Source organism: Denticeps clupeoides, chromosome 7, assembly GCF_900700375.1.
Source record: "Denticeps clupeoides chromosome 7, fDenClu1.1, whole genome shotgun sequence".
In the NCBI taxonomy this organism is placed as follows: Eukaryota; Metazoa; Chordata; class Actinopteri; order Clupeiformes; family Denticipitidae; genus Denticeps; species Denticeps clupeoides.
In genome coordinates, this window is record NC_041713.1 from 19,404,816 (window position 1) to 19,466,296 (window position 61,481).

At 43.7% G+C, this 61,481-nt stretch overlaps 3 protein-coding genes across 5 annotated transcripts; 2 read left to right on the forward strand and 1 right to left on the reverse strand.

The window, feature by feature from the left end:
• Positions 1–4,667: 4,667 nt before the first annotated feature.
• Positions 4,668–14,152, forward strand: stk17al (serine/threonine kinase 17a like). 2 transcript variants are annotated; one of them, XM_028987870.1, is made up of 8 exons: positions 4,668–4,711; positions 4,883–4,996; positions 7,255–7,467; positions 11,686–11,830; positions 12,145–12,271; positions 12,378–12,426; positions 12,709–12,888; positions 13,532–14,149. In XM_028987870.1, the coding sequence occupies exons 2-8, from the start codon at positions 4,899–4,901 to the stop codon at positions 13,809–13,811; spliced, it is 1,092 nt and encodes a 363-aa protein (XP_028843703.1). In that variant the 5' UTR covers positions 4,668–4,711; positions 4,883–4,898; the 3' UTR covers positions 13,812–14,149. The 2 variants fall into 2 exon arrangements, with proteins under 2 accessions (XP_028843703.1, XP_028843704.1); XM_028987871.1 differs by lacking the exons at positions 4,668–4,711; positions 4,883–4,996 and adding an exon at positions 5,183–6,537 and having other exon boundaries at positions 13,532–14,152.
• An 8,513-nt stretch (positions 14,153–22,665) lies between these two features.
• atp6v0a1a (ATPase H+ transporting V0 subunit a1a) lies at positions 22,666–41,572 on the reverse strand. 2 transcript variants are annotated; one of them, XM_028985976.1, is made up of 22 exons: positions 41,475–41,572; positions 39,820–39,975; positions 39,651–39,729; positions 39,443–39,540; positions 39,064–39,192; positions 38,183–38,265; positions 37,325–37,451; positions 37,094–37,176; positions 36,890–36,983; positions 33,492–33,704; positions 31,395–31,545; positions 30,599–30,738; positions 30,314–30,480; positions 29,254–29,344; positions 29,032–29,150; positions 28,730–28,946; positions 28,534–28,641; positions 28,336–28,443; positions 26,787–26,804; positions 26,272–26,389; positions 24,318–24,489; positions 22,666–23,784 (listed from the first exon to the last, which is right to left on the reverse strand). In XM_028985976.1, the coding sequence occupies exons 2-22, from the start codon at positions 39,934–39,936 to the stop codon at positions 23,691–23,693; spliced, it is 2,526 nt and encodes an 841-aa protein (XP_028841809.1). In that variant the 5' UTR covers positions 39,937–39,975; positions 41,475–41,572; the 3' UTR covers positions 22,666–23,690. The 2 variants fall into 2 exon arrangements, with proteins under 2 accessions (XP_028841809.1, XP_028841810.1); XM_028985977.1 differs by lacking the exon at positions 26,787–26,804.
• Positions 41,573–44,737: 3,165 nt separating this feature from the next.
• Positions 44,738–57,647, forward strand: cavin1a (caveolae associated protein 1a). Its single transcript, XM_028985978.1, has 2 exons — positions 44,738–45,724; positions 55,581–57,647. The coding sequence occupies exons 1-2, from the start codon at positions 45,194–45,196 to the stop codon at positions 56,328–56,330; spliced, it is 1,281 nt and encodes a 426-aa protein (XP_028841811.1). The 5' UTR covers positions 44,738–45,193; the 3' UTR covers positions 56,331–57,647.
• Positions 57,648–61,481: the final 3,834 nt, after the last annotated feature.

A 61,481-nucleotide genomic window follows, 5' to 3' on the forward strand; every position in this document is an offset into this window, starting at 1 on the left:
CATTTGCAGTAGTGTGTATTTACTTGCTCTGGTGGCCTAGCGGGTAAGGAAGCAGACCTGTAATCGGAAGGTTGCCGGTTTAAATCCCGAACCGCCAAGGTGCCACAGAGTACATCACCGTCCCCACACACTGCTGCCCGGGTGCCTTTCATGGCTGCCCGCGGCTCACTAAGGGTGATGGCTTAAATGCAGAGGACAAATTCTGTTGTCAACCGTGTGCTGTTCACAATGACAAAAATAATCACTTTCACTTGTTTGCTTTGTCATGTCTAAGAAAAAGTGTCAGTTGCACTTAAATTTGGGATGACATTAGTGTTTACACTACACCCACTGAAATGGTGTGCATTTGTTCAGGCTTGATGACACTGGTAAACTGGAGGTCAGCATAATACAGTACAGCACATAATACAGTAAAATGTTGTGAACTCTTCTGCTTGAGTCTGCCTGCTTAGGCTGAATTTTATATATAAAAAGGTTTTGCTGACACTGCATTAGCTCTCTTGCCATATCATTATGATACTTGCGATGAGAAAGTAATTATAGGTAGCTCAGGTTGTGGTTTTCATGAACTGGAAGATACCATGTCCAGATATTCCCAAGGATTCTCTGAACAACTGAGAAGTCGAAGCACAACTCCAACACAGACCCAGCAGATGGAAAACACAGATGCTGAGCGCTTCCTTCCAAATCCTATTTATTTCAGTCACCTTGCTCCAAAACAAGGTTTGTATCTATGCAGCATCTCATGTGATCCTTTTACAGGGGTCTGACAACTATTTTGACCGGACGCACTGGACTAAAAGACATGACTTGCCATGTGACTTGCTTGTGTCATCCCCCCTGCGGGGGGAGGGTGTGTTCCACAACTGAAGAACTGTGGGTTTCCATGTGGTACCTACGTTGCCTGGAGGCTCAGCCATTCCATTCAGTCACAGTAAATGATTGTATGAATCAACTCTTTTCATGCTTTGGTACCAGATAAATACACAAGCTGATGGTCTTTCATGAACTTCTTAAACAAAAAGAGCTTTTAGCACTGTGGAGGAGATACAGATGTCACTTTCCATCAAAAAAAATGGGACAAATTTGCATTATTTTTACTTGCTGCTCTGTTCTTCACCTCCTTACTATTTATCTCATGTAAAGCCCGGAAGTGCGTTAAAACTGCACCTAGACAGCACGAAATGTGAAAGGCCAGATCCCTAAACTATTAACTCAATTCTATTCTCCTTCTTATTGGTTTTTACTCAAACAATGAAGCGTTTTTACAGTATTTCAGTAATACTACTCAAATGATTCCCTTGCTGGGGGCTGGTCCCCCCCCCCTGTACCCGATGATCTGAGATGGGAGCAGCACCCCTGACCCTATTTAAAATGTTTAATTGTATTTTTCTTTATCAGACATTTACATTTAGAGCATTTGTCCAGACCACCTTACGATCAGTAGTTACAGGGACAGTCCCCCCCTGAAGACACTCCGGGTTCAGTGTCTTCTTCATGTAACGAGGGGGATTTGAACCTGTGACTTTATTCAATTATTCAAGCATGTGGCCCCATGGGCCCAGGTCACTAAACACACACCACAATGTATGACAGAGGGACAGAGGGAATGTGGGGTGAGTGCGGGAAATGTGGCCTCCCAATCAGCACACAACGACGCACAGCCAACAAGGGTGTGTGAGATTGTGTCATCGTCAAACCAGGGACACTCATAACATGACTGCTAGATACAAAAATATGGTAGCTTTCCAATGGTCGTTTGTTTCCATCCACAACACACACCGAGGTTCAGGGATGGGAAGTTAAGTAATGACACGCCTGGGGCGCACGAAGGAGCCAATGAAAATGAAAACCACGCCATAACGTATTCAGGTTATTATGTTCCCGCTCACACACACATGCATGCACACACAGCCTGAAGGCCCGTCACAGGCTCATTTGGGGAAACACTTACATAAAGCAGCAAGCAAGACCTGCAGCAAAAGAAGGAAAGAGGCAAAAAGGGGAGGAGAACACAGAGATACAATGTTCTGTATTCATAGGAACCAGGAGTGTGTCTACACATGCGGTACAGTTTGTACCAAAACGCACACACACACACACACATTCTCTTATAATGTGTACGTGGTTGTGCGTCTGATACGTCCTGGTCCAGGTCAGGAACGTAAACAATCAGAAAGAGGGAGGGAAACGCCACAAACATTTTAGCGATGTCGTTTAATAAATCGAAAGGACAAGACGACAAAGCAGTCAGGCCACGAAAAAGCACAGGGTGGACTACATTTACATTACATTTACATTTACAGCATTTATCAGACGCCCTTATCCAGAGCGACTTACAATCAGTAGTTACAGGGACAGTCTCCCTGGAGCAATTTAGCGATTTCCGAGACACGGAGAACACCCCACAGTCCCGTGAGCAATTTAGGGTTAAGTGTCTTGCTCAGGGACACAATGGTAGTAAGTGGGATTCGAACCCGGGTCTTCTGGTTCATAGGCGAGTGTGTTACCCACTAGGCTACTACCACGCCTGCGACTACTGTGAACAGGGCATCTGTCTGGCGTATTTCCCCCCTTTTCTCATCGCAGCAGACCCACGCCGTCTTTAACGGCCTCAGTCCGACGCGGGCGCAAACCAGCGTCAGGTACAAGACAGAGAACACAGACAACACATCACATGACCACGGGGCGAAACAGCGTCACATGAATAGAGTGAGGGGTGGAAGGATTGAATTAGTTAAACTGATTTGCGGATATGTGTGTGTGTGTGTGTGTGTTTGTGTGAAATGCTGTCTTTGGGTCGAAACTCTCCGCTCAGGAACTGAAAATGTACCATTGAACCATTGAAAACCTACACGAAGGTTTTCAGCAGGCTGCGGGATCAGATCATTCAGGCCAGCGGTTGTCCTTCCCTGCAGAGGGTGTGCACCCAACCCCCATTTTACATATGATGCACAGGTCAAGTTCAGTGTGGTCCTGGTCAGTTGTCTATGTCATTTTTGACAGTTGACCAATCACAAGTGGAGTAATGTGACCAGTTGTGTATGTAATTTTTTCTCTGGTTTCGTAGCTACAGATGAAGTGGTTGTGGGAAAGCTTACTGGGTGGCTTACTGTAATGTTCTATTTGTGAGTTGTAAAATGTGATTTTGTTCAGCATGTTGCACGAAAATGCTATGTTTTTGATTCAAAGGTGTACTTTTATATACTGCATATTTTATTGGCTTGCTTGAGAGGCACTAATGGTCAGAACCAAACTCCTTGAGTGTGTAAACAGGCTCAAGGATCATGACTTGAAAAACCCACTTGTACAAGTCACATGTTTTGGCTTTCGAAAAACATATGTTGCTCCTCCCACCATGGGGAACTTTGACCTTTTTTGTTGTTGTTGTTGTTGTTTTTGCACAGAGATCTTGCAGTGTATGTGTGTTGGAGGGGGTTCAAGGCAGGGCTCAGTGCAGAGCTGGGTCAGAGGGCTTAAAGGTAACAGTTATTGGATAGGCAAAGCAACGTTGCATAACATTCTCTGAGACCCCATACGCGTCTCTGGGCCTCAGGAATGTGCACTCCTACAATAAATCACTCACTCTCTCTACCTCCAGGTTTCTCCCCGACTCCCTCCTTCCGATTAATACACTTTGTCTGGACAGGACAGGATTTGAAGGGGCTCTCCTGGCGAAACTTTCTAAAATGAAAACTACTTTGCACATCTTAGGCGTACACTTGCACAGCAAGCACAGTGCACGGTGACACAACGAAATGTGTCCTCTGCATTTAACCATCACCCTTGGTGAGCAGTGGGCAGCCCCGACAGGCGCCCCGGGGAGCAGCGTGTGTGGGGATGGGGCTCTGCTCAGTGGCACCTCAGCGATTCGGGATTCCGATTACGGGTCCGCTTCCTTACCCGCTACCCCACTACCTGATGGAATTTATTGAGCTGTAAATTAGCTGTAAATGTAGCGAAAGACCCAGGAAGCCAACATCAGCATATGTACATCTCCACTCAATAAAAGCTCTCTCTCTCATGCACACACACACACTCACAGAAGGAGTTGGTGCTCAGTGCTTGGTGTCTAGGTGACAGATTTCCCACAGTGGCCATTGCTTTGCCCGGTGGAGACTTTGAGCAGTAAACACCCCCAACCCAATGAGCTGCTGGATTCCTCCCATGCCACTCTTGTTCTTGAAGAGACGTCTGTGTAATTGCATCTGGGGATATTAAATGCCATTTTATATTCCATCGTTTTGTTGGAGTCCTGCTTTTGGCAGGATCGTAAGCTGTTTTTCTATTCAAAAGCTAAACAGCGAATTATTCCTGAACATGTGTATCGATTTCTCAGTGTTAGCAGGCCCACACATATTGGGGAATGTTGAAATAAACATTGTCCTGCTCCCAACAATAAACCTAAAGAAAGGAAATACATATGTATACGTATATGTTTCAGTTTACAAATGACGCGGGTTTTATGCAGATTGAATGATACAACATATGTATTAGAGAAAAGAAAAAAGATCGTGCAGCCTCACGGCCTTTTTACATTAATAACCCTAAACGACAGGCGGCTGATTCGCCACGCCCCTCCTGCCCAGCGTGAGCTGTGGTTGGTCGCTGTGCTGGGGAGGCGTGGCCTGACACGTGAAGTTCCTTACTGTCGGGAATGTCGCTTCAGTCTCCGAAAGCCCGCAGTACTCGCTGGAGCCCTGGTGTTTCGGTAACTATTTCCCGCGAACGGAGTTTATTTTATTTCTTTTTTTTTTTTTCTTTCCGCAGACTGGACGCGAAGTTAATTACATTGAGACAGTTGTGTCCTGCAGAGAAAGCTTATTTATTATGACCCTGAGTGTTGTGGACTGAAGCGCCGTTTCTGTCCCGTCCGCCGCAGGGACACTAGATCCACGATGATGAACAAACGCGGAATGGTGACGACGGTCCAAACGCGGATAAGGACCGAGCCGTTCAGCAACAACTACGACTTGGTCGGCAGAGAGCTGGGCAGGTGAGACCGAATCCGTGCGGGACATTAAAGCTCCGTGGGAGCGTGGAAACACGCGCACGTGCGTCCGGGTTTAAGGAGCGCGCGCCGGCACCGGACGAGGGGTGGGGGGGCATCATGGTTAATCTCTCCCGTGACGCGGGGCGGAGGGGCTTTAATTCGCCGCTTGGCTCCTGTCCTGCTGCCCAGGGAATTTATTTTTTTTTTATAAATTTATTAATTTGCTTAGGAGAGGTACCGGTAGCCAATCAGCACGCAGCACTCTGCATACTGCAGCACAGCACACGGTGACACCACCAAACGTGTCCTCTGCTTTTAACCATCACCCTTGGTGAGCAGTGGGCAGCCATGACAGGCGCCCGGGGAGCAGTGTGTGGGGACGGTGCCTTGCTCAGTGGCACCTTGGCGGATGTGTATTCGAACCGGCAACCTTCTGATTACGGGTGCCCCCTGTTATCCTGGAGATGCCTGAATTGCACAGTGGTCGCCAGGTGTAGGACACCGCTCCCATGCAGCTCTGTGGAGTGGGTGCGACCTCTCCCCACCGCAGATGATTACAGAGCGGCGGGGTAATTGTACGCTGGACGCGCCTTGTTTAATCCAGGCCTCCAAACCGGTCCATCATCTGCATTCGCGCGTTCGGGGTGCGCTGTTGACACACGCCCGTGGCTCCCGTGATGCCGAGGAGGGTTTTAAAAAACGTAAACTGCAAAGCATGAGGAGCTTTCAGGAAAATTCGGAATGCTCGTGAAGTCCTCCTGGAATTTGGCCATCAGGTTCCGCCCTCTTTGCCTAAAACGTCCTGTGTCTGCAGGTGCCCTGGGCCGAATGCCGGCTGCCCAGTCAGCGAGTTGCGGTTGTGCCGGATCGGGGTTGTGAGCTTCTGTGGAGGGGTTTCTTCTTCTTCTTCTTCCTTTCTTTTTTGGGCTCCAGGCCTTCGACACACAGAGGAATGTCCTAATGACATTAACCTTTACCCTTGACTCCGCGGTTTTCTCCCGCCCTGCCGCCTCGAGCTGGGATCGCTGGGGAATGGCGGCGGCCCTCCGTGTACCGCGTCTCTCTCCGTTTTTATAGCGTGGCATGCGCAGGAAGGCCGCCGTGTCTCCGTTAGATTAGCGCCACGTTCACCACATCAGCTGCGTTCCCATCATGCATCAGGAGCACGTTAAGTACAGCCAACTGTTCTATGGTGGCGTCGCCAGCTATCGTAGTTACAGCTTCCTGGTTGGTCCTGCTCATCGTGAATCAGGCTTTAAATGTGTTTTTTTTCTACCTTCCTGGTTCGATGCCGCGCCCCTGTCTCACCTTGATGAAGGTCCGTTGTGCGGAGCTCCTCACGGGACTGTGGGGTGTTCTCCGTGTCTCGGAAATCGCTTCTCGGCTCCCACTCTCGCCGCCGGTTTTTAGGGGAACCCGCTGGCGGAACTTCAGAACGTTCCATCGAGCTTCAGGAGTAAAGGGCCAGCTCGGGGGGCGGCCCCGTTCCTGCGGATGGGGATACAGCCTGACCAGCGAATGGAGCGGCGCGCCGGCTGCGGGAGGTGACTGAGCGCGCCTGCTCCCGCCTCCTGCCGCGCCATGCCGGGTTGTCTGTGTGTTCCCCCCCCCCCCCCCCCCATTGTGGGTGACCCCGGGTGATCCGCGTGCCACTTCAGTGTACTGGGTGGTCCTAGGGAAGGGGTGAACTCTTGTCCTGGTTGTAGTGGACACGCCCAGTCGGTGGGGGTCTATTGTGCGGCCGGCCATTCGTCGCTTGTCAGACTGCAGAATGGCGGTGTGGATGTGTGTGTGTGTGTGTGTGTGTGTGAGAGCGCTCATTTGCACACTTGCATTTTGCAGCCTTTTGTTCCTTTTGTCAGCCATGTTTTGTGTGTGTGCATGTGCGTAAAGGGACGTTGGTGTGTGTACACACACACTTCTTTGAATTGTATTTCCTGGCCACATCCTAGTCTGACCTCTAGCTAACACTGGCCATTTTTCCTGGTTCCTCCCACACCAGGTCGTGTCCAGCCGTCCTCTCACTGAGCTCGGTTAGTGGTCATCAGAACGTCACTAATTAAGCCGGTTGGGCTGAAATGTGTATAAGAACTTCCCGTCTTCCGTGATCAACTGAAATGTCACCACCTTCTCCAGGCCCCACCGATACTTTCTAGGTTCTAGCAGGTAGCACACTCCTCCAAAGGCGCTCGTCCACGGTTAACGATGGCTTCCATCTTCCTCGCCCCACTAACCCACATCGTTGCGTCTCCCCCCCCCAGGGGCAAGTTTGCGGTGGTGAAGAAGTGCGTTGAGAAGGCCACAGGGAAGGAGCACGCCGCAAAGTTCCAGAGGAAGCGGCGTAAGGGGCAGGACTGCCGCGGCGACATCTTGAATGAGATCTCTGTTCTGGAGCTGGCCAAGGACAACCCGTACGTGGCGGGGCTGCACGAGGTTTACGAAACGCACAGCGAGATCATCCTGGTGCTGGAATGGTGAGGGCCGATAAACATGCCGCTTGCTTGTCATACATATGCTGTACATAGGTCTATAAGTGTATAGAGATGAAAACAACGTGCAGTACAATAAATAGGCAAAAAAAATCGAAATCCTATATATGGGGCAGTGGTGGCCTAGTGGTTAAGGAAGCGGCCCCATAATCAGAGGGTTGCTGGTTCGAATCCCGATCTGTCAAGTTACCACTGAGGGGCCACTGAGCAAAGCACCGTCACCCACACACTGCTCCCCGGGCGCCTGTCATGGCTGCCCACTGCTCACACAGGGTTAAAATGCAGGTTAAATGCAGAGGACAAATTTTGCTGTGTGCACTGTGTGCTGTGCTGCTGTGTATCACGTGTGACAATCACTTCACTTTCACTTTACAGAGTGTACATAAAGTGCAGTGCAATGTTGAAGGTGATTCGCAGTGTGACAGTTTCAGCTGTTTAGGAGGGAGATGGCGAGGGGGAAGAAGCTGGTCCTGGTCTGCAGGCTGTGACCAGGGTGTGAGGGGTCTGAGGTGATTTTCCCGGCCCTTTTCCTGGATCTTGAGAGGTACAGGTCCTGGATGGAGGTGATCCTGTCAAGTGAAGGGATTGTCATTGTGATACAGCACAGCACATGGTGACTGTGAAATGTGTCCTCTGCTTTTAATCATCACCCTTGGTGAGCAGTGGGCGGCCATGACAGGCGCCCGGGGAGCAGTGTGCGGGGACTCAGTGGCACCTTGGCGGATCGTGATTCGAACCGGCAACCTTCTCTTTTCCAGGTGGTGGAAATGGCCACCACTTGCTCTCCGAATAGCAGCTAATGTGTCATGTCCTGGTATGTTGGCAGTTCTCTATGGTGTCTGGACTGTAAATGTTAATTGCTGGTATTACCAGATATAGTTAATCAGAATACGTGTTTTGCGGAACTGACACGTTCTGAAAGGTACTACAGAATTTTTGCTTCTCAGTCCATTTAAGCATCTGCAGCCCACTTGCTGTATGAATTTCGAACGACGCTTTGCTGCCGGGCCCGCACTGCCTGTGACCTCTTTTTTTTCAAGGCATATCAGGAATTTTGCATGCAGGAAGATCGTGCGTGTGTGGGGGGAATATTTTAACCACCCCTTGCATGTCCAGGCCTCGCCAGCAGCGAAAGGCTGCCAGGAAAGTGAAGATGAAATGATACGGCTTCCAAATAAGCGGGGAAATGAGGGGGTCATTAGCGCAGAGACGCGTTTACTGGAATTCTTTCCGTCTTTGCATCAGAAGTTTTTTTTTTTTTTTTTTTTTTTTTTGTGACTGGTGTCAGCAGGATGGGGCTTTAAATCGAGTTCTGGACCGAAAACCACACGTGCGCTCTTGCGTAGGCAGGATGCTGAACGTCAGTTGCATCTGCGTTTGTGTCTTCTCCCCACATCCGTCTGCTGAGGGTGCAGGTGTGTGACGGTCGAGGGCTTCACGCCATCGAAACCGGCGTGAAACACCAGGTTTCACACGCACAGCGCTGCCTAAAAAGGAAACGGTCTGTCTGCTGTGGGCGGAGACTCGAGTTGATTTAACCTTGAACGACTCCGATTCCTACACTCTCTTTACCTGTCTGATTTCTCTAAGCGATGTGCGATCCTAAAATAAGAGGGGTCGAGGGGACCAATAATCCTTCTCATGCAGCCCCTTTTGGATCCATTACCGGCCAAATGTCTCGATTTGCCAGTTTTTTTTTTTGTTTTTTTTTTTGTCAGGAAGTAGCAAACAAAGAAAAAGCCATATTTGAGGCTCTTCTAAGTCACAAACCTTTCCGTTTTTACACTCAACCATCTTAGACAGTGGGGTTCCTAGGATCATCTCATCAATGTGTCATTATGACATTGTGCAGAGCAGCCATGAAGATGGAGAAACCACTCTTAACAATCTGATAACGTTTATTTACATATGCATGAATATGTATTTCCAAAATGTGATTAATCACACTGATTGTGATTTAAAGTATGGTTGTGTTCATGCAACATTTTTATTCATTTATTTATTTTCTTATTATAATTTCTGTATTCACTTTCTAAAGGTGATATACACTTTAATGTTCTCTATTTTGGGCATTCATATGTTTCCTTTTTTTCTTCTCAAAATACAGAACAGAGCAGCTTAAAATCTTTCCATTTCCTGTGGTTTTACGTGCATGTTAACATGACACATTTACTCAAGGTAAAGCGGTGCAGATTGAACAGTCATGCTCTGATGCTGCCTTTACCACATCCGCCTTGGTGTTGGGCGATTCTCAGAATTGTTGTCTGGCTGCTGTTCGTCTGTTCGTGCAGCATATAGGGCTCAGAGTGCAGGCTCAGGACTGAAGGTCAGAATTCAGGTCGTTCACACAGAGACGCGAAGTCCCCGCCAGCCTCCCAACATGCATTTCCTCCCGCTGGTGGAAATCCAGCGTCGGACCAAGCCACGGGCCGTATGCGCTCTGTCCTTTTTCTCACCCTGCTGCCACAACTCCACGCGAAGCCTGAAGTTATTGAAAGGAATGTCAAAATACTCGCATGGAAGTGGTTTCTGTCTGGATTCTCCCTCGTTCTGCTTTTCTTAGCAATACTGCAGAATTGCTGCACTTTAAAGCCCTCACTTGAAAATATACTTTTTAAATTTCAAGTATTAATACAGGGATTTGTTTTAAAAACCTGATCCAGTAGATCATTTTAGGATGGGCGTGTCAGGTTGTCTGGAGCAGCCCCAGCCAGACGTGATCAGGTGAAAAGTGTTTACGATTGTCAGTACCAGACTGGTCGGATTCCTCAACTCTCCTTTTATTTGAATTCTTGCTCGTGTAGCCGTGGCTGCTCTTCATTCCTGTCTCACCCGGCCATCGTTCCTCATTTAATCAGCGCCTTCTTGTGCTCTAATTGGTTTTTAGCTTGTCAGTGTAATGAGGTCCACCCTCTTCCCTTCAGCTTACGTAACTGGATCAACCTCCTCCCGAGTGCTGCTCCATCGCTCCTGTTTTTCTGCCTGACTCCATAGAAAAAGAGAGAGAAAGAAGAAAAAAGAAAAAAAAAAAAACTCAACTCTCAACTTTGAGAATCTGTTTGCTTTTAGAAGCCTGATGAAAGTCCTGGTTGTCCATGTCCCCACTTCACTGATTTTCTTTTCAGGAACGTCTTCTCTGGCTGCTCGGTCTAGTCGCTTCATTTAACACCATCTTTCCCATGGGTGTTTTGTGTGCTTCACTCTTATTGGTGTAAATTGAAGATCCTATAAAGTATAAGCCTGTGACCTTTCAGGCTGTTTTGGGGGATTGTTGGATCGTCTCCTCTGGAAAAGGGTTGTTGCTTTTGGGGTTAGGTTGACTGAATGCTGGGGATCTTTGATAAGGTCTTGTGGGATATGCACAAATCTGAGTTGTCAATTGGCCAGAGGGGTGTAGTCTACAGTGCGACGGGACGTGTATGGGACAAATGTTCATATAAGCTGAGCCTTGTTTACACAGCTGGGGTCACCAGAGGTCAAGAGATCCCCTTTTTACAGTTAAATAACCCAGGTACCCACAGGACTGTTTTATAGACAAAAACACACATGGATTCCATTTAGGGAAACTTTCATCTCTCCAAGGATCCACAACCCACTCGTTCCACATGAGGCGGGGGGGGGGGGGGGGGGGGGGGGGGGGGGTTTGGTTGCGGGCTTGTGCCACTCTGCATCAACTTTTAAATATTCTTTAAATATTTTTATTACAGCAATTATGATTGACAGGCCTCACATCCCCATGTTAAGCTGATTTGTGTAGAAGAGACACGTCCTCACATCTTCTTTTTGTGTGTGTGTGTGTGTGTGTGCGCACGCACGCACGCAGACTTTATGCGGGCAGGTTCAAATTTCATTGGTGTGGCTCTTGGAACACTTTCATCTCTCAGTGTGTGGAGAGTTGTTCTCAGACCCAAAGTTCAACAAAGACATTATGTAACAGGTGTGTGTGTGTGTGTGTGTGTGTGTGTGTTATGTCCTGTGGAAGTGGAGCAATGTTCTCAAGACACTTTGTTGTAGAGTTTAGTACATTTATTTATTTATTAATTATGGATTGGAGCCAGAGGGTGTGAATTCCTTTTCTGCAGCTTTGGTCCATGGTTGTAATACAATTTAATTAAAGAGACTTCCCCTTAGAACAGGCAAGAGAAAGAGAAAATCGGAAATATATATTAAAGCGGTTTTCTGCCTTTTTTTTTTTTTCCCTAGTGCTGCTGGGGGTGAAATCTTCAACCAGTGTGTTGCTGATAATGACGACGCTTTCACAGAGCAAGATGTCATACGATTGACTCATCAGATCCTCACTGGTGTGGCCTTTCTGCACAACAACAACGTCGTCCATCTAGACTTGAAGGTTGGTGCCTGCTCCCCGCTGACTCTGAGATGAATTTGAGTTAAATGTCGCCACACATTCAACATTTCATATAACCTAACAGGGCGTGTGCGGCCAGTATCACACACACACACACACACACACCTAGGACAGTGGCTGAGAGTCTGTGAGGAGGCTATGTAGTCTGTTTTTATCATGTGCTGTACCTACTACACACTGACTAGGGAGTCGAATTCAACAGCATGAGGTGGTGTGGAAAGGAAACCAAATAATTTTTTTTATGTTATTTCAAAGCCATGATTGATTTATTTGTGTTTTTGTGTGTGCGTGAGTAGCCCCAGAACCTTCTTCTGACCAGCACACAGCCGCTGGGCGATATCCGCATTGTGGACTTTGGTTTGTCCCGCCGTATAGATGCTCACATGGAGGTGCGGGAGATCCTGGGCACGCCTGAGTATGTTGGTGAGTTCTGCACCCTCTTTGGTTTAATAAAATTGACCCAAATGACTGCCTTCGCCATGTGGAATGGCGACTGGACGTCTCAGGGACTTAATCTCATCTCTTACAGCTCCAGAGATCCTGAACTTTGAGCCCATTAGCACCGCAACTGACATGTGGTGAGTATCTGTGTGACCGAGTCAAAGAGTGGTGGTTGGTCACATGTTTTAGTTTAAAATTTATCACCATACCATAATTTGTAATTAATGCACCATTTAATTTAAATTCAATCTGAAAAGATTCACCCTATACTAGTTCCTGCCTTCAGTTGACCTCCCACCCAGTAACATGAACCTTGCGGCGTGTTCGAGTTCCTGATGCCTGACCACGTTCCCAGTTGACCATTAGTCGCTTTCACGCCTGCGTTGGTTTTAATGCTGCGCCACTGCTGCTGTTAACAGGAGTATCGGGGTCCTGACGTACGTCATGCTGACGGGGGAGTCCCCGTTCCTGGGCGAAGACAAGCAAGAGACTTTCCTCAACATCACCCAGGGCGTGGTGGACTACTCTCAAGAGGTTTTTGAAGGCGTTTCCGCCCTCGCTGTCAACTTCATCCAGACGCTTCTGTGCCTCAGCCCTGAGTAAGTTAAAGGAACCTGAAGGAGGAGAGCAGCTTTCGTTTCATTTAAATCGGTAGTTAAGGAGGAGGATGTCTTGTGGATGGTTTGCGTCTTCACAGATTTAATTTTTTTTTTATATTTGAAGATGAGAACTGTTGAATATGTAATGCAGCTTTATTAAATGCTAAATCATGAGAATAGAATATAGACATGTGCTTTTCCTTTCTGGGGTTGTTTTTGTGAAGCCTTGCCCAGCCTTGGATCAGCGCTATTGTCCTTGGAATTTGTGGACTGTGGTCTCCTCCCTGGGTGTTTTTGCTGACTGTATTGTAGCACAAAAGGTCTAGATGAGGTCACAGTCTAGGCTCCAGGAGGAATGGTGGCTTTCAGCTCTGTGAATTTAACACCCTCGATGGAGGGTTCTATCAAATTGGAGGAAAGAGAAAGGGTAGCTGTGGAAAAATTCCTTAGCAGGCGAGTAATCATTGGAGAGGAAAAGCACGAGGAGAGCGCAGCAAAAAAATTTTTTTTTTTTTTTTGCTGCTAGAAATTGATTATTTGCATTAAATTTATATTTCATGTTTTTTTTTTTTTTTTTTTTTTAAGTTTATTTTTGTGGGTATCTGCTGTATGACCTTAATGGACGTTGATCTCTCGCTCACAGAGACCGGGCCAGTGCAGAGGAAGGCCTCAACCACCCCTGGCTGAACGGTCACGCGTCCCTCACACACACCCCCCTCGCCACGCTGCCGTCACTGGACGAGCCCGAGACCAGCCAGTCAGAGTCTGAGCCAGAGAGCCCCTCCCCATCTCCTGAACTGGTCTCCATGCACCCGCACCCACTGTGCCCTGGACAGGGGGAGCTGAAGTCCGGCTGTGGCGCGTTCAGCTTCTCCGCTCCGTTCCCCACGCGCTCCGACATCCAGCAGGAGCTCATCTGCTGAGGCGTGGCCCCTGTAGACTGCCAGCTTCCTCCGTGAGGAAGAGCGACTGTGCCAGTGGGCGGGTGCGTTCGGTTTCTGTGGTGGGGATGGCATGCGGAGCACGTCTGGCGCTGCCTGGACGAGCAATGCCTCCGCTGTTTTTGGACGTTTGGCATGTGGACTTGCATTTATGGACCCGTCCAGAAGAACACGCCTCCAAACCCATGCTTGCCACTGTAGCCGAAGTTGTTTTGCCTTTTGTTTCGATGCGCATTTTAATGAAGGAATTATTCCATTTAAAGAGGAACAAAAGAACTGAATGTGTGTGACCCTCTTGTGGGTTTTTTTTTTTTTTTGTTTTTTGTTTTTTTTTTTGTTCATTCACTGGTTCCTGTCCAGCAATATCTACGAGCACTTTGTATCTTCAAGTTTAAAAAAAAAAAAAAAAAATTAGGGTTTACGTGATCATTTACCAAAGACGTGATAGCGTATTTTCATCCTTCATGTAGATTTGCCACTTCTACACTGTTATTTCAATTAATTCTGAGCATCACAAAGTACTTTGTTTTTCTTTTTTAAAGTTAATTTTTTTTGCTGCTATTGCACATATTTCATTAGTCATATTGTTAAATAATTGTATATATTTTGAGCATTTTTGTCAGTGTTCCTTTTAGGAAAAGGTCACCTCAGGAAGTGTACTGTAAATTAGAGCTTTTGCTGTATTGCTTTGATTTTGGTGACCCAGTGTTGGAAAAAAAAAAGAAATGGAATATTGTCAGACATGGGATATATTGTTTAATATTATTGTCTATTTGGGGGGGGGGGGGTGTATGTTTTTTTTTTTTTATATTTGGAGGGGGCTTCTATTGTAATATTTTAAGGTGCAATTTGTATGGAGGACCGTACTCGATTTCCCCCCCCCTACCAACCCCATTCCTGATGTTTGCTTTTAAGCTTCAGACAGGTTTGCACTTAAAGAAATGAATAAATATCAGTGGTATATATCATTTAATTTTGTATTTAATAAGATGTTCCTTTCTGCTCCTTCTTTTCTAATCCTTTTCTCTGTGTATATCTGGCGCACAACGTGGTTCAAAATTAGTATTAATTTCTTAATTAAAACTGCCATAAGATGGGACTACAATATTAACTAATCATTTTAATGCATAACAAGTAACCCAAAGCTTAAGCAACCACCCTCCTCACCTGCTTGTGGTGCCTCTCACCTCCTGCTCCAGGGTAAAAGCTGAGGAGATGATCCTTCACAGGAAATACCTTTCGGTGGGGCTAGGTTACACATCACGCAGTGTCATAATGAGGAACTTGTGGATTTAAAAAAAAAAAAAAAATCAACTTTAAATGTAGGTTACCTTGCCACCATCTTGCATCCACCATGGTGCATTCTGCTGTCTATAGCAGAGCTTAAGCCTCTGCACCTCATGATAACGGTGGGAACTGGAAGTGCCAGGCTCAGGCCGACAGCATGCGTGTAGCAGGTGGACCACATTGCTATCTTTAAAGGTACAGTCTCAGGTCCCAGCCAATAAGCAGATACCATTTACATTACATTAACATTTACGGCATTTGGCAGACGCCTTTATCCAGAGCGACTTACAACGTGCTTTCAAGTTACCATCGATGAACAGATCAATTCCGGTTCACTAGGACCCCAACTATGAATACATCTATTTAATTCACTCTGTTGTAGATTCTGTACACAAAGTTCGACAACAAGAAAATTACAATTTAATCTAAATATTCTTTAAAGAGGAAGGTCTTGAGCTGTCGTTTGAAGGTGCTCAGTGACTGAGCTGTTCTGACCTCGAGGGGAAGTTCATTCCACCACCGAGGGGCCAAGACGGAGAAGAGTCTAGATGAATGTTTTCCTTTTACCTTCAGAGATGGAGGGACCAGGCGAGCAGTACTGGAGGCTCGGAGTATACGAGGTGCAGTGTGAGGTGTAATAAGGGCTGTGAGGTAGGATGGTGCTACTTCATGTTTGGCTTTGTAGGCCAGCATCAGTATTTTGAACCTGATGCGTGCAGCTACTGGGAGCCAGTGAAGGGAACGTAGCAGAGGGGTGGTATGGGAGAATTTGGGAAGGTTGAAGATCAGTCGTGCTGCTGCATTTTGTATGAGTTGAAGAGGTCGGATGGTACATGGTGGTAGACCAGCTAGAAGGGAGTTGCAGTAGTCCAGTCGTGAGATTACTAAGCACTGAACCAGTAGTTGGGTGGCCTGGGTTGACAGGTAAGGGCGGATTCGTCTGATATTGTAGAGAAGGAAGATACCACCAATCAGGCCCCCAAAATGCACCTGGAGAAACACAGACAAATGCCAACAAACCCACATACAGATGTGACAGAGTGTTTAGGGGCTTGAGCTTGTTCAGGTTCATGTTGTGCTGACTGCACCTGCACATTACCAGCCACTCAAACATTGAGCTATTGAGTATGAGTAGTTTTCTGCACGTCCATTTCACTAGATCGGATCAGTTTCTGTCAGAGACATTTGACATTTGACTCAGACATTTCAATCAGAATTGCAGAGCAGATCACTGTTCCAGACGACGGTCTGTTCTGTTCACCTCCTGCTCAGGAAACAGGCTCGCAAAATCACTGCTGACCCCTTACACCTCGGAACATCATTTATTCAGGCTTCAGATCGCTGCGTGCCAAAACAAGCACAAACTAGAACAGCTTCTGGCTGACACACTTAATAACCTTCCCATTTGGAATAAAATACATCTCAATCTTGTCCTGCACTGCAGTGGTCTGGCGCCCCACCCTGCCGCTCGATGTCCCAAGATGGGCACCAGAAGCTCGCCAGAATCAAGAAAAAAGTAAGAATAGAAGCATCATTTACTTATATTTGTCCATATTCACTTTTACAGCATAACAACACGTTAAGCATATTAATATTATCATAAAGTCATTTTATAAAACTCATTTAGTGAAGGTAGATTCTGGCGCTCACAATTCTGTCCGGTGACTCCTTATGTTCCCCATATTGCCAGCTTTGAACTTCTCTTTCACTGCATGTTTCCAAATGCATTTGAGCCCTTTGGCGCCCCGTTGGATGCAGACCAATAGAAAACATGCATACATCTGGGGAAAATGAGGAGGCTGCCACATCCCGGAGGGATTTTTTGGGAAAGAATTAAGACCACCCATTACGTAACTGGATAGCCGCTGGTAGGGTGAAGCGGAGGGCGTGTAGATCAGTACTTGTCTCGGCCGACATGCATCTGTGCCATGTGCTGCTGCCAGGCGCTTGCAACAGGTACAGGTGCTTGTTCGCAAGATCAGGAATAAGAAAAGGTGACGGCATATTCACCATTCATATTGCTGATATTTGGGGTGGTAGTAGCCTAGTGGGTAACACACTCGCCTATGAACCAGAAGACTAAGGTTCAAATCCCACTTACTACCATCATGTCCCTGAGCAAGACACTTAACCCTAAGTTGCTCCAGGGGGGGACTGTCCCTGTAACTACTGATTGTAAGTCGCTCTGGATAAGGGCGTCTGATAAATGCCGTAAATGTAAATGTAAATATTTGTGCAATGTTATTAACACTTCAATTTTTAATTTTTGATGCACAAACTTTGACCATTTCTGATGCTCAAGTTCGTAAAGCAGGGTGGGTGCGTGAGAAAACCCGGGCTGTGTGTGGTTTACATATCTTAAACTATGTGAGTTTTAAACTATGTGAGAAAAAAGCACACACACACTCTCACGGTAGCTCCTCTCTTCTCACTCTCAGTCTGCCTGGTTCTTTTCCTGACACCTTACATAATGCAGACGTTCCTTTATGCTGCTGTTCCTAATTATATTCTCATCGTAAAAGTTGAAGAAACGGGAGAGGTGAAGGCTGAAAGGAGGTATGAGCTCGTGCTAGACAGCCCTCGCCACATGATCCTCCCTCAATCTGATGCTTTCAGTTGAAGCCGCTGGGGCTGAATGTTCGCACGCTGGTGCGTGGGTTAAGGTCCAGGGAGATGAGATGCCTCGGCACCTTCTGATCTGCACTCTCACAACTGCCACGAGGAACTTCACAAAATCACTTCCACACCCCACAGCCTCACCCTAAGTCGAACTCTTAAATCGCTCAGTCCTGCGACCTCAGGCTTTAATGGCCGGGTTTGGGAAGTCCGACCTGGGCTCTGTTGTGATTCGGCGAACTCTGGCTCGCCAGCATCTCTCCTATGTGCACTTTGAAGATGGGATGAAGAAAGAGCTTCAGAAATGGCGTCCTGACCAGCGGTAATGTCATTCTTATGTGCAACATTCCTTCATCTATTTACTGAGAACGTCCATTTGTTCACTGCTGGTGTTCATCTAGTCCAGAAATACTGATGTCTACAGGGAGCAACCTTAGACAACGCAGGCCTATGCAGTGAACGCCATCTCATTTCTTTAACAAGCATGTTAGAAGACACATACTGAGGTCGTGGAAAAGATGTCTCTGTGTATCTGAAAGTTAGTGTAAGTGTGTTGAAAGTTAGTACATGCTGTAATCAAAGCTAAAGCACCATCATAGCACTTCACAAATTCATATTTATCTAAAAGATAACGCCTGACAAGACTGAAGAAGGAGGTTCATTGTTGCCGCAAACTAAAGCATCCATCTATGACTGTCCTGACCTCCAGCAACTGCAGATCGGTTGTAAAGGCTTCCAGGAAGCAGTGAGGAGACGTCATATGAAGCCATTACTGTTGTCGTGCTGAAACCAGACCGCGGCCATCGACTTGACGGTGACAGTGAATATGGTGTGATGTTGATCCTTACAAGCAGCAGTAAAAATACACAGTCAACGTGCATTATTAGCACTTCAGAAGAACTCCATTGGATATGTGGCATGACACTGGGAAAGGGATTGTCCCGCAACCTGGCATGACGCTGGTACATCGCCACACTTTGCACAGCTTTTGCATGTCCTCGTCACGTTTGCATATGTTTCCTCCCAGATGCTGAACTGGAGAGTCCTGTGGTACAGTGCGTGTGTGTGTGTGTGTTTGCTGGGAAGATTCCCATGGCCGTGACCTGGATTTGGAGGATGGAGAGATGGATGTACTGTTCCCATTCCTCTGTAAAAGATCATCTGAACAGCAGCAGCTAGTTTTTTTGCTACCCCTTATTTAATTAGGATCATCCTCTTTCCAAATCTTGTTTTCAGCCCATTTGCTGTCTCAAAATCAAAATGTCTTTGTGTTAAGCAGAGACACATCTACAGTCTGGATAATGCATAATATTGTGCTATATACCCTGGTTTATTGCTGTCTACTCAAGTCTCACTATCAGTTGTCCTCTTGAACCATTTCTACCAAGACTGCCAGGAAAGGTCCTGGAAGTCTACAGATGAGGGTGAAACTGTGGTACAAAGGTAACTGGTGCTCTCTGTCCAAAAGCTGCTCACTGGAACATGGCGACATGTGTGTGTGTGTGTGTGTGTGTGTGTGTGTGTGTGTGAAGTGATATGAATTAAGTGAGTTAGATGATTAAGTCACCTAAAAGTCAGTAATTGGCTTAATGTTGTTTAATCCAGCTTTATTATGTTTCAAGGCTGGACATTCTGGAAGAGATTAACACTTTATCTCCTCTGTCCAGTGATGATTAAATGTGTCACGAATTGTGGAAGACACAGTTCCTAGTCTGTGCTGTCCTCTTCTGGCCACACGTTGTAACAGAATAAATCTACACAGTGGGACACTATACCGTCAGCACATGTCATTTTTCAACTTTAAAACGTTTTTTCCTACATCAAATGCACGGAGCACCAGTTTTTTGGTTACTTTTCTGCAAAACCTGACAGGACAGTAGAGCTTGAGTGTGATAAGCTTCTAAGCCAGTCAGACTTTCAGAAGTTGTTCCAGCTTGACGTGGTCTTTATCCAGACTGGCAATGGTTCTGAGAAATCTCCACGCACATTCTGCAACAGATTGTGGCAGTATATTTGAATTAGGAGAAGCAGGATTTCTCCACTGATATAAACAGGGAGACACCAGACCTGTTATGCAAGCAAATCCTCCCCGGATTCCTTTCGCGGTGGGAAATGCCACACCAAAGCAGGGAGCTAGAAATCACCTTGTGAAATGAATAGTGTTGTGGTCAAGACTGCCTAAACCGAGACCAAGACCAAGACCGAAACTGCAGAGAAAAAGACGGTGCTGTAAAGTGTCAATACTCCTTAAATTCTAATTCATGTTATTGTTTCAATTATATGGTTGCGAATGGCCTTCGTGATGGGGAGATAAGACATGAGGACACAGTTGAGTGGCTCTGAGAACCCTTTTATTAGACAGAACCTTTATAACCAGGAATAAGCACAACAAGAGGACAGCAGCAGATCAACAGGGGAGGCATTTACCAAATTCACCCATTGGGGCAGTGGTGGCCTAGCGGTTAAGAAAACAGCCCCTAAATCAGAAGGTTGCCGGTTCGATTCCCCATCTGTCAAGGTGCCACTGAGGTGGCACACACTGCTCCCCGGGCACCTGTCATGGCTGCCCACTGTTCACTCAGGGTGATGGGATAAATACAGAGGACAAATTTCACTGTGTGCTGTGCTGCTGTGTATCACATGTGACCACCACTTCACTTTACCTAAGATCTTAATACACACCCTGCCTGTTCTAGTTACCTCCACTCACCAGGCAACAACCCACTAATTCGCCCAACACTCACCCTAACGGTGGGTAGAACCTCGCCTCACTACCCCCAGAGGTGGCCATATGCAAATTAGCCCGGCTATTGGCTGCCAACGCCACAATATTCTCTGTATGTCCAATATTGTCTCTCATTTAGAATCTCCCAGACTTGTCATAGTTACGAGGCCTGATGGAACATAATATTCTCACCAATTGTCTCCTGTAATAATTTTATCAGATGTCGTCAAGAGAAAAAGATTGGATCTAGCAGATAGATGTTCATATTAAACCTCTAGCAGCAGGGACAGATGCCTCGGTTAAGCTATGAATATGGCTGTGTAATGATACCTTGCTTCGAATTGATGACAATTCAAAAGTTCTCAAATTAACATTAGTAAGACGGTGCTGGTTCACTGATATACAGACTTAACAAAGGGTAGTGGACCGTAAAGTACCATGAAGGACTTTCCCCTTTTTAGCATTTCACAGCTCTGTAGTAGTGATCTAGCTGCTTGAAAAAAGCTAAATATCTTGGTTTTCCCGCATAGTTTGACGATAAGAAACGCAGAGCTTGGCAACGATTTTGTAATTAGTTATTTTACTTTTCATGGTGCAGTGGTGGCCAGTGGTGCAGTGGTAGGGCAGTGGTGGCCTAGTGGTTAAGGAAGCGGCCCAGTAATCAGAAGGTTGCCGGTTCGAATCCCGATCTGCCAAGGTGCCACTGAGGAGCCACTGAGCAAAGCACCGTCCCCACACACTGCTCCCCGGGCGCCTGTCATCACTTCACTTTCACTTCACTTTCTCTCCAGATGCCTGTCTCTGTCAAGGTGGCATGAAGACTTCAGGCACAAATGGAAGACAGAAGCTAGAAAAAACGTTTAAAACCAAATGATTGTGGCGACGGCCGTGAAACCGCCCCGGGCCATGGCTCATGTCACTTCGTCTCTGCGGCCACTTCGCCACGATGCGACGTGTAAGGTGTGTGGACTGTGACGCACTGCCAGTGTCCACTGAGGAAATGTTACAATGTAACGCTTTTAAAACAGATGCGTCTGACTGGTTGCGTTTGAATAATAATGCTGTTCTGTGAAGATGTGCTGTTTTCTCTCTTTTTCCCCTCATCTCATCCAGAACGCCTTGTCTGAGGCCAAGACAAGACCGAAAAAACATCACTAGAAACGAAACGCCAGGTGGTTCCAGTCAGGCCTGAGAGAAGGAACTGGATATCAAATGGACCAGCCTGTTACTGGGAAGATCTCTCTTATTCCACAAAAGCAACTCAACACATTAGGGGTTTCCAATATAGGTGGTTTTGAATTTGAAACTCGTGCGAACGTTGCTGTTCAGGGGTGCTACATCCTACATTATTATTATTTCCCGGCGATATAAAGCGCCGAGAACACAAAAACTACAGATCCCATAATGCAGCGCTCCAGTTGCCTTCCCGAGTTGCTCCTGGACGTGAGCAGTTTCCACTCGGGGTGTACTATAACCCGGATTTCCTATTCGATCCGATACCACGTAAAATTCTGGTTGGTATCGGCGATACTCAAAACTCATCGTGTGTTTGGAAAATCTAAATAAAAAGTGCACTGCGGCGCCGCGGGAGTTTCCGGGGTTCGGCTGCTCTGCGCGCACCTGCAAGAAAGTGTCCCGCATTTGGGGTTGAGGAAGATGGCAACCCTACAAGACATGGGTTGTGTTTAGTGTTATCCGGAACATTAACGTCAAATTACAGCATTTAGAAGGTCCTAGAAGACCAGACTTATTTTTCCACCACATGATCGGGGGTCAGGCCAACACCAAACACTCTTCACATGTTCCCCAAACCATCTCTGTAGGTGCCAAGGAGCCCAGGTTCCAAGGTTTCACAGCAGAACATTGACCAGTGTCTAAAAGCTTCATCTTCATCATGTTTTGATGCATCTCTTCGCCAAGTGTTTCCTCTGATTAGTACATCTTCCTCTCTGGTCCATGCCCTTGTTCTGGAGCTCACGTGCCGGTCACATTTCATTTTGTGCACCGTGTGCTGTATATCACAATGACAACCACTGATGAAGGTTTTACATTCTGCTGATTCACGATTCATGATAACCCTGGTCCTGGTGGGCACCTGCCCTGCACGGCTAAGTTCTTTCCAGGAGATAAATGAGGGTACGTGCAGGATGAAAGCCCTCCAGGACCAGGGTTGGTGACCCCTGATGTATACAGATTTATACCAAATTATTCAGGTATTTCCACACATTTATTTTCCCCTTTATTCACAAAACCACACATATACAGAACTCTACAATAACATCAAGACCCGTACACTGATCTTCACAATGGCAGGATTTTAACACCTGCAATCCAATGGGCTTTCGGTTGTAAACTATAAAAAGGTGCAGAAACATCAGTAATCTGTGTATCGGTACTCAACCTGACAGTGTTATTCAGTAACAATCTATGATTTCCAGGATTTTTGAGGCCTCCTGCTTATAAAGTAAAAAAATATCTAATAATAATAATAAAACTATCGATTTAGAGGAATGGTTTCACAGGAGATTACAAGAGCAAATGTCACTGGCAGAGCGCATTTCAAGTCGTGAGAACAAGATCCCTTTTAACCCTTCAGTCAGGAGAGTGTGGCCGTCTGTGATCCAGCAGGGATTTCCAGATTCAAGCATGTTGTTCTGCAAAAAGCGGCACTGTGTGAAATTATTAGGATGAACCCATAGCCTCATTGTGCAGAAGTTAGGTTTACGAGTGCAAGTTTATCTCTAAGCTGTGCTAAAGGTGCATCACACACACACACACACACACACACAAAAAAAAACATTTTGCACTGAGCTTCTTAACAGATTGGGTAAAGGAGTTTAGCTACAGTTTGGCAGTTTGCTAGATCTTCTGTTGGAATTTCATAACAGATCGCAGGAGGGAAAAAAAAATCTCTGGCAAATTGCAGAGTTTGTATACATATACACAGAGAAATTTCATCTTCTATTCAGGGGAAACTGTTAATCGACAGGACAAACACTACATTACAGGACAGGAAACGTAATAAATTATCGGATTTAAAAACAAGGAGAAACAGAATCATTTAGGACGAAGACCTCAGAGATCTTTATAACAGAGATTTGCAGAAAAAGAAGATCCCAGTTTTCAGGAATGGAGGAAATCGGACCAAACGTATGGTTAAGTCCACATCGCAGCAGACAAGAGTTGTGGTAAATCGCTAATTCAGACATGGTTCTGACAGCAACTGCTTGGTTTCATTCATCAAACCTCCCCTCTAAAATGCTGTCAAAGGTGAAGGGGAGGAACTTAAAGCCCTGCCCGGAATAGAATTTATTCTGGAACTCCACCCTGGAACAACATCAACAACAACAGAAAATTAGTCAATAGTAAATTAGTTATGAAAGAGTTTAGAATTACAACCAGACACTCCTTGAGTGTGAGGCTCACCAATGCCCACCCCCCTCTTCACGCTGTAACTGAGCTCCCCCTCTATTTAAAGCCCTCTGTTGCAGACAAGTGTCCCAGTGGCCATTCAACTGACACATTTCTTCTGGGAAAGGAATTTTGCTAACTTGATTGCAGCTTTCTGCCGTGTGAAGACTGATGGTGTCGTTTCAGATTAGCTGAGAGTCTTGATCTGTGATCTCTCAGAACATTTATGTGAATTTTTTCAGTCAGAACCAGGCTGAGGGGGGTTCTTTATACAACCAGCAGAGGGCGCGGGAGAGCATCTCTGAGAGCACACTGGGATTTGAGGTTCATAGTTTGGCAGTAGGCGCTTACAAAATAAATTCAACAGGTTAAGTTTGAGTGTCTGGAGGTGACAGCTGAAGACACTAAATATGGGCTTGTGTTTACGGTGTGAGTGCGTGAATATTTACCAGTGCAGCCTCAGTGCATGCAGGAACGCTGACAGGCCCTCCATGATCAGTAGGATACACACAGTCAGCGTGGCAAAGCCAGCAAAGACAAGCGACAGGACCACAAAGCCACCAAAGCTCTTCGAAGACAGACCAATGTGCATGACCATGTTCCACAGGACCTCAGACAGCTCTGGCACATTAGAAAAAAATAAAGCCATTTTAGTGCAATCGTTCTCTCATTCTCTATTCTTCTCACATGGAAGGTGTTTCTGAGGGCATGTCCTGTGGTTTGTATGGGGTATGGTGTGGTGCTGGACGTGATGTAAATCACATAAAGAGGTGGACATTTCAATGTTCAAAAAGAAAAATTTACCCAAACAGATAAAAATATGGGTGAGCAAATGCTTGTTTTCATTTAAAATGTTTTTTTTTTATACCTTGCAATGTCCACATATGAGGTGGTGAGTGTGTATGTATGAATTACCTGAGAAGAGTGTGTGTGTGTTGTTGTTTCATGGGTTATGTTTGTTAATTCAGAAGCGCAGTCATGGCCATGTTTTGAGAATGTTATGAAGAGCAATCAGATGAATTGCAAAGTTCCTCTTTGTCAGGAAAATGAACATAATCCCAAAAACCCATTTCCACTTCATTTCAGTCCTGCCACAGAAGGATATTTTCAGTGATCCTCTCATTAACACAATGCTGGAGATCATTCTGTCATGCTGATTGAGTTAGAATAGCAGACTGGATGCTTCTCTGTTAACCATGGTTACCTGCAAGGAAGCACGTGCAGTCATCATTGCGTTGCATAAAAGGGCTTCACAGGCAAGGCTGTTGCTGCTACTAAGATTGCACCGAAATCAACCATTTATCGGATCATCAAAAACTTCAAAGAGGTTCAAGTGTTGTGAAGAAGGCTTCGGGGTTCCCAAGAAAGTCCAGAAAGCGCCAGGACCGTCTCCTAAAGATTAAATCGGTATCCGGGTGCCACCAGTGCAGCGCTTGCTCAGGAATGGCAGCAGGCAGGTGTGAGGGCATCTGCACGCACGTGAGACGAAGACTTTTGGAGGATGACCTGGTGTCATGAAGGGCAGCAAAGAAGCCACTTCTCCCCAAGAAAAACATCAAGGACAGACTGATATTCTGCAGTACAGGGATTGGACTGCTGAGGACTGGGGTAAAGTCATTTTCTCTGATGAAGCCCCTTTCGGATTGTTGGGGGCATCTTGAGAGATGATTGTCCGGAGAAGAAAAGGTGAGCGCTACCATGTGCTGTGCTGCTGTGTATCACAATGACAATCACTTCACTTTCATTGGTCCTGTCTCATGCCAACAGTAAAGCATCCAGAGACCATTCATGTGTGGGGCTGCTTCTCATCCAAGGGAGTGGGATCACTCACAATTTTGCCTAAAAACACATCCATGAATAAAGAAATGGTACCAAGACATCCTCCGACAGCGACTTCTCCCAACCATCCAAGAACAGTTTGGTGGAGAACAATGTCTTTTCCAGCACGTTGGAGCACCGTACCATAAGGCCAAAGTGAGAACTAAATGGCTCAGGGCTCACACACATTCTAACAAACTTCAAGCTCTGATTTTGAAGGAATGGGCCGCCATCACTCAGGATTTGGCCCAGAAGTTGATTGACAGCATGTCAGGGCGAATTGCAGAGGTCTTGAAAAATAAATAAATAAATAAATAAATAAAAAACGGACCAACTCTGCAAACATTGACTCTTTGCATAAACTTGATGTAATTGGCAATAAAAGCCTTTGAAACTTATAAAATGCTTGTAATTACACCACAGAAACAACGGACAAAAAAAAGATCTAAAAACACTGAAGCAGCGAATTTGTGGAAAACGGTATTTGTGTCCTTCTCAAACTTTTGGCCACGATTGCGTGTCATTTCTATGTGCTTTATGTATGAGTGAGAGGAATGTGTGTATTGTTGTTGCTGTAAGACTCACGAGCGTGTGCTAGGCTCAGGGCCCACAGGCGGAGGTAAGAGGCGGTGTTGGAGATGCAGCCCAGGCAGTACTCTATGGTATGTATGGCTTGATTGACAGCTACGTCTGTAAAGTCGAACTGAAAAGAGACAGAAGAGGAAAGGGCAAGTCAGCATGGTGAAAGAGAGACCCCAGAGTCCCTGCTGGGTCCCCGATCAGCCTCAGACCCTCTTCCCCTTACACCGATCCTTAATCAGCTACATCAATGAAAATTACCAACCCACCCCCCACCCCCACTAAAATTGTCAAAAATTGAACAGCCAATTGCTGCTGTGTTTCCTTCAATTAACCCCCAACCCACTTCAGACAGACGTATAAAAACCTGCCGTACGTCAGCAAGTCCTCAGCCCAACACCACCACAAGAGCCACCAACACTGAGCGTCACACATACACCCAAGCAGTACAGCACAGCACATACGCATACACACGAAAGCACATACAAAGACAGACACATACAAAGGTGCTCCTCTCTTACCACTTCTTCTTCGGATGGCTTGAAAACAATTAGAACACACAGACGGTTATGGTTTTGTTAGTGACCATTTGAAGAAAAGCAGAGATGTTAGTGATTAGAGAGTGAACAGAGCTCATGGCAGCGACCAGGAAAGCATTTCTGATACCTCTACATCAGGCCTCGGTTTCTGTCCAATGGACCACCGATGAGTGGATATTACTTAGGTGGTGGACCACAACAGAGACATAGTAAGCAAATCCTGAATAAAAATAGGATGAATCCTTAGCACAAGGGAACATATAAAGCCAATCATGTGCTTGGACTAAGGTGACTAAAGTCTTGGTGGTCCACAACCTAAATAATACTCCCTCCTGTGTATTTTATCTAAATTCCAGATTCTCATACACCTTCAGTTAAACACGCAGTGGATTAGAACAACTCTGAGTGAGATTTTTACTATTATTATTCTGATAGGGTGTGGCAGCAACAAAAATTGTAAATCTAGATTTGAGGCACATATAGCTCATGTCTATGATACTGGTCTATAGTTGCTACTATGTCACACCTCACAGGCCTACAGCCTGACTTAATCACATGATTTACAATGGGTTTCTTTTGGTGATTATTTTACATTAGAGAAAACTAAATTATATGAACAATGTGAAAAGTAAAAAACATCCCCATATTGCAATTAAATGGATCATCTTCTTGACTGTACTAGTGGGAACACTGACCCTGTGACACGGTCAGACATCATGATACTTACGGCAGGAGATTATAGAGCTGGTGGTGGTTACTCCTACACTAACACACAGATCCTAAAAGGATGCTCTAGTGTAATGATTAATACAGACTTAGAACTTCTGAGATTTCCACAACAATGACCTTCATCCACTGGACTGCAAGCTATAGTAGATAGTAAAAATATGTCAGGAATATGATCATACACGTTATAAAAAATATATTTTATATTGGGTTTTTTATATTTCAAGACATAATGTGCTGCAATAATGACAGTTCTGGATTAATGAATCAACGCCTTGAACAATAATGACAAACAATAAAAGTCAATCATCATGCTACAGACAGGATATTTTGAGCCATACAAAACAACAGAGTTTCCTACTTCCTGTTTATCCTCTCACACACACACACACGCACACACAAAAGTGTAAAACACTGTGTTTTTATGGCTTTTAATCAGACACCAGGAAGCAGGGTGAATAAAAACACGAGAGACACCTCTATCTGAGGCAATAGGGGCACTCTAGAAGGAGAGGAGCACACAGGCTTGGGTTTCAGGCTCTTGGGTGTATTATTCATGGATATTGAATAGCACATAGCTTCTATTCCTCACTTTGTTACAAGTTCATACAATGCTTTTTGTGAGATAATGCGCAATGGCCTTGAGATGAAATTGTGTTTGAATTGTGAATTTAACAAAAAATAATCTGACTATGCAAACAGATACAAAACCTACAGTTTGAAATTTTAATTACTTTAGTTGCAAGACATTCTGCTTCAAGGTTTGGGTTGAGATGAGTGAGTGTAGTGGGTCTCAGGGTCTCACCTCATTCTCCTCCTCAGTATTCTGTGAAAGTTGGTCGTGCTGGATGATCTCTGCCTCATCTTCTGTAGGTCCATTGCCAACCCGGATCCCACCAAAGTTCTGTGTTCCCTATGCACATGGTCAAAAGGCATATTTTAGAAAGTTGTGTGTGTGTGTGTGTATATATTGTATATATTTTCATATGTATATGAAATTTACCAAATTCTTCCTCCATAGGTACTGTCTACGCATAAGCCAGGTTTTCACCACAAGCATGCAGGGAACACAAGCCAAGGCTATGACCACTAGTAAAGACTGGACGATCATCTGCATAAGAATAAAATAAAATAGTTTTACAGCCGATGCATCGTGACCTTATATGCTCTCATGGGAAGGGCTGTGCATGAAAGTTTACCTGTCCTCTGTACAGTGGTTTGATGGTTGGGTCACTGTAGTTGAACAGGAACATATTGATGAAGGCGATTAGAATACTGGGAGCTGCTTGTGACGTTTTTGCATCATAAGCAGTCCACTTATAGAAAACCAGCAGCACCAGGTAGCCGAACAGACTGCTCATGAACACAATCTCCGGAATGAAGCCTAGAAAGATGTTAATTCGTTTCTGAAAATACCTGCAGAGAAGGAAATAAAAGCAGAATGTTGGTAATTACTGTAAGCGGAATTTTAAAATCGGCACAAAATAAGATGTAAACGTACAGATGGTTGAAGAGACTGAGAGAGACCCCAAACAACATGTGAATGACCCCCAAGATGATGGACATCTTCATTTTAAATGAGTTGAGGAAGGTGAGCTTATTAGTGGCAATGTTCCAGATCTGCGGACGTAGAGATAAAAAGATCACTCTGACATCTGAAGGATCTGAATAATGAAATGGATATATTTTTCTGCATCTAAGATGGTGAAGTGAGTTCACATACCGGGTCGATGCCAATTGGGTATGGGCCATTAAACACGCCCTTCACTGCTGGATCCAGCTGCAGAATGCGGTTTTCATGCAGTGTAGCATCTCTGCAAAAAAAATTAATTACATATGTCCAATCACAACATAACATAATTGAGATAATGTAATCCACATAGTTATCATTAACATTTTGGAAAAAAAATAATATTTTTTATGAGAAGAAAATTGCAGAATAAACTGTGATACAAAATTTCCCAATGAGTCGGTAAACCTAGTCATAGACTAAAAGGAAACATCAATAAAGTTCTCCATTCAAAAAAAGCTTTTAGTCTGGGAGTAGTCTTAAAACATGAAGGGAAACCTGACCCAATATGTTGTCTTTGATGACAATATAACAACATTCTGGTGACACTAGATACCTCGAAGCACAGTTCTTCCTGATGCAATAATTATGTGTATAACTAAAGCATTTTAATTTTTAATGTTTCTTAATTTTTTTTTTAACATCACTGCTGTCAGGTGAAAAAACAATTAATCATTTTAGTCTTACCCAACAAAGGAACATGATATACTGCAATATCAATTACTTGTCCCACAAATATCATTTAGCCCCACCATTCGAATCTGTGAAATCTCAGCTGGGTAGGCTACCATAGGTTTTGTGGAAAATACACTAGCAGATAGACATGCCTAGCTTTGAGATACAGGTCCACAACAGCCAAATGAAATATCAGTATAATACACTGACATTAACATTCAGCTACATGTGGCTACATCAGTAAATTAGTGCTTAAACAAGACTAATATGAAGTAATCTGAACATCCTAAGAAAGAAACATATAAAATATAGATAATTTAATGACCCTTAGCACAGCAGGAACAGTTTTTTTTAAGAAAAATGTGATCACAAAGATCAAAAATATTACAGAGCACATAATGTTTTTAAGAATTTGTTTTCAGAAGTTAGAAGCCATATCTTGGCATGTTTACCTTTTTGAATTTTCCAAATATATTCATATTTTTAATGGACTACAAGATGAATTGGTAACAAGAACTGTATTAGACCCTCAACTCACGTCCAGTTGGCACCTCCTCTGTCTTTAAACATGGGCCTGACACTCCAGCCAGAGCCAAATAGATTGAGAGATTTGGAGAAGCAGTCATTGTAGATGATCCCGGTGTAGATGGAGAAAATTCCCATCAGCAAGATGATGTAGCGACCAGCAAACATCATGCTGAACATCTATCACAAACAAGCAGGAACAAATCAGAGTGACAGAGATGACCTGATTTTAGAATGAAGATGTGTGTGACATGATGCAACAGGATGACCAAGGAGTGGAATGAAGGGGGTCTTGTACCTCATTATCATTTTTCTGGGCAAGAAGGCGACTTTCTCTCAGTACCAGGTAGAGCGCAGCACAGGTCATGAGGACTCCATGACCAAAGTCACCAAACATGACGGCAAACAGGAAGGGGAACGTGATGATTGTGTATGGAGCTGGAAGGTGACCGTTTCAAGACAATGGATAAAAACAGCATGTGGGGACAGTGCAGTGAAATAAAAAATCAGATTAACATTTTTTAAACAATTCAACAGTGACCAGGGGAGTGTATTCACGATATGTACGATACATATCACAATACACGGGTCACAATACAATTATATCACAATATATGGTGATACTGTACATTTAGCAATATTCTACAGTTCTCTGAAAATGTAAAAACAGAGCTGAAATACAAGATACTGTGTCACGTTTTGTGATTTCAATCAGCCTGAAACGCCAAGCAGTAATTCGAAGTGCCTAACTGTACAGCGCCATCTACAGGAGTGGAGGCTGATTCTCATCTCTGCTGACCTCGCTAAAGAAAACGCTCGACAGCTCCACCCAGTGGAGTTAATTTGTATACAAATAATGATATTTGATGTACCTGTATCGATACAATATCACCATGTAAAATATCACAATGTTTTGCTGTCCATTAATTAGATATCAGTTTAGCCAATTTCAGGGGTATGACCGTTCGCTCCAACTGAGCAAGAACTAGAAGAAGGAGAGGAAATAAAACACACCCTGTGATTCAGACTGCTCTGGTGAGGGGCATGGAGCTTTCATGATTGGTTAACAACACAGCAAGATGAGACTTGCATACCTGGATTCATTTCACGATATGTGCCGATGCCATAGGCATCCACAATGTTCTGGAACCCGGAAGTGAACTTGTTGGTCTTGTTATAGGTGGGGGGCGTCTGTTTGGTCTGCATCCGATTTAGAATGGAAGGGACCGTAGAGCCACTCTTTTCCTGAACAAAGGAATAAGGAACAGCAGTTTATGAATCATTTCTACGACTGTTTTTCATCTGTCAGCATTTCATATTGAGATTCTGTGACCTGGATATAAATGAACATATTTGCCTGCAGTTTTGTTGCCATGAATTTTAATTTCTTTGAAAGTATATACAAATTATAGATTTGTTGTTCTCACGTCCTTGCCTTTAAAATGCTGTCTTTACGCAGTGGGATTAACCTAGCAGTGAATGCAGACATCTACAGTAAAGTGGTCCAAAATGTAGACCAACAAAAAAATGGACTCGGTTCTTCTTGTTTTTACTTTGTGTACGAGCAATTGTTTCTCTTTATTGTTCACTTCAGCAAAGATGAGACCTTTTGATGCATTTCATCATTCTACTAGGGGTTGTGCAACACTGTTGACGCAGGAAAATGTATGTAGAATTTCACTATATTAAAGTGTTTTCACTTCATTTTCCATTATTGTTAAAATTTATTTTTTCCAGCAACAGAGGAAACATTTCTGAATTTAGGATGGAACAGAAAGTTGCATTAATTTTCAGGTTTTGGTCATTCAAATTAGGTTTTGGTGCTTCTTTAGGTGCACAGTGCTGTATTGCCAGATTCATGATTTTCAGGCTGAAAGAGCACAAAATATCATATTTAGAGTTCACTACTACAATTTCTTTGTGCTCACAATGCACAGGTGAATCAAACAATGACGAGGATTTAAAGCTAACTGAACTGAATTTCATCCTGGATTTGATTAGTTTGTTTCACAGGGCATTTAGTGTTCTCGCAAGCAAGCAATACATATATTAATATTTAAAAATATATATTACACACACACACAGCGTTTGTTTCAAGGACTGAAGTTTGAAGCCGCCCTAATTTAATGGTTTTCAAGTCAAATCAGGTTGGCTAACTATCATACTTACACGTGGGTCTGTACTTTTTTACATTCTCTATATAATTAGCAGTAGTAACGAAATGAACCCTTTGTGTAAAAGCCTGCTGGTGTGAGTGGCTACTTCACTGGAAAATGGTCTACCCGATACGGCAGACCCAACTCCTCATTTAATGCAGCCTTTCAAGATGCTGACACCCTGCTGTAAGTTCACACAGTAATGTCAAAGGGCACATGCAAAGTGTTCCAAATGACTCAACATGGACATACTTCTGAGAGGCATAGTAAGCAGCAATCTGTAAATTATGCCTTTTATGTAGTGATTTTCTTAGGGAAGGGTTAAAAAGACACTTTCCAGCAGGCCTGATTATAACAATTGCAGTAAACTTACGTTAGTTTAAAGGTCCCCTATTTTGAACATTTCACTGTGAGAGGTTATTTAACATTAACATGAGTTCCCCTAGCCCAGGGGTGGGCAAACTTCTCCAGTGGGTGAAACCTTTCTTTGACCTGTGAGGTGAGCACAGACGGCACAGCGATGGTGTATGGGGCAGAGTGAACGGACTCACCCCCTCATACACTGGGGAATGCCTAAAAACAGCAGATGGGTGATTTATTGGGAGCGCATTCCATTTGACAGCATGGGACGGCGACCTCCATGCTAACCTCTGTAGACACCACCAGCATGCGTATTTATAGTTTTACTTGGCATATGAACATGATCATCTAAAATAAAATATTCTAATGGTGCAGAGATTAAGTAAAAAAGTAAAAAAAAAAAAAAAGGTATAAATAGGTAGAGAATCACATCAGGTTTTGGTTTGCGCCTGATTCTACTGGGGCAGTGGTGGCCTAGCAGCTAAGTTGTCCCCACACAGTACACGCCTGTCATGGCTGCCCACTGCAAACCAAGGTGATGGGTTAAGTGCAGAGGACACATTTCATTGTGTCACCATGTGCTGTGCTTGCTGTGTTTCACAATAACAATAACAAACAAAAACTGGTTTTTGAACCGGTTTGCTGTTGATGAAAAGGGGTTTGGGAAGGACTCACTGTTCCTCTGCGTAAGGCGAACTGGATTGAATCGAGGTCAGAAACTGGACACCAGACCTCAGCGATGAGGCACTTCTGCGTAACATCAATGTTGCAGAGGTTGAGCGTGTGGTAGATGGCCTTCATCTTCCTCACTTTGATGAACCACACGCGCACCATCTTAGCTGCTGCCTCCAGGACCCTGTGCCGATGGTCAATCGTTTGGTTCAGCACCTGGAAACACACAGCAAACACACAGTGTAAACCCAGCAAAAGACACTATGAAGACATCCTATTTACACCATAGTGTACGCCTAAATAAAGTCAAGCACAACGTAACAAACTGTGAAGTCCACTTTGCAACAAAAATAATTCAAATTGCTCACATATAAAAATAAGTTACAAAGACTTTTTGTAATTTGAACTGTTGTATTCTGCCTTTAAGATTAAATTCCCTTATGTGGTCTCATTACAGCATCTGATGCTCTAATCCAGAAAAATGTACATTCACTTGACCTTTGCTCAGGAATAGAAAAGGCCGTATTTCTGTGGTGCCATAACAGACATGTTTGTTCATGTAACATCAACTATGAGAACTATTTACAGAAATCTGCATTTAAATCCTGTTCTGTCCTTCTCCTCCCTTTCACCTCTATTTCCTTTTCACTCCCATTTTCTTTGCTCAAAATGCACCCCTATAATCAAAGGTACGGACAGGATCTTATCTCAAGCATTCTGATGGGGTATCCAGTGAATCAAACATACAGAATATCTAATGTATAAGCACCTGTTTGATCCAGACATTACCTAGACTTACTACTACATCTGTGCACAGATGCTGTAACCTTGAATGCATTGCTTGTCTAATATAGGCTGCAGTGAAAAGTTGAGAGCTGGAATGAAGATGACTCAATACTCCACTATGACCATGTGATCACCAAATTAAAAAAAACAGATAAAATGTACTGAATGTCCATAATACCACTTATTCTTGTTTGATCTTGCCCACTTTTGGCAAGGAAAGGCTTGAAAAATACTCATATCTACAAAAGGGTGCCCATGTGATCACCAAATACCAAATAAAATGTACCCATCTGAATGTAATGCCCATAATAACACCACCCACACTGAAGACACTTATGGTCCCAAATGGCAGGCTGAGAATATCTGTGCACCCGAGGGGGCACTTCCTCTCCTTCTCATCAAACATAGGCGCATGGCTCTAAATGCTTGTATAGTGACTCTCACAGACATTTGGCAGTGAAGTAGCTCTCACGTACGCCCTCTCCCCCGCAGTCTGCCGCAATGAGCCCCCAGTGTTGCCACTTTTCACAACCACCCCCTCACCCGCTGTGCCTGCCCCATAGCGACGGACAAACACCAAGCACAAACAGTGAGCAAGTATTCCCGGCTGCTATGTGGCATCAGAGCAGATCATCTGTCTGTTGATCTTAATGCCCCCCCCCCCCATGCTCTGATCTGGGCTCTCACACTCAGGAGGACTGAACTGGTGCTCTTAGCACAATCTGTAGGTGTGCTTGTTGGTCAAAGCCCAGGTGCACAATGTACACATTTGCTGGAAGGGTCAACCCCTTCACATCTTATTCCAAAATAACTTTGCTGACACTGAAAATTGAGCTCAGGTGCATCTGATTCCCACCGATCATCCTCGAGGTGCTACCGCCAGTGGTAAATTCAGTTGACGGAGCAAGATTTGGAAAGGCACACTTGCAGAATTGAAGAGTTTGAAAAGCACTGTGGTCTCCTTTATTTGGAAAATGAAGAGGTATGGAACCACCAGGTTCCCTCACCTCCCTAGATCTGGCCGCCTGACTAAACTGAGTAAGAAGGGCCTTGGTCAAAGAGGTGACTCAGCCTGTTATTATGTTCACTAAGGCAGAGCTCCAGAGTTACTTTGTGGAGATTGGAGAACCATCTATACACTAAACCATAGCTAATGCACAACACTAATCTAAGCTTTATGGTAGTTTGACAGAAGCCAATTCTCACTAAAAGTTTACCAAAAAGCACACAAGTATTCTTGTTTTTTTGGACCTGAACTCAAATGTCTAGAGGAAAACAGGCACTGCTCAACACCATCCCTACAGTGAAGAATTGTGGTGGCACCATCATGAGCAACAACAATGAGCAAAAGCACACAGCAAAAATAAGAACAAGGTTGGTTTCAGGAACAGCATGTGAATGTTCTTGAATTGCCCAGCAAGAGCCCAGGCTATAGGGACTGTCCATCCAATCTGAGCACAGGGGTCAAGATCAAACAAGACTATGGCTAGGAGTAGTTTGAAAAATATTCTTAGATTAGACGGATATGGAGACTATGATGAACAATCCAATAGAAGAAAAGTGTAGTATTACTTGTAGAAAGAGTATGTTTGACTTTTTAGCTTCATGACTGCTATTGCTATATTTTCAGAATTGCAGTATTTTCTGTTGCAGCCACAAAAGCTACCAGAAGCACTCGATTTCCAATGTTTATTGGCCATGCTTATCATTATTAATTCAATTCGAGCATTAATTCTGTAGCAACGCCCATTAAATTCTTCCATTCGGACATCCTCCTTGTAATCCTGTAACCGCAGCCCCTTTCAGCACCGGAGTCAGTTGCAGGAACGGCTCACACACGGTTCACGCTGGTATGCATGCTTGGATTTCTTTAAGCACACAGAGCAGCACGTAGCGATTTCTGTGATCTGCCAATTTTCTGAATATCAATTCCGTATACACAGTATACCATGTATTGAACTACTGTTTCACACAGAACCCCCATTGTGCAATCATAAAAGAAATTTTATATATATATATATATATATATATATATATATATATATATACACACACACACACACACACACACACACACACACACACACACACACACACACACACACACACACACACACACACACACACACACACACACGCGCGCGCGCGCACACTAAACTAAACGAACTAAAACTGGGAAGATTACTCAGCATGGGATTAAAAAAACGGCCTATACCTCACATGTGCAGCGCCTAAACAAAATCTGGAGCATTAGTAGATTTTATCTCCAGTAAGAGATATGCTTCACACACCCCGACAGCTGAGTACACAGGACGAATGACAGGAGCGAGATGCAGAATACACGGGTGAAGGATCAGGTTTCCTCCGCAGCTGCTGGACCCTTCTGCCCCTGACCAATTAGTCAGCCGCGGTGTACACCACCGAGCAGAGCGCTGCGCACGACGCGGTGGCTTACGAAAGCATGAAGAACATGTATAACACCCCAGCTACATATTAATCCACTGCAAAGCGCCATAAAACAAAAGACTTTGTCACGTGAGGCATGCAGAATTGGAAATCATTGACAACACACACAGAGGAGTGACCACAGCGGCGGACAGTAGGGCCTGTCTCACCATCTGGAGGTCGTCGATGCGGGTGTTGACGCCAGCAGCCATCTCCTTTCTCTCTTGGGGGGTCTCGGGGCAGGGGTAGAGCGATGCTCTGAATCTGGGGAGAGACAAATGCTGTTAGGGCCATTCACGTGCTGCGGCTGGTCTTTCATTAAGGTGAAAACACACACTCGGCCATGTCTAAGCCCGTTTAAACATGTTCCTCACCCTTCACATATCTTCTTCACTCTGTTCTTCAGCTGATCGCCCTGGAAGAAGATGATGAAGACAGACTTGTGCACTTGATCGCCCTGAAGAAAAAAGGAACATGGTGGAACTAGTTGCCAACAAACTGACACATCACGATGTTTTTTCTTTTTAAACGTGTAATATGTCTGTATGGCATGGAGTGTTCTAACCACTTTTTTTTTCTGATAGGGAACTGGATGTTGCACTCACTGTTGTAGGGTCCTCCAGGGGTTCCTCAATGTCTGCCTGGCGCAGGAACACATTGCCACGGCAGACTCGCCAAAGCATGCGCTCAAAGGTGGGTATGCGCTCTCTTCCTATCACCCCAGCAACAAACCTGCAGGGTGCAGTAATAAGCCGACATTGTCCCAATAAATACCACATTCTTCATCTTTATTACACTAAGAACAATGATTATAAAAATCCCTTGCAGTGATGTTTTCAAAAACTGAACTAAACCAGTCAAATTAGTGCTGACAATGTTCTTCTTCCTGTTCCTGTCCTGATTTTTGTGATTATTTTAGAAGTCTGACCTTCTGTTTCTTAAAATTTACGAGGATTTACCCTCCGGCAAATCCTAATTACATGCTTTGCAAAGATGCTATTTCTTCTAAGTCTTCCCTCACTACTGTCTGATTATGATCAGGGGTTCTTGAGTTTCAACTCTGGTCTAAATGGGATCCAAACGTCTTATTTCAGCATGTTTGAATCTGGTATACCTACATCAGGTCACCCCTTAGTCTCATTTTAGCTTGAGGCTAAACAAATTCACACAACATTCCTATTTCTATCTGCCATTATACTCTCACTCACTGCAGCCAACCAGTCACAACGTGTAAGACGTACTATTTGATGTAACAGGAGCTGAAACTAAAAAGGGTTAAAAATGTGAATGGCTTGTTGAGCCTCATGCTTCCTGATTTAGGCGTGTGGGTTGCCAGAGGGGGGAAACAAGTATGCATAGAAACTTTAAAAGTGACATTTTCACAATCACTCACAACAATCTCTCTGGCTGATGTTCTATTTCTGTATGAGAACAATAAAAGGATAGAGGTTGAGGTCACTAACCCAAGCCGGACTTGGGCAGTGCGTCCTGCTTCGTTGGGGTCCAGCAGGGACGAGGACTCCTCCAGTAGCGCTGGATCCTCCATCTGCTCAGGAGGTGGAAACGGACCGTCACAGGGGAAGAGGTTCAAGCTATTTTTGCTCATTTGTAACACCAGAATAAAATCGATAGGAACATTAATTTGGTCTAAGGTGTGCAGGATTACAGTTTTAACTACTGGGTTTAATATCTTAAGTATGGCCCATTCAATAATTGAGATTGAAAACCAGTATGAACACCAAACATCAAGTAGCAAAGCAGGTTCAGGGGACAGACACGACAGGCTTTTCTATTTCTAACAAACACAGTAGACAAAAGCCGATTCAGTTTCCGCTCCAGTCCGGGTGAATTCCAAATAGCACCCCGCAAGATGTGTGACTGAAAACTCTTCACATGGTGAAAGGTGTCAGAATTTTAGTCTTTTCATAGTCTTCTAATGCACGGTTCGCATGTGTGTGCGTTGCAAGTAGACTGAATGCACGCTTAACTCTGTAACTGTCAGGCAGTAGAAATGCCAGCAGTGCTCACTTATAACATGTCTCGGTAGGGCCTGTATAAGCAGCTTTAACGTGCTGAAGTCACATGTGCAATAAGGCGGGACAGCTGGACCCTGTGGCGAAAAACAGGTCCTAAGGAGGTGCTGAGGGACAAAGAGCCGAAGATCAGGGAAATGAAACGCTATTTATAAAGATGAGTAACTAAACACCATGATGTAAACCTGAATGACTGGAACAGGATTAGACTGGCAATTATCATGCCCAACAAACGACCACGGAATCATGGCTGTGTGAGTAAAAGAGAGAAGCATGTCAGTGTAGGCAGCTCACAGACCCCCATGTGTCACCTCATTAAAAAACTGCTGTGTGCGCCTCAGGATGTGCTTGAGCTCAGTCAGCTCTAGAAAGTTCTTCTTCAGGGCTTCCTGGTTGGTGTTGATCTCTTTCAGCTCAATCTCCAGTTTCTCAAACGAAGCCTGGCAGTCAAAGCAACAGTTGTCACAGTTAAAAGGGTGCAAAATGACTCACACAAATGAAATTTTAAGCAGAATGTGTTGAATATTTGCCATTGTTAAAGTCTGCATGCTAACTAGAATTGGTTTCGTTTGCTGACATAATCATTTGTGAACCCACCCCCCACAAATTCACCAAATAGCTAGACATATTGTGCCTTTAATCCCGTGAATAGAAAAGGCTTCATGCAGGAGGTTTCCGGATCTTGCTTACTTCCAGGTCAATCATATCTCGAGGGAAAGGAACCTCTGGGTTTTCTCCTGTGTCCAGGATGGCAATGTTTGCCTTCTTTATCTCCTTCTCCACAAACCCTGATTTAAAAAAAAAAAAAATATATATGACATTTTTATATTTGTAATTATTAAAATCCTTATTGCCTGAAAGGAATGAAAGACAGAAGAAATTCAAAAAAGGGACTCACTCAGTTTACGATCCATCTCCTCACAGCGCCGCACCTCATTGACAAACTTCCTCTGGAATGCGTTCACATCGGGGTTCAACTGCAGGTCCACACAGAAATCAGTGATCAGGATGAGAGGTCACTGGGAAACCATCACATGTCTATAGAACAGACCGGCACAGGCACTTACATCTCTGAACTGCACCATGCCAATCTCGCCCAGCTCACTGACACAGCAGTAGGCCGACTCTGACTGGAGGAAGAGCTGGGCCAGCGTCATCTCCTCACTGCGGAACAGCTCGGCCATGGTGGCAGAGTACTCGGGGTTCTCCGCTCTGGACGAAGCCTGCAACAGAGCACGAGCTGAGGATCTGTCTGTTACAGCCAGACGTGCCCTGCTGAGGTCCACAAAGGGTCTGGCACATTTGGCACATTGTTTGCCAGTATGTGATCTCTCCTCGAAACCAGAAATTTTGTGTGAGATCAGGAGGGGCCAATTCGACACTCGCTGTGCTCTGAAATAATGTCAAAACATTCCCAGTTTCACTAAAGACAAATTCATACAGAGAGAAGGATGCAGTAGATCATATTCTGGAACAGCATGACAACGCCACTAGACTAATGGATGAAACGCAAATGTTTCAACACGTGTCAAAATAGCTCAAATATCTGATAATAAATAAAGAATCACAAGTAAACAGCTTGCCAGCACATGCTCATCCTTTCTGGACCCTGACGGAAGAGGAGCTAGAGCCTCTGGTCATTCATCCGGCAGGGAGGCACAATGAGGCACATTCTCAACATTGAGCTACATCTCAACATTGTCCATTAACCGGAGTGTGGCGAGGGAAGCAAACCTGATTTTGTTATTAAAATTCCTGAATTCCCCTCATGTTCCAAATCCTGCCGCGCTCGCGACTCTGCAAAACGACGTGGATTCGAAGTTGGGACGGCAACTGCGAGAGATTTTTTTTAACATAATACATATGACAAAAGCCTAATCACAAAGGAATGCCTGCGAACCACTGAGGAGAAAAACGCAAAGCCTCTGCAGCAGAGAGGATTACAGTGGGGTGGATTAGGACGGACCACGTGACCTGCTGGAGCAGGTACATGGCCACGGTCGGGCTTCGAATTCGTTTCTTTTATTAACACCAATGCACTGGCGCTCTTAAACAACCGTGACTGCGGAGAGATGCAACGCTCAGCATTTTTAGTTATTTATTTATTACCGACGACGGTGAAAGAGATAGGTAGACTCGTATAGGTAAAAAAAAAAAAACACGACAGAGCCGTGTGCAGTTTAATATTTAAGTGTTCGTGTAAACGGAGAGGCCGACATTAACGGTAGATCCCATCCATTATGCAACAGGTTGCGACCAGATGCGCCCCTGCTAGCCCTGCGTTAGCATGGTGGCTAAACCTGCCCTCCTGTTTACATGGATCGGCACTCTGACCTACAAGTACTTATGAGGGGAAAATGTCAAACTGCAAACTGAACCGCCGATCAGACGCTAGCTTGTAGAGCCAGTGCGCCGGGACCAAAACTGACAAGAAAAAAGTAGCTAAACTGCGTGTTGTGTCTGGGGGGGGGGGACCAGGAGACTTTAACATCTAAAACACGTCTGGGTCGGCTTTCCGCCGAGAGTCGAGTCCGTCGGCAGGAGTTGATCAAGTTGCGGTTTATCGGCAACAAGTGCAACACGGAGCAGCAAAAGCAAGTCTGGCGCGTCATAGATGTAGATTTCACAACAATAACAAACCGCGAAGAGGAGGAGGAGGGGGGACTATAACGACTGCCGCGGCGAGCGGGGCGAATATTAAAATTCATATAAAACTACTTACTGCGAAACGGCGGCCAGCTGTCAGCTCGCCCTCCTCCGCCTCCGCAAGTCCAAGATCAGCTGATCGGCCCGCGGTGACGTCACGGGAAAGGCCTCTTGGTCACGTGATCGGAGTTACCTGTGGGGGAGTATCCTGATGTCACGTGACTGGTGCCTTAGTTTGTGTGTATTAAATCATAACTGAGTTTATGCTAGGGATATGTTGAACTTTTTGTTTAACATGTCTGATTACAGAGACACAGCTTAAACATTGCAACGTTTTATTTATAGTACTTCAAAGTCAAAGAATACCTTTTCATTTCAGTATATAGAGTGCAGTATACAGAAAGACGAGACGACGAATCTCCGGTTACAGCAAAACAAAAAACAAATAAGACACTTCTCAAATAAGAGTTTCCATATTTACATACATACTATATTATGGGTCGTGCACAATGCCCTTTGACATGTTTTGTGTTGTGTGTGTGTCTTTTTCCACAGTATGAATCCCCAAAGCGTCACAATCTCGTCACTTGTATATGGTGAGATGACAATAAAGTTGAATTTGACTTTTGAGTATTTACATAGTGCAGCATATGTACACGGAGTAGGCATATAAAAATAAGAAATATGTATATACTTTAATATATGTAAAATTTAGCATTGACAGAATTCCAGGGAATGAGGCTGTCATGCCTAAAACATATCACTGAGACAGTGATATGAAAATTAAGTGGTTGTCATTGGTCACACGAAGTGTGTCCTCTGCTTTTAACCATCCCCCTTGGTGAGCAGTGGGCAGCCATGGTGCCCGGGGAGCAGTGTGTGGGGACGGTGCTTTGCTCAGTGGCACCTCAGAGGCACCTTGGCAACCTTCTGATGACAGGTCCATTTGCCTTGACCACTAGGCCACCACTGCCCCCTGTAAAGCGCAGGAGTGGAGTACAGTCAGTTAGCAGTGTTTGTGTGTGTGTTCGGATGGGGGTCAGCAGTCTGAAGGCTCATGGGGGAAAACTAGTGGCAGTGTGGTGGATCAGGACATCTTTTCTATTATTAGTACTGTGTGCTTTTTTACATTTAATATTCATCATCTATTGTGACTTATACAGATGTTGGTTGTTGCTGTGGTTTGTTTGTTTAAGCAGGTTACCGAAGCAGATTGTCGGTGTTCATTCCCTACCCTCCCCCTTCTCCAAAATTTTTATTCGTTTTATTTTTTCCACTCCGTTTCGTTTTGTCTCTCCTCTCTCTCCTCAAATTCCCTCTTTCTCTCTCCATTTTCTCTGTCTGCTGTGACTGTTGTGAGTTAAATCATAAAAATGATAATATTTGTTTTTAAAAAGCTGTGAATGATGACATACTCCCATGTGTCATCTGTGCTAGTGACAGGCCAGGGGGATAGACTACAGCACTTTTTTAGGCACTTTAATGTACAGGAGTAACAGTGGGTAACACACTCGCCTATGAACCAGAAGACCCAGCTTCAAATCCCACTTACTACCATTGTGTCCCTGAGAAAGACACTTAACCCTGAGTGTCTCCAGGGGGGACTTTCCCTGTCACTATTGGTTGTAAGTCGCTCTGGATAAGGGCGTCTGATGAATGCTGAAAATGTTAATGTGAACCCCACATTTCTAAATGTGCCCTCACACACTGTATGTTGGAGGCAAAAAAGTACTTTTCAAGTTCTAATGCAGTGGGGTTTGTGTAAAAGTATTTATGTTGAGGATGAAATACATTATCTACCAAACACCTTAAACACTTTCTTCCCTTGTGTATGTGTCATAATCTCCCCATAGAGAAGCCATTCTTGTTAGGCCTCATGGACAAGTGCTACATTTCTGACCTTACGCTATGCAGCTAAAGAATGTCTCACAGACAAAGTAATGCAGAAGCACCTTAACGTGATCGTTTTCGTGTGCCTGTGTTCATATTATCTACAAGCAAGAATATCTCCTGTGCCTTTAATGTAAAACCATATAGATATAGGCACATATAATGCCACATTATAGCAATCTTTGTAAAGAACATTTTCTTCCTGTTGTGAAAAGAACATTTATGTGAGACAATTTTCTGTTTGCATTCTTCATCATTTAGGATTTTTGTAGGACATTCACAGACCATAGACCTTACCCTGGATTAGTTGCAGAGTAAATTACAAGGCTTTGGGTGTGTGGTGTTTGCAAGCCCCCCTTGTGTCGGCACGGGTTTACTTCGTGCTCTCCTGTTTCCTCTTACCATCCAAAGGCATGCACACTTGGTGCACTGTCGACTCTAAATTGCATGTCCACCCCGTTCTGGGTGAGTTCCCAACCAGCTGCAACCGGTGTCCTGGGATGGGCTCCCGGCAGCAACGTCCCTGAGTGACAGGACTGTGAGTGAAGGGTGTGTGAGTGTTGGGTGTGTGAGAGATTTTTCTAAATCAGTACCATCTAGTGGCTGCGTAAGGTATTTGGACCTGAACAGGTCTGTAGCACGATACATGACTAGTTGGTGGCACAGCGGTTGGTGGCAGGGCGGCTATCAACATAGCCACATCCAAGGTGGACAGTTTGAATCTGGGCTCCAGTTTGTTTGGACAGTGTGCCTGTTCTCCCCATGTTGACCCGGGTTTCTTCCAGGTTTCCTCCCACCACCCATTCTTTACCTGAAAGTGAAGTGATTATCATTTTGAGAGAGCTGATTGATTTGAGAGAGTGAAGTGATTATCATTTTGAGCAGTGGGCTGCCATGACAGGTGCCTGTAGAGCAGTGTGTGGGGACAGTGTTTTGCTCAGAGGCACCTGAGTGGCACCTTGGCAGATCGGGATTCGAACAGGCAACCTTCTGATTGGCGGACCGGGATTCGAACCGGCAACCTTGTGATTACGGCTTCCTTAACCGCTAGGCCACCACTGCCCCATCAAGACATACTTTTACAATTATGTGTAAAAATAAGGAAAATTATTATTTAAAAAAATCAATATTTATTGATTTAATTAAAATGTTTTAAAAGGTAACTTCTTGTTGCTTTGTATAGTATTGGGAAAATATATTTCCTGTTTAATTACAGGTATTAATTGAGAGCACACTAATAATCTACTGACTGATCTGTGTCTACTGCAATGCTAAGGTCCTGAACAAATCTAATCCTAAAAATCACTTGAAACCTGAAGGCATCTTCCCCGTGTGTGTGTGTCTGAGTAAGATCTTGAGTCACTTGTGCCCGGGTCTCCCTTTAGAAGGAGGTAAGTCTAGAAGTCTAGAATGGGATAGGGAGGAGCCAGGGTTTACGGGGCAGGACCGAGGATCAGAAAGGGAACATCTGACTGGTCAGCTTCAGAGCTCTGGCATCTGAGACTGGTGCACACACACACACACACATATAGACATACTGGGTCAGTGCGAGTCCCTGGACAGATTCACAGAGAGAGAGGGGCGAGTGGAGCAAGAGAGTGGGAATGAGGGTTAAAGGGAGCAAGTGGGAAGGAACAGAGGAACAGATCGGGTCAGAAGAATAGAAGGACAAGCAGAACGGGACACTTGTGAACAGCGGGAGGACAGGGCTGTGATCGGATCTGCCGCCTGGGCATTGAGGGGCAAGCGTCCAGCCTCTTTTTTTAGGACTTTATTTTTAATCTGCTACCGTGTTGTGGCACACTGACTCTGTGTGGGTGTGTGTGTTAGTGTGTATGCGAGTGTATCTGTTAACGCTTGCTTGTGTGAGTGGTTTTGTACGAAGCTTCCACTTGACACACCGCCATGGCTGACTTGAGCCTACAGATGCAACGAGTTGATCTTACCGAGGTCTCAGATGACGACGAGGAGGTCGCCTTGGTGACAGCTGCTACCAAGCCTGCCATCGTCTCAGGCAAAGCAGCAGTGGTTCAGGATGACAAGCCAGTGGCCGAGGTGAACCTTTCCCTGGGACCAGGGCTGGACTCCCACCAAAAGTCAGAGGCACAGATGAACGGCATGATGGTCCTGGCCCTGCTGGATAAGATCATCGGGGTGGTGGACCAGATCCAGCAGACGCAGAACACCTTGGAGACTCGGCAGGAGGGCATGGAGAAATGTGTCTCAGGCATCCAAGGGGAAATGTCCAAGATGGCCAAGAGTCACAACGGTACAGCCAACACGGTCAACAAGATGTTGGAGAAGGTGCGCAAGATCAATGTTAATGTGAAGAGCATACGAGCCGACCTGGAGAAGCAGGCAGGCCAGATCAAGCGCCTGGAGAGCAACGAGCATGAGCTCCTCAAGAGGAAGAACTTCAAAGTGCTCATCTTTCAGGTAGGATTCCTGACTGTTTCAAAGTCGGCCATCAGACAGCTAATCTGAAAGGTCAGATCTTTTGAGATGTGTGTCCTCCCAGTAATTAGTGAATGGGTGTCATTCTAGAGAATTCCTCTGGATGAGTGTGCGCTATAAGACTGTGGGCCACGTTTATGTGCGTTCCTCCTGTAGCCTTTGCTGAGTGCATGAGTTTTCCATGCTTTTTAAAGGGCAAAGAGATGCCACATCAGGGCTGGGCACAGCATTCCCCATACGCCTGGAGAAAATCGCACACGACTGCCAAAAACCGAAAGTACACCTCTAGTGTTCGCTCCTGGGCTCCTTCCTGAGTTACATACAGAATTAATTGATTTCTGAATGTTAATGACGGTGATCAGCACAATTAGATTATAACACAAAACCTGCACCACAAAACTTTGAATGCCAATGGCAAGAGAAAATCTTGGAGCAAATACACATATATGCAGACGAATATGCACACGGAAAATGCTGAGAAATATGTTCAGAAAACATGGGCGTGCAGGGCGTGCCAATATACTTTGTGAACTGCATTGTTTCACAGTTAGCTAATGACTCTAAATAAAGCAGCTCATACATTATCTCCATGTCCAGTTACACACACACACACTCGGCAGCATGAGTCCACCTGTGGTGAAGCTGTGATTGAGCAGAACATTAATCCAGTAAAGGCTTGTATAGGTTTGCAAAGTTAAAATATGGCTAAATGTGAAAAAATAACCATTATGACATTGATTAAAATATGACTGTGTCATGTGATGCGTGTGCAATGTGCAGCATGCTAATAGGCTGGCCATTTCTTAGTAGATATGAAATGCAGGGATGAGAGATTGCATTACAAACTTCACATTGACTCAAGTTCAGATGGAATACCTGGATGTGTTGTATATCCAGCACATTGAAAATAAACAGAAATGTCAAAATGATACGTCATCACATGACATGACATAAACAGATACAAAGCACCAACCATGCCTTCCTTTTCAGTTTAAAATTTCAGTTTAAATGATCTATTCATTTAAGGTGTTTGATGGGGTTTGTGGCTGAATAATTAAATCTAATAAAAATTTCTTGTACAGATAGCAATTTTTTCTGAATTAAAAAATGTTTTATTATATTATTTATATTATTAAAGTAACCTATTCTGGGCTGCTGCCCCGCCCTGAGTCTCTGGCCTTACCCAATGTCCCAGCATCAAATCTGTCCTTAGAACTGCCTGACATCATATTGTTACCTCCTGTTAGAATCTTTGTGAATGGAATAGTAAATTCCTCCCCTGTCTCTTGACTAGTTTATAAACTGGTAGACATCAGTTAATATCAATTAACATGCACAGTCCACTAGTAGTCCACCAGATAGTATTTTGTTTCACATTGCACATTTAAATGCTTTCAATGCAGGAGTACGAGTGAGTATTTAAATAAGTAGGTATGTAAAACTTTATCGTCATACCATCCATGTACATTGTACACAGTGAGTTGAAATATCGTCCTCCTGGACCTTTGGTGCAATACTACAGATCAGAACTGTTTAGTGCATTGCTGGATGTGCTGCACAACAGGACAGGAAGTGGGACGCGTGTGGGAATCCTAATAAGTGTTATGTAGTAGAAAGTTGCAGGAGAGAGGTCAGTTAGCAGTGTTGTGTGTGGAGGCGGTCAGAGAGGGATCAGAACACAGCCCTTTTTAGACCCTTTCCAAAGCCCCTCCTCTCCCTGCCGGCTTTTTATAGCTCACTATGCTGTAATGTCTGCAATGTCTGCTTAATGGTAGCACCATGAGGGTTGCCAGAGGGACGTGGAAGGGGAACTGGTAAGATGGGACAACCACCCTGGTTGAGGAACGCAGGTTCAGGAGCTCTACCCTCTCTGGAGCTGGAATAGGCACAGTCAATATTTTTTACATTGAAAATAATGAAGATCTGAAGCAACAGAACACTGTACAATATCACCTTTCATTGCACGGTGGTAAAACCCACCTGTTGCAATCCTTTCCACATGGGAAAGGGAAAGGCTGGCTGGGATGTTTTTAAGGTCTGTGTCTTGATCCGCCTGAGAGACTTCAGACTGCCCTGCAAGGTGCTCAGGAACTTCTACTCCTGCACAATAGAGAGCATCCTGATGGGAAATATCTCAACCTGGTTTGGGAACAGCACCATGCAGGACAGGCGAGTCCTACAGACGGTAGTTTGATCAGCCAAACACATCATCCGTACCAAGCTCCCTGACCTTCAATCTATCTACAGCGGTGCTGTACCAGGGCCAGGAAGATAGTGAAGGACCTCAGCCACCCCAACAATGGACAGCAAAAGTTCAACACAGAGAGAATGAGCAGGATATCCAAGCTCTTAACAACAACAGTACATAGGACAGAACTCTAATACACTCCAGCACTTTCACTTTCATTCACTCTGGACTCTTTGCACAAAATCACTTTGCGCTTTTTTCTCTTTGCACAATCTCTACTCTTTTTACTTTTTTTTATCTTATACATGGTCTTTCACTCATTTGCACTACTTCACCCTACCTGTTACACATATTTTATGTTAAAAAGTGTAATATTTGGTTATGTTTGCAATATTTGCATATTGTGGTCTGTAGCAGTCGCAAAAAGCATTTCACTGCATATCATACCGTGTATGACTATGTATGTGACAAATAAAATTTGAATTTGATTTGAATTTGAATGATCCGGTCCATTTCACCGGTGTCCTGTGTAATGTTCCCTTATCGTGTTCACCTGTGTCGAATGTATAAAGCTGCCCTGTTCTTTTCTGTTCGCCATCGGATCTTTGATATGTTACATGTTCACCAATGGCTCAGATGTCTCCCCTGTCCTGTTCTGTCCATTAAACCCCTGTATCGTGACGCGCAATTGCGTCCTTCTTCCTTGTCATCTCGTCACCTCTTCGTCCTTCTCTCTGTTCACCTGCCTTGTCATGCCTAAAGGTTGTGACAGTCTGGGCTTGTCTACTCCACCCTCACCTTCATTATTCTCTCAGAATATTTTTCTGGAAATGTTGACCCAGCGCAAAGACTGTCCCATTTAGCCCTGCAAATGATCTGCATCCTCTCTAAGCGATGCAGAGAGGGAAATTTTATTTTTGCGTATTTGAAAGTGATCGTTTTTATAATTGTGATACACAACAAGCACAGCATACTGTGACAGCACGAAATGTGTCCTCTGTATTTAACCATCACCCTTGGTGAGCAGTGGGCAGCCATGACAGGCGCCCGGGGAGCAGTGTATGGGGACGGTGCTTTGCTCAGTGGCACCTCAGTGGAACCTTGGCGGTTCAGGATTTGAATCCACAGCACTTTGTTAAAGAGTCCGCTTCCTCACCCAATAGGCCACCACTGCCCATAAAATGCAATTCCTTGGGTTCTGACTATAAGCGGAACTATTAAAAGGATATATGCATGTAATTAGTGGTGTTTAGAAAATGAAGGAATGGACCATTTTTGTCCAGAAATCCTTCTAGGATTCCACATCCCCACAGCACATAAAGTGACTCCTCTTAAGAGTTCTTATCAGAAAGAGGCTGACATTTCTGGCACCCCTGGAATTTTTAATAGAAAAAACACATAGGGTTTTTGCTGATTGCTGTCTGATACTGTGTAAGTTGGCATTGATCTAAATGTGTGTGTTTGTATCTCAGCTTCAGATCCGTCAGTGGAATGTCTGCTGTGGCATTTATCAGACATCCTATCAGAGTCAGGGTGGGTTGCATAAATCACCAGTAAAATTGGACCCCTGCTGGCTGTGTGGAGTAGGTGGGTGAGTGTGCTCATTAGAAAAACAGCATCTTGAGTTTTGCCTGTGGTTGTATTGCAAATCAATGATCTTGTAGGTATTTACAGTTTCATGTGAGTCAGATCTTGGTTGTCATGATCACCAAGGTTTTACTGCTCAATAGGTTTCATTTGTATTAAAATTGAACACTAGTTTTGCATAAGCATCTTCTACTGTATCATTTAATGTGTTCAAACATTTTCTAGTAAAAATAGCAGTATTTTTTGGTATAGATTACAATCTAAAATGTAAAAAACCTGACAGGTACATTATGATAAAGGGCTTAACCAGTGTGCATGACACCCCCCCTACTGAATATACTATATATTTCCATTATGTTCACATTGTGTCATGCATTACACATGCATTGCATGTTCTCTCTGTGCAATAGTTGTATCATGGTATCATGGCATAATTTCAATAGCATAAGAGAAAAAAAGATTATCAAGATAATCCACAACCTTATCAAGGATGTGGAGGACTTTGCTATGCTTGTCCAAAAACCAAAAGTCACAACAGACAAAGGAGTACAATTCAGATACTGTCACAGACATATCCAGTCACAGTTGTGTGATAGAAGTCCACATGAGGCTATAACAGGAATATCGTACCTCTGCTGTTGGTTGAATATGGAACCATCAATTAGGGGAGGAGGTTTAATTTTTAACACCGATTGACATTTCAGGTCCAGAGAGTAAATGATTTGATTTCAGTTCAATTGCCTTCCATTGTACAGAAAATACCTCCACTGTGTTATTACCCTTACTACCATCATGTCCCTGAAAAAGACATTTAACCCTGAGTGTCTCCAGGGGGACTGTCCTTGTAACTATTGATTGTAAGGCGTTCTAATGTTAGGCATCGTCTCTAATAGGTGAAACCACAGTTTAAGATATGGCCAAAATTTTTCCTTTACATCATCTTGAAGTAATGTTCTGATTGAAGAATATTTCATGCTGGTGGATGCCTTTTCTTGACCTTTCCTCTTTCCATTCTCATCTCCTTGTTTTCCTCTTTCTTTATTCCATGTCTTTCAACTCTTTATAGCCTTGCAGATAACCCTTGATGATGATTAAAGATAATGTTTTGGAATCCCCGCAGACATTACACAGGATTAATAAGGCGCACACAAGAGTTTTTTTTTTTTAATTATTTTAATTTTATCACGCCCTCTATAGATCTTTCACACTTGAAGGGGTGACAGACATGGTGTCAGGCCAAACATATTCACTCAGGCTTTTGCCAGGGGGTCTACAATCTCAGTTACTGTCCTCACCCAGTCCCTCCCTTCATCGTGCCATTCCATTGGCTGCTCTCAAGCAGGTTGAGTTCGTAACCAAATCCCCCCAAGGCCTTCCTGCAGGACGCTCTAATCAAGCTGCGATAAGATTCCTTTTGTTTACAGTCTCCTTCTCTGATGTCCTCTGTCACTTTCTTTAACATGCATGCATTTTCTTTTGCATGCACACCATGTGTGTGTGTGTGTGTGTGCGTGTGTGTGTGTGTGAGAGAGAGAGAGAGAGAGAGAGAGAGAGAGAGAGAGAGAGAGAGAGAGAGAGAGAGAGAGAGAGAAAAGCGCGTGCGTCTGCATATGTGGGTCTGTCAGCATTCCTCTTTTTTGCATAAATACATACTTTGGGCAATTCTGGTCACCTTGAGATTTCTTTAGTAATTGACTGGTGCGTTGGCATTAGTTGGTAAATTTAATACATTCTGTGACATAAGATTAGATGTTTATATGCCATTTTACCAGTAAGCTATGCTGTACCTGTGCTCATAAGTGGAGGGGTCAGCCCAGCTTTGAAACCCTGCTGTCCAGGAAGATTGGAACGGGGTCAGACAGCTGTCTGCATCGTCATGTGACATTATGAAAAAAAATACCCACTTGCATACTTGCATTTAAATAACATATTGAACGACATGGTCAGTACTGAGGATAGGATAATAAACTGATGAGGGAATATCAGTAAATAAATCCAATTTTAAAATAAAATTAGCCAATTTGATGCTAAAGTAATTAACAACATGTTTAAATGCTGCTTGCCAATATTTCATTTTCTGCAGCCTGGGAACAATTAGGAGACCAGTGCCAGAGGACCTGAATGACCTAGACAGTATAAACTGTATTCATGCAGTTGTCCATTTGACAAGCAGTGGATTAAAACAAATAAAATGACTAGCAGAGCATTTAGAATCCTCAGTATGTATATTAATTATGCTCAGATTCCATCATAGTGAACAAAATGGGTATCAGCCAGACCGAAATTTAAGAGAAAAATCTGTAGGGTGACTTCAAGTGTTTTGTCCAATATATGCCAATCAGATTTTGCATGGAACAGTGGGCAATAATGTGTCATGACTACCCAAGAAGAAAGAATGATATATTTAAATCAAAAAGGGTATTTATTTATTTAAGGGTATGCACACATATTCAAACAGCTGATTTGTTTTTTCAATTGATGTTGGAAACATTTTGAATGTATTTATTAATTTTATCTTTAGATGTACCTTGCTCACTCACTGTTCATTATCGATCTGTTGCAATGAAGGTCGCGGCTGCATTGGGCACAGGTTCTCACATGGCCAGGATTCAAACTCATAACTCATAATCACTCGCCACCATATAAGGCCCTATATATGCGCCATGGTACATGTTCTGATTGTACATTTGATTCATGTGTACTCATGTAAGAAAGCTGATATCTTAATCTAGACATGACTCTCTAACGTGGGTGTGAGTGTGCATCCTGTTGTGTGCCAACTTGCTATTTAGCTGAATGAAGTGACAGACCGTGCAGTTGCAGAGATATCCCCTGTTTAATTTTGGGTATGCCCAGTCAAAAAGGGGGCCCCTAATAATTGTCACGTATGGCCACAGTGACCCGAAGCCTCCTCTTCAATATCCTGACCGGAATGGCCTGGCAAGGAGAGGAGCCATCTGGCTCAGCAAGCAAAGTCTGAGCATGCTTCATATATACCTATGTGTGTGTGTGTGTGTGTGTGTGGGGGGGGGGGGGGTGTTCATGCGTGCAAAAAAGACAGTGAGTGAATGCAGGCCTTACAGCTGCTGCTGTGAATCATTCTGATTGAATACGCCTGTTGTAGTACAGCATCATGGAGAATCGAGAGCTCCACCAGAATTCCAGTTGGTCAATATCCCACAACTCTTCTTATAAGATTTTCCTGCAGAGAGCAGTTTGGTATGAATGCCGGTCGAGTTATTAAGGCAGTAACTCATAACTCAGCAACTGATATTCTTTTTCAGTGACATTCAAGTGGCGCTCAGATATCAGGGAACAACATTTATAGGGGGGAGGGTATAAATGAGGAGAATTTGCACATACTGGTATGCATTTTTCATGCCCCTTGTCTAATGGTTGTAGTGCCAACTTTATATGTTGGGCTGGGTGAGGGAGCATTTAGGGCTAGATGGGGTGGGGTAGAATGCCACCATGGCCATGGGCCAGGAAACAAACTGATGTGGTTGGTAGAATGTAGCAAGAGGGACCGTCGGGCCCAAAATAAATACACTCAAACACTTGAACAGCAACATGTCAAGCTCCCTGACACGCCATGTCCAAAAAAGGAAACCAAGCCCATCTAATGTTTTTTTTTTTTTACTTTTTATCCTACATTGACTACATGTTTACAACCAGGGGGTGGTAACATCAATGTGCCTGACAGAAGGTTAGAATATAATATTAGAATTGTGTGAGAGAAGACCTGATGCAACAGTAACTATGGCCACAAACCCCTACAACTCAATCCATTACACTCTTACAGTCTCCCCTTTACAGTCTATTGATTATTTCAGATCATTCTGGGGTGTTTTTGGCCACCGACAAGTGCAAAACAAATGAACATTTCATAAAACGAATTTAGAAGAACCGAAGCAGGTGAAAAAGGTAGGTACGATAGACCAGAAGTGTGTGTTTGAATTGTCCGGGTGATTTTGAGTTGTCCCTTCCGGGGCAGCTCCAGTCCCATATTCCAATCACAACCTCGTTGGCGATCCGATTCGATCTGATACCAAGTACAGTTCAGGTTGGCAATACATGTGTTTGGAATAAATAATAAAATAAATGTGTTTGGAAAATCTAAATAATAAATGTATGACCTGCGGAGGGTCGTCAGCTGCTCTGCGCACACATCTGCAAGAAAGTGTCCCTCATTAGGGGTTTAGAAAGTTGGCAACCCTAGTTTCACGGGGTGAAGTAAAGTGAGCCTGATGTTTTGTGGGAATTATTTTAGCCAACTGGCTCGCTTTTGTGTTTCTTGTGTGTTTTGTGTTTTAGATTTTTTAAATGAGCAGAGTTAAGCGTCACCTCATCCTCTCTGAAACGCTTTAATAAATCGCAGAAGCAAATTATCAAAAAATGAGAGTACAGAAAGGGTAGGAACGATAGGCCGGGAGTGCATGTGGTGTCAATCAGACAGTTTCAGGGAGGACGAAGAGCACAATGTTAATTTGTTGTTCATAAAATGTTAATTTGTTTTGAACTTGTCATCTTTTGTTCACTAATTATTCTGCAACAAGTGTTGTTGAGAACAGTGTCTTCATTGCTCCTTGATGGCAGTCTTGATGGCAGTTAGAATGGCTTGGAATTTTTTTTTCTGCTGCTGTTTACCTTTCATATACTACTGCTACAAACTTGTGTCCATTAAAATAGTTTTAAGCATTTCCCTGACCTCATTATTCAATATGTGCATCCTGCAATCACCACGAAGTTCCACCAGGGGGCATTGATACCAATTTTACCAGAGGTCTGCTGCCTACCCAACAATCAGAATTCTAATGTCATTTTTATCTCATTGGATCTTACATTTTCATTCCTATAGAGCTTAATGTTCTGAAGGACTTTCCTTGTGCATGTCAGAATCCCATGGGTACTGAAGCACTTTTTATCATACCCACATGATACCATCTCAAAACTGTAAATGTCCCACTTGTGGGACTAATAAAGGATCATCTTATCTTATCTGAAATAAGATGGTCACTTAAAAAAAAAATTAACTAATTTAAAGCAGTGCTTTTGTCTTTCCAATAAATGGCTTCCTATGATGCTCAGTGACTCAGGCTCTCTAGGGCATTTGTTCCATGTTAATAAATCTATTTCACTATGTGGAAGCCTGACCTTTGCTGTTGTGATGTCATTACATTTCTGAATCACTTGCACCCCTCTGGTTCCCATCCCTCAATAAGTAACCAGACTGATGTTATCTGTTTTCTGTAAAATCAGACCATCGGATTTATTGGTGACCACTAGATGAGGCTCTATGACAGTCAAGTCTCTGTCTCTCTTGATGAACTTAAAGGCCTCAAATGGATTTTTATATAAATATGTATAACTTTTTCCGCTGAAATTCTTTTAAAATCTTCTGCATGGAAATGTGTTAATAATCTAGGGTCTCATCCTCATCTATCTCATCCATGAATGTAATGAATATAATTGTCTGTCTAGAATAACCACTCATTTGCATTTGGAATGAATGCCTTTTTTTTTTTTCAGCAGTATTCATCCATAAGTCTGGGTGAAAATGTTTGAGATGCACGGCTACCATTTCCAACGTGTTGTTTAATGGTCCCTTTTCATTTAAGCCACTTAGACTGCCCACGATTGCTCCCCACGGGTACCAAGGAAAGACTAAAGCCAGATGCCTACACATACCTTTGAAAATGTTCAAAGCAGGCTTTATAGATCAATAGGCCAAAGGCACAATCTAAAACATTTTACTCATTTAACAGCTCTTGATTTCATTGATTATCTTCTTACAGTGACACATCGCAATAGGTGGGACACATTAGGTCTCAAGTCAGCATTTTGTCCTAGTTGTCTGGTCTCCAAATAAATCATACCACAGCAATTCCAGGATCCTTAATGTATGGACAAAAAAAATTAGACCTCCACCTAAATGTGTCAATTTCAAGGGACACGAAAATAATTATTGCTGAAGCGCAATGTGATGTGACAAAGTTGGATAAGCCTCATAAAAAATTGAGCACCAACAACCCTCTAATCAGTAATTCTCCTCTTTACTTACAGGACCAGATGAAGCCTGTGAAGAAAGGAGAAGCTGGGTTGCAAGCTGCAGGGGAGACAGCTGAGAAGGTGCCTGATGAAGAAGGCAAGGAGAAGGCCTCTGATGAAGAGGTGGAGATTGAGGAGATCATAGAGGAGTCACGAGCAGAGCGCATCAAGCGCAGCAGCCTGCAGCGTGTAGACAACATCAAGAAGGCCTTCAGCAAGGACAAAATGGAGAAAACCAAGCAAAAGACCAAGGAGAACCTGGAGAAGACACGGCAGCGCACACGAGAAAACCTGGAAAAGACCCGACAGCGTACCCGTGAGAACCTGGCAAAGACCAAGCACAGTCTGGAGAAGAAGATGGGCAAGCTCTCCACTCGGCTGACACCCACCACAGAGCGTAAGGAGAAACTGCGCAGCTCCCACGAGAAGATTAAGAAGTCGCTGAAGCCAGATCACACCATCTATGCCCGCTCAAAGTCCACCACCTACCGGGTGCCACCGTTCACCTTCCACGTCAAGAAGATCCGTGACGGTGAGGTGGAGATAGAAGAGGTTGAAGTCAAAGAGGAAGAGGAGGAGGGCCCAGACACAGAGGAGCATGGGGAGGCCATTGCTGAGGAAGGCGAGGGCTTCCAGGTAGAGGTGGAGGAAGGGGAGCTTGTGAATCTGGACAGCCCAGAGATGGCTGAATTGTTAGCAGGGGCAGATGCCTCAAAGCTGGTGCTCATGGATGCAAACCGCACTAGAGAGAAATCGGGGAAGTAAAAGCTGAGGAGCTATCAAGCTTATAGGCTACGTGGCTTGTGAAAAGCTTTAGCGGTGATTGGTGTGCTACTTCTGAGGTTTGGCAGAGTGAAAAGTTGGAAGAATTTGGAAACATGTGGAGATGCACGATGGGAAAGATGATTGATGGTGACCTGTCAAGTGAGGACTTCTTCTAATGTTTTTTTTTTTTCAGCTTCCATATTTAAAGATACTTTGAACTCAGCATGTACAACAAATATCTGCAGGGGATTCTCAACAGCAACTAGAGGAGTAAATTGTGCTTCTAGATAAAGAGTTTTTCTTTCTTTCTTTTATGTTAGGATTTGTGAACTGAGGGTTAAAGATGGACTTTGGTTTTGTTGTAAGAAGTGTAAAACCTACATGCCCGAATGCCAACATATCAAATGTTTCCCTTAAAACCATAAACTATAATGAACAGATCTGCACTGTACTACTGAACATATTTTTATTTTAACATAGGAAAGTGGTCTCAAATTTGCTTGAATTTAACAACTGAACACAGACAAGCAGGAATTCAGGCACTAGGATCACATATTTTGGGGAAAACGTCAGGGTGGGGTCTATACTGCTACAATAGTAACTATAAGTGGCATAAGTCTATGCTGATTGGCCGAATGCATGGTATATGAAACCCCAGCACCTAGAGCTATGTAAAGTAATAGCAAAAGCTTTGTATTCTTTTTGAAGAGGCAGGCCTGCCAATTGAGTCCCTTTTGAATCCAAATTTGGATAGAAAGTTTGACTTTAATTCAGGGTAAAAGCATGTGAACATGACATGAACATGAACAAGAAGTACACAGAGGAAAATATGAATGTATATCTCATGAAATGTTGTCAATATGTTTGTGTTGACATACTACATATGAAGAACATTTCACACGTTGCCTAATATAATGATCATTTATATTCATAACCAGCACAGACCATTTCTTACTAAGAGAATGCTCAAACACGTTAGCGGCACAACTGTTGTTCATAAAGCCAGCCTTATTTTTCAAACTCCTACAATTCCTGTGTGTGTATGTGTGTGTGTGTGTGTTTATATATGCATACTGTATTACAATGTCCAGTCTGTACATATATACAGTAGTGCATAAATGAAAAGGTAGGACACACCAGCCAGAGCCATTGATCTCTTCTTATCTGTAATGTTTGGTTTTTACATGTATTTTTTTTGCTGTTGTGCCCTGGAGAAAGTTATTCCAATAGATGCATTGCAATGCCAAATGATTGTCAGTCTGTCTGCTAAATGAAAAAAAAACCTATGAATATTAAATTCATCCTGCTGGAATGAGACATTCATGTGAGTTTGATTATTGTCACAGAGTACACTGGAAATTGGAGAGCACTAAATGTGGCATCAGACCTCATATACATGAATATATCAAAGTATACAAGGATAAATAAAAGATATACAATGAGAAATATGAGTAAGAAATTTTATATAAGAAATCTTAATTATGATTCAAAGAAAATGTTTTTCCACTGTTTCTAGTCCAGTGTTTTTCTCTGTGTAGTTTCTCCTTTCTCTTTACCTAGGGCTGCTGGTCTATTCAATGCTGTTAATGTAACCACTGGGACCAGCATCTAATTACATAGAGTGCTTTTCTGGAAACAAAGGGAAAGGGAGGGGGAACATCCTGTACCCATTATCAAAGACAGAAGAAAATGTACAAAGGTGACAAATAAGACAACACAAAGCAGCTCCGTGGCATGTAAGAAAGACAACAAATCATTCGGAATAAAGGAAAATCTGAATTTAATACACGCACACACACAAACGTGTGCGCACATGCACTCACGCACATGCAGCTAGATTCAGGGAAAGCACTAGCAGTCAAACGCATCACAGATGGGCGAGCGATCTAGGCGGCAATTGCTAGAGCATATGGAGTGAGAGTAAATTATGCCTGTTTTCCTTGTTCCACTGGTACCGTGTAAACTGCAGTGGGGCTAAAGGAGGGTATCTACAGCATGGAGGTATTATATAATCAAACTTTGCTCGTGGCACACAACAAAATGCAATTAACAAATGAATACTAATAAATAATAATATATGAAATTGCATAAATGATTTTTTTCTGTTTATTTCTGTTACTTTTTGTAACACATTCATAACATGAATTCTAACAGTAATAAAAAATTCCTTACCAGTAACCATAGCCGATACTGTGGCTTACGGACTAGACAGATTCTAGGTAATAAACATATTTATAAATGTAGGAGGTAATGTCTAAAATGTTGCCATAAAAATATTTGAATTGATTTGAAAATCCAAATATTTTCTGGTGTTAGAATGTTAACCAGCTAGTAGTGGGAAGTGTCACCAGCTGTAAATTTCACGCCATAAATCTCATTTAAAACTTCATGCCAGAGCTCACACGGTTGCAGGTGCCAATGTGGAAACGGAGGACGCAATCGCTCAACTTTTTAGCATATTCATTTTATCCTTTTACCTCTTCTTCCCTTTAATCTAAAGGAACCTGCAAATTCAACAGCCGTATTCAGAACAAATGTGCAGTGAGGTACAGGATATGTCAGACCACCTTTGAAAGATTGGTGCGGCCTTACCAAACCACTTGTCACATCCAGTCATGAAATATTTCCTCCAAAGGACTATTATTAACCTATTATTAAGAGAATTCGAAAAAGTATAAGTATTAAATAAACAAATCAGCCATCACTACTTTTTATTACTTAGACTGGATAGTTTAATCTGTGAAAATGAAGTTATTGTCGGGACGGTAGTTTGCACCACAGTGGACCTTGGCGATTACCATTCCACTTTCATACCCGCTAGGCCACCCCAGTTATGAGTCACTTAAATTAGCTCAGCACTTAATTAACATCGCAACGTTAAAATTCACATAAATGTAAACAAACAATAATAATTCATTTGTTATTAAGGAAATAATTTACCAGGGGTTCAGCATCTCAGTGCCGTGGTGACCTACAGAAAGCTGATTGTATCAAGTAAAAGAGGAAGTCTGTGTAGCCCTCTTCTAGGAAACCAAGTTTCATGAATGTGCACTCTCACACAGATAATACACGTGTGTTGGGTAGGAGCATTAAATCATCTATGACAAGGTGGCAGGGGAACTTCCTTTGAGACAGGGCAATTGTGAGAGGAATTAAACCGTATGTGGTTCCTAGTTTAAACATTTTCTGGTTCCCAGGGGGGCTGCTCATGAATTTCTCTCCTTTTAATCCCCTAATAACTGAAATCTCAACAATACTCAGGCCAACGCAGCATGAGATTCAGATGTCCTATACTGACGTGATAAACTCTTATATTTGTTTTTTCCTTCAATGGTCTGCATTCCCCATATGTGTCACAGAGAGATTGTGCTGTTGCTCTTCTTTTGAACATACAACTAAATTCAGAATCATCCATATAGAAGTAGTGGTAAAATCCAGTAACGGATAGATGAAAGAGCATCAAAATGAACCATTAACGTGAGAGCAGTATGAATATGAAGTTACATTTACAGTACTGACAACTACAGAGGAATATTTCATGCATGGACTGGGATTAGTATGGATTTGACATTTTATCTCTGTCAAAGCAAACAAGGGTACATATGAAATTAGAGAAATTTGAGATTAAATGAGTGACATTTTATACCACAGATTACATCCAGTATGGTGATTGAGCACTATACAGTGTTGCCAGAGCCAAACCTGCTTACAGGAGGAAGAAGCTCAGACCGACAAATCCAGGCAGGTATGGCAGGGCTCCAACAGATCATTGGCTGATGGCCTTCCCCAGAGAGAGCCATACTACACCCACCAGTCCACAGCAACTGCAGACTGCATGCAGAATTACAGCTTCCGGGGGTCCATATTCAGGATAATTGGTCCTGTAGGATCCTCAAGAGACTACATTTCCTGATGGTGCTTGATGCATGATGCCTTACTGTTGCTGAGTGTTGTTCGGACCCTCCTCTTCCTAGTATAAAAAGAGCTTTAAATACTCTCATTCACTCCGACAATTTTGCCCTTAGGCAGACATTTCAGTGTGAGGATAAACAGGCTTAATAATAGTTTCCATTGCCAGCAGCATAAGGGTGTTAAACAAGGCATTTCACACGAGCATTTCCGCAATATCATCTGCTGCAATACATGTGATAGCAGTGGAGACTGTTTTTAAGTGTCTATTCCCAGTGACACTAAACATATTCTTATTCTGTATGATACCACTCATAGGACTGTCCCAGGATTCCACTCAACAAACATTTCTACTGCCTAAAGAACCGTAAAGATGGTGTGTTTCACGAAGCACTACAGCTTACAGTTTTCAGCATGGGGTTTTGAACACGATTGTTTGGCCGTCAGGGAATTTAAGATCTGTGTTTTTAATTTTACATCCATCATGTTTTATTGATATTTTTGGGAAAACTGATCATGGATAAACCCTTTCCCAACCTATACGTTTCATTACCGCCATATTTGCATATTAGGTCACCGACACAGAACGACATTGATCCATTATTTTTTTGCTCTCTAAATGCACCATGTTGTGTCCATTATATGGGTACTCAATAATCCCCATGGTGTTTTAATGGGGTGGTGGTGGCCTAGTTGGTAAGACACTCGCCTATGAACCAGAAGACCCAGGTTGGAACCCCACTTACTACCATTATGTCCCTCAGCAAAACACTTACATTTACAGTATTTATCAGACGCCCTTATCCAGAGCGACTTACAATCAGTAGTTACAGGGACAGTCCCCCCCTGGAGCAACTTAGGGTTACGTGTCTTGCTCAGGGACATAATGGTAGTAAGTGGGGTTCGAACCTGAGCCGTCTGGTTCATAGGCCAACCTACGATTAACCCTAAGTGTCTCCTGAGGGACTGTCCCTGTAACTACTGGGTGTAAGACGCTCTGGAAAAGGGATAAACGCTGTAAATGTAAATCCTGCTTTCGATTAATCATTGCGTGTGAGATAATAGGAGCTGCCTCATTGCGACATTCGCAGATTGAAATCGGCACGTAAAATCGGGTTCGAGGAAATTTTGTGACTGATGTTCGCGATTCCACGAATGACAATCCAAAAATAACCTGTCACATAACTAGCGAAACTTGCCTAGCTGCACACAATTCTAAAGTGTTTCCTCATCGTTTACATG

Coding starts and splice junctions, on each gene's coding strand:
- atp6v0a1a (XM_028985976.1), bottom strand. CDS start 39,936: ATGGCCGAGCTGTTCCGCAGTGAGGAGATGACGCTGGCCCAGCTCTTC. Junction 39,193..39,442: donor GAGATATGATTGACCTGGAA/GTAAGCAAGATC, acceptor TTTGACTGCCAG/GCTTCGTTTGAGAAACTGGA. Junction 38,266..39,063: donor CACAGCAGTTTTTTAATGAG/GTGACACATGGG, acceptor CCTCCTGAGCAG/ATGGAGGATCCAGCGCTACT.
- cavin1a (XM_028985978.1), top strand. CDS start 45,194: ATGGCTGACTTGAGCCTACAGATGCAACGAGTTGATCTTACCGAGGTC. Junction 45,725..55,580: donor TCAAAGTGCTCATCTTTCAG/GTAGGATTCCTG, acceptor CTTTACTTACAG/GACCAGATGAAGCCTGTGAA.
- stk17al (XM_028987870.1), top strand. CDS start 4,899: ATGATGAACAAACGCGGAATGGTGACGACGGTCCAAACGCGGATAAGG. Junction 4,997..7,254: donor GTCGGCAGAGAGCTGGGCAG/GTGAGACCGAAT, acceptor TCCCCCCCCCAG/GGGCAAGTTTGCGGTGGTGA. Junction 12,427..12,708: donor AGCACCGCAACTGACATGTG/GTGAGTATCTGT, acceptor TGCTGTTAACAG/GAGTATCGGGGTCCTGACGT.